A 55,739-nucleotide genomic window follows, 5' to 3' on the forward strand; every position below is an offset into this window, starting at 1 on the left:
GTCCTTCCATGGTGACAAGCTCCAGAGAAGGGCTTCCATTTCCCAGCTTTCTTTCCTCCAAGGCACAGTTTTTTATTCTTGGTGACGTTGAGGTCAAGGAAGCTACTGTCAAACCACGTCAAGAGGCAGTCAATGAACTGGGAGTAGCTGGAGATGGACTTGACCTCCAGGCAAGCAACCAGAGCCATGTCGTCTGCATATTTGATGAGGGCCATATCACTGTTGCTTCCTAAGAGATTTATCCACATCCTGCCTTTTTATTCACTTACCTGACCAACTTAAAAAAATAAAAAATACAGTTTTACTCCAGATACAAACAATCACTTACAGACACACACAAACAATGACTACATCTCCTCTGACCTGAACCCATCCCTAGTGCCTGACCACACCTCCATCCCTAATGTCTGACCACACCTCCATCCCTAGTGCCTGACCACACCTCCATCCCTAATACCTGACCACACCTCCATCCCTAGTGCCTGACCACACCTCCATCCCTAGTGCCTGACCACACCTCCATCCCTAATGCCTGACCACACCTCCATCCCTAATGCCTGACCACACCTCCATCCCTAGTGCCTGACCACACCTCCATCCCTAGTGCCTGACCACACCTCCATCCCTAGTGCCTGACCACACCTCCATCCCTAGTGCCTGACCACACCTCCATCCCTAGTGCCTGACCACACCTCCATCCCTAGTGCCTGACCACACCTCCATCCCTAATGCCTGACCACACCTCCATCCCTAATACCTGACCACACCTCCATCCCTAGTGCCTGACCACACCTCCATCCCTAATACCTGACCACACCTCCATCCCTAATACCTGACCACACCTCCATCCATAATACCTGACCACACCTCCATCCCTAAAACCTGACCACACCTCCATCCCTAATACCTGACCACACCTCCATCCATAATACCTGACCACACCTCCATCCTTAATACCTGACCACACCTCCATCCCTAGTGCCTGACCACACCTCCATCCCTAGTGCCTGACCACACGTCCATCCCTAATGTCTGACCACACCTCCATCCCTAATGCCTGACCACACCTCCATCCCTAAATCCTGACCACACCTCCATCCCTAATACCTGACCACACCTCCTCCATCCATAATACCTGACCACACCTCCTCCATCCATAATACCTGACCACACCTCCTCCATCCATAATACCTGACCACACCTCCTCCATCCATAATACCTGACCACACCTCCATCCCTAGTGCCTGACCACACCTCCATCCCTAGTGCCTGCATTATTGGTTGCCACAGCCGTAAAATTGTACCAATTCATTTTTTCTCCCATGATATTTCAACACTGTGTCAATGATGGCAGATCAATTCTCTATGTTTCTAGTATAGTTTTTTTTCCAAGATGAGAAGAGAATCTTCCAGCCCATTAGGTCTCTCACTATGCCCCCCCCCCCCCCCAATATGCCATGTCTTGAAATATGCAGACAGAAAGATTAAAAAGTACATTTACATTGTAATACCTCTGATATCCAACTTTCTAACTCTTTATAGCATTCCCAGAAGTCCTGGATTATTGAGTCATTGTTAGTTTTACACTTGAGACATGACTCTGCCGTTGTGCTGTAAAATTTGTGAATTTTGTCTCTTGTATAATATGTTCCATACATTAGTTTATACTGGATCAACATTTTTGTTAACTGTAATTTCATTAATTATGCTCTAACTTTCCCTCCATCTCGTGACAACATCAATTATTTTTAAATTTTGGTTCCAATAGTTAATATATATATATTTTTTAAAGAGATAGTCACTTGGATAGTCTTTCTGGAAGGTTTTGTATAGCTTACCTATCATATGAATGTCATTTTCTGACTCAAATAAGATTCCCTCAAGGTTGCTCTGATGTCCAAAATATGTAACTATATGGTCGCAAGCAAAAGCCTTGGGTAGGGAGTTGATATAATTCCAAGTCAGGAAGGTAAAACCACCCCTCAGACTCAGGGAGGTAAAACCACCCCTCAGACTCAGGGAGGTAAAACCACTCCTCAGACTCAGGGAGGTAAAACCACCCCTCAGACTCAGGGAGGTAAAACCACCCCTCAGACTCAGGGAGGTAAAACCACCCCTCAGACTCAGGGAGGTAAAACCACCCCTCAGACTCAGGGAGGTAAAACCACCCCTCAGACTCAGGGAGGTAAATCCACCCCTCAGACTCAGGGAGGTAAATCCACCCCTCAGACTCAGGGAGGTAAAACCACCCCTCAGACTCAGGAAGGTAAAACCACCCCTCAGACTCAGGAAGGTAAAACCACCCCCAGACTCAGGAAGGTAAAACCATCCCCAGACTCAGGAAGGTAAAACCACCCCCAGACTCAGGAAGGTAAAACCACCCCCAGACGCAGGAAGGTAAAACCACCCCTCAGACTCAGGAAGGTAAAACCACCCCCCAGACTCAGGAAGGTAAAACCACCCCCAGACTCAGGAAGGTAAAACCACCCCCAGACTCAGGAAGGTAAAACCACCCCCAGACTCAGGAAGGTAAAAACCAGACTCAGGAAGGTAAAACCACCCCTCAGGCTCAGGAAGGTAAAACCACCCCCAGACTAAGAAAGGTAAAACCACCCCTCAGACTCAGGAAGGTAAAACCACCCCCAGACTCAGGAAGGTAAAAACCAGACTCAGGAAGGTAAAACCACCCCTCAGACTCAGGAAGGTAAAACCACCTCTCAGACTCAGGAAGGTAAAACCACCCCCAGACTCAGGAAGGTAAAACCACCCCCAGACCCAGGAAGGTAAAACCACCCCTCAGACTCAGGAAGGTAAAACCACCCCCAGACTCAGGAAGGTAAAACCACCCCCAGACTCAGGAAGGTAAAACCACCCCCAGACTCAGGAAGGTAAAACCACCCCCAGACTCAGGAAGGCAAAACCACCCCCAGACTCAGGAAGGTAAACCACCCCTCAGACTCAGGAAGGTAAAACCACCCCCAGACTCAGGAAGATGGAAATCTTTTTTATTCTATTTGCTCATATACAGACTTATGACCAATCACACGTGGCTCTAACCCCACTCCCCCACTGACCAATCATGTGGCTTTAACCCCTCTCTCCCACTGACCAATCATGTGGCTCTAACCCCACTCCCCAACTGACCAATCATGTGGCTTTAACCCCTCTCCCCCACTGACCAATCATGTGGCTCTAACCCCACTCCCCCACTGACCAATCATGTGGCTTTAACCCCTCTCTCCCACTGACCAATCATGTGGCTCTAACCCCACTCCCCAACTGACCAATCATGTGGCTTTAACCCCTCTCCCCCACTGACCAATCATGTGGCTCTAACCCCACTCCCCCACTGACCAATCATGTGGCTGTATCGTGATCATATAGACTTATGACCCAGTATACTTAAAAAAAATAAAAAATTCAGATGGGACCGAAAATAAATACAAAAAACCTTTAGGAGCCATATGCTATTCTGAAGAGGTTTCTTTTATCTGTTAAGATTTACAGGAAGATGATTCCATTGAATTAGATCTGCTTTCATATAGTTGAGTAATGGAATAAAGTTATCTTTATATATTTGTTGTCACTCATTAAGGATCCTAAGTATTTGATATTGATATTGCCATTCATTATTTTCCCCCCAGACAATCTCTTTGTCCTAATGTTCTTTCCAGTAACCGAAAGGTTGCTTGAATCGAATCTCCGAGCTGACGAGGTAAAAATCTGTCGTTCTGCCCCTGAACAAGGCAGTTAACCCCACCGTTCCTAGGCCGTCATTGAAAATAAGAATGTGTTCTTAACTGACCTGCCAAGTTAAATAAAAGGTCAAATAAAATAAAAAAAACTACTGATCCCCGGGTGCCGACAACGTGGACGGCGATTATGGCAGCCCCCCCCCAGCACCTCTCTGATTCACAGGGGTTGGGTTAAATGCGGGAGACACATTTCAGTGGAATGCATTCAGTTGGAACACTACCCAGGTATCCCCCCCTTCCCTTTCAGTTTCTGTCCTGTTTCTTTCCTTTGTGGACTTTATCCACATGCCTCAGCAGATTCGTCTTCTGAGTGAATCCTTTACCACAGACGGAGCAGCCATGGTGTTTCTCTCCTGTGTGAATCAGTTTGTGCCTCCTTAGGTCCCCTTTCTGATTGAAGCTTTTCCCACAGTCACCACAGCTAAAAGGTTTCTCGCCTGTGTGAGTCAGTTTGTGCATCGTTAGGTGCTCCTTCCGATTGAAGCTTTTCCCACAGTCAACACAGCTAAATGGTTTCTCTCCTGTGTGAGTCAGATTGTGCATGGTTAGGTGCCCCTTCCGATTGAAGCTTTTCCCACAGTCACCACAGCTAAATGGTTTCTCTCCTGTGTGAGTCAGTTTGTGTATGGTTAGGTGACCTTTCCGATTGAAGCTTTTCCCGCAGTCAACACAGCTAAATGGTTTCTCTCCTGTGTGAGTCAGTTTGTGTATGGTTAGGTGGCCTTTCCGATTGAAGCTTTTCCCACAGTCACCACAACTAAATGGTTTCTCTCCTGTGTGAGTCAGTTTATGTTCAGTTAGGCTCATCTTCCGATTGAAGCTTTTTCCACAGTCACCGCAGCTAAATGATTTCTCTCCTGTGTGAATCCTCATGTGATTGGGCAGGTTGTGTTTGAAGGTCATGCCACAGGGTTTCCCAATGTGACAGAGTCGGACATGGGCCTTCAGTTTACAGGTGGAGCTGAAGCTTTTTTTGCAAAAGCTACATTCACTGGGTCTCTTCTTGGTGAGAGTCACATGTCTCTTCAGGTCAGCTTTCAGAGCAAATGTTTCACCACAGTCATGACAGTGGTGAGTTCTTCTAGACATGGTGTTGGGTTTGGAACAATGTTCCCCCATTGGTGGGTTTCGATCCAATGTTGGGCTGGTATCCAACAGTGGACTGTTGTCAAGTCTTACTGGGTCTCTGCCTACAGCTGAGCTGTGGCTGGAGGCATTGTTTTGTTTATCTGGAAGGTCACAGGGAATGTAGAGACCCTTAATGTGGTTCACAGTGCCAAAAGGTTTGAGATCCACTGGTTTAGAGTCGCTCTCTCTGTTCTCCACAGTCTGGGTTTGGTCCTCCTGATCACATTCACTTTTCACACAGGAAGGAGAGAATATGAACTCTATGATATCAGGCTCCACCCCTTGAAGCTGCTCTTCCTCCTGACTGGTCCTGACTTCCTCCTGTTCCTCTTTAATCTGTTTGGTCTCTGGGTCCTTCTGCCCCAGACTGGGGCTCCACTCCTGCTCACAGTGCTGCTGATCAGGGGGAACCTCCTCTTCAGAGACAGAGGGCTGCAGGGATTCTGGAGGGAAAGAGAGAAGGAGCAGAGGTTACCTATACAGCCTGGATACAGAGGTTACCTATACAGCCTGGATACAGAGGTTACCCAGCTATACAGCCTGGATACAGAGGTTACCCAGCTATACAGCCTGGATACAGAGGTTACCCTGCTATACAGCCTGGATAGCTAGCTATACAGTCTTGATACTAGGGCTGGGCTATATCGAGTTTTTCAAATATATTTTAGCGTGATATGTAAAATGCCTGTATCGCAAGAATCGAGGTTATGTTGTAATGTTGTAACGTTTTGCAAATGCAGCATCTCACGGTCTCTTCTCTGTCAGCCCAATCATGTCCCAATTGCATGACAAGACGTGCACAGAGGTTATCCACCAATCACAACCCGAGACAGCCTTTCACATATTGTAACCACGCCGGAGAAGTGTAGCGATAAAATCATCCCCCAAAAGGGCAGCAATGTTTTTTCAGTAATATGGAAGTTTTCGGGTTTAAGAGGTCTGATGTTCAGCAAACAAATGTCCTGTGTAAAAATGTGTCGAAAGACGACGAGCAGCAGCACAACCAACCCCTCCAACTGAAACACGCGGTGGAATGGGAGGAATGCGGGAAAAACGTCTGATAAAAGACAAACTACCAGCCGCATCCTTTTCAAATGTTATCTCTTCTGACAAGAAAGGTTTGAGTTGGAAGGAGATAACGGATGCAGTGACCTATTACTACGCGAAAGATATCTTTACAGCAGAAAAGACAGGCTTTAAAAAGCTGCTAGGTAACACAGTTGACCACATATCAGCTGCCAAGTCGCAAGTATTTCACTGAAGAAGCCCTGCGGTGATTATACTCTGCTATCCGCGAAAGAGTGACAGAGAAGCTGGCTCGTGTTTCTTATTTTTCCACCTCAGCCGACCTATTGTCGAGCAGAACATCAGTAACTCTTTACCTAAGTTTGACAGTCCACTACGTAAATGACTACTGGAAATTGCAACATGTCTGCCTCCAGACGTCTTACTTCCCCGATGATCATAGGGGTGAAGTAATAGCCCCGGGTCTCAAAGACTCTCTGGCATCGGGGAAGATGAGCCTGACAGCGGGAGCAACATGATAAAAGCACTGCGCTTGAACAACTGGACCGGCCTGCAGTGCTTTGGGCCCAGGCTTCACCTCGACATCGGTATGTGTGACATTGGATAATTAAAGTGCATTCAAAGTAGTGATGTTCAGGCCAGCTGTAGGCTAATGTGTTAGTAGTGGTGTCGTTCTGCCAATCCAATAGCAAAGAACCACAGGCTGTTTTAATTATAACAACAAATTAACTAAATTAATACATTTTCAATCAAAAATAATTATATATAAATTACATATTCAAACAGCTAGTGGTTAAACATTCCCAGACAATAGAATAAACGTGTGGGTGTGTTCATTTGTTTTGCACAAATAGGCCTTGAGCGCTACTTTTTATTTTAATAAAGAACATTCATTTAAGAATGTCTTGACCTTTTTTATGTTTGGAGATAAACAAGAAATCGAGATTTAATGTGAATCATCCAAACCCCTGAAAAAAATGTAGATATTATTTTTTAGGCCATATGAGGATGTATTGTATGGTGAGGTCCCTGGTAAAAACCTCTGTATCCAGGCTGTTAGGACTGAATGAGGATGTATTGTATGGTGAGGTCCCTGGTAAAAACCTCTGTATCCAGGCTGTTAGGACTGAATGAGGATGTATTGTATGTTGAGGTCCCTGGTAAAAACCTCTGTATCCAGGCTGTTAGGACTGAATGAGGATGTATTGTATGTTGAGGTCCCTGGTAAAAACCTCTGTATCCAGGCTGTTAGGACTGAATGAGGATGTATTGTATGTTGAGGTCCCTGGTAAAAACCTCTGCGTTCAGACACTCTAGGTCTGGAAAAGAGGTTGTGTTAAGGACGTGGTCACATGACATGTGATTTACATCCTACGCTGTGTCTGTGGCAACATGTACGTGGGCCAGACATCCAGATGCTTGAAACCGAGCTGAAGCAAGGATGAAAATAACCTTGTTGCTTGTCTCTTTGTCCGGTGCTCTAACAGCGTGTCTTCTCTTCAATTCCAGGTGGAAGTGTCACCAAGAGGAGACGACAACCCTTCTGAATATATACTTTACGCCTCCAACTCAATCATCAAGTTTGCAGACGACACAACAGTAGTTGGCCTGATTACCAACAACGACAAGACAGACTACAGGGAGGAGGTGAGGGCCTGGTGGAGTGGTGTCAGGAAAATAACCTTCCCTCAACATCAACAAAACAAAGCTGATCGTGGACTTTAGGAGACAGCAGAGGGAGCCCCAATCCACATCGACAGGACAGCAGAGGGAGCCCCAATCCACATCGACAGGACAGCAGTGGAGAAGGAGGAAAGCTTCAAGTTGCTCTGCATACACACCACTGACAAACTGAAATGGTCCACCCACACAGACAGTGTGGTGAAGAAGGTGCAACGGGGGGCTTGGCCCCTAAGACCCTCAGACACTTTGACAGATGTACAATTGAGAGCATCCTGTCAGGCTGTATCACCGCCTGGTACGGCAACTGCACCGCCCGCAACTGCAGGGCTCTCCAGAGGGTGAAGCGGTATGCCAAACACATCCCCGGGGGCACAATGCCTGCCCTCCAGGACACCTACAGCACCCGATGTCCCAGGAAGATGATCAAGGACAACAACCACCCGAGACACTGCCTGTTCTCCCTACTATCATCCAGAAGGCGAGGTCAGTACAGGTGCATCAAAGCTGGGACCGAGAGACTGAAAAACAGCTTCAATCTCAAGGCCATCAGACTGTTAAATAGCCATCACTACCCAGCTACCCAATTATTTAAAAACTATATATAAATAACATCCCTTTATCAGGACCCTGTCTTTCATAGGTCATTCATAAAAATCCAAATAACAGATCTTGATTGTTAAGGGTTTAACTTCTTATGGAGGTGATCCCTGCAGAGGGACCGCTCAGCGGAATTTTCAGAGCGCCACCTATAGTACTTTACTTAGTACTCGTTAAATCTCAAACTTTCATTAAAATACACATGCCAGGTACTGAATTAAAGCTACACTCGTTGTGAATCTAGCCACCAAGTCAGATTTGTAAAATGCTTTTCGGCGAAAGCATGAGAAGCTATTATCTGATAGCATGCACCCCCCAAAATACCAGCACGACACGTAAACAACAGATTTTGCGGTAGCCGGCGCTACCCAAAACGCAGAAATAAAATATAAAACATTCATTACCTTGGACGAGCTTCTTTGTTGGCACTCCTATATGTCCCATAAACATCACAATTGGGTCTTTTTCCCGATTAAATCCGTCATTGTATACCCAAAATGTCATTTGCTGAAGGCCAGTCTGATGCTGCAAAAAGTCCATTTACAAGACGCAACGTCACTTTTTAAAATGACAAAAGTCGCCTATAAACTTTTACAAATCACTTCAAACGACTTTTCTAAACCAACTTTAGGTATTAATAAACGTTAATGATGTATCAAATTGATCACGGGGCGATCTGTATTCGATAGCAGCAAGTCTGGAAAACATCGTCCATTTTTTCCATTTCACAACATCCTGTGGTGCGTCAGAAGAAGGGAGGGGTCTATTTGTGTTGCAACCAGGGATAAATGATTCTGATATTGATAGCAATGGTGACATCGTGTGGAAGCTGTAGGCGTTTACAGGGGGTTTGCATATATTTTCCCTCGTCTTAAACAATTGATTGAATGGCGGATGAATATTTTTGTTTTGTTTTTGGTGAACAGTTTTACCAGGGATTTTTACTCCTAAACACGTTCTGTTATAGCTACAGACCCGATTTAACCAGTTTTAGAAACTTCAGAGTGTTTCCTATCCACACATACCTATCATATGCATATACTATATTCCTGGCATGAGTAGCAGGACTTTGAAATGTTGCGCGATTTTTAACAAAAAGCTGCGAAAATTCGCATCATCCATAACAGGTTTTAAATACTGTTTCCCAATGAACCATAAACAACTAATGAACATGAACCTGTGGAACGGTCGTTAAGACACTAACAGTTTACAGACGGTAGGTAATTACGGTCACAGTTATGAAAACTTAGGACACTAAAGAGGCCTATCTACTGACTCTGAAAAACACCAAAATAAAGATGCTCTGGGTCCCTGCTCATCTGCGTGAACGTGCCTTAGGCATGCTACAAGGAGGCATGAGGACTGCAGATGTGGCCAGGGCAATAAATTGCAATGTCCGTACTGTGAGACGCCTAAGACAGAGCTACAGGGAGACAGGACGGACAGCTGATCGTCCTAGCAGTGGCAGACCACGTGTAACAACACCTGCACAGGATCAGTACATCCGAACATCACACCTGCGGGACGGTTTTAACAGGACTACGACCCTAAGCACATTCTACTTCCGGCGCCGACAGAGATGGCCGCCTCGCTTCGCGTTCCTAGGAAACTATGCAGTTTTTTGTTTTTTTACGTGTTATTTCTTACATTAGTACCCCAGGTCATCTTAGGTTTCATCACATACAGTCGAGAAGAACTACTGAATATAAGATCAGCGTCAACTCACCATCAGTACGACCAAGAATACGCTTTTCGCGACGCAGATCCTGTGCTCTGCCTTACAAACAGGACAACGGAGTGGATCCCATGCAGCGACCCAAAAAAACGACTCCGAAAAAGAGGGAAACGAGGCGGTCTTCTGGTCAGACTCCGGAGACGGGCACACCGTGCACCATTCCCTAGCATTCTTCTTGCCAATGTCCAGTCTCTTGACAACAAGGTTGATGAAATCCGAGCAAGGGTAGCATTCCAGAGGGACATCAGAGACTGTAACGTTCTTTGCTTCACGGAAACGTGGCTTACTGGAGAGACGCTATCCGAAGCGGTGCAGCCAACAGGTTTCTCCACGCATCGCGCAGACAGGAAAAAACATCTTTCTGGTAAAAAGAGGGGCGGGGGCGTATGCCTTATGACTAACGTGACATGGTGTGATGAAAGAAACATACAAGAACTCAAATCCTTCTGTTCACCTGATTTAGAATTCCTCACAATCAAATGTAGACCGCATTATCTACCAAGAGAATTATCTTTGATTATAATCACAGCCGTATATATCCCCCCCCAAGCAGACACATCGTTGGCTCTGAATGAACTTTATTTGACTCTTTGCAAACTGGAAACCATTTATCCGGAGGCTGCATTCATTGTAGCTGGGGATTTTAACAAGGCTAATCTGAAAACAAGACTCCCCAAATTTTATCAGCATATCGATTGCGCAACCAGGGGTGGAAAGACCTTGGATCATTGTTACTCTAACTTCCGCGACGCATATAAGGCCCTGCCCCGCCCCCCTTTCGAAAAAGCTGACCACGACTCCATTCTGTTGATCCCTGCCTACAGACAGAAACTAAAACAAGAGGCTCCCACGCTGAGGTCTGTCCAACGCTGGTCTGACCAAGCTGACTCCACACTCCAAGACTGCTTCCATCACGTGGACTGGGACATGTTTCGTATTGCGTCAGACAACAACATTGACGAATACGCTGATTCGGTGTGCGAGTTCATTAGAACGTGCGTTGAAGATGTCAGGGTCTATAGTCAATCACGGACTACAGGAAGAAATCCAGCCCAGTCACGGACCAGGATGTCCTGCTGCCAGGCAGACTAAATAACTTTTTTGCCCGCTTTGAGGACAATACAGTGCCACTGACACGGCCTGCAACGAAAACTTGCGGTCTCTCCTTCACTGCAGCCGAGGTGAGTAAGACATTTAAACGTGTTAACCCTCGCAAGGCTGCAGGCCCAGACGGCATCCCCAGCCGCGCCCTCAGAGCATGCGCAGACCAGCTGGCCGGTGTGTTTACGGACATATTCAATCAATCCCTATACCAGTCTGCTGTTCCCACATGCTTCAAGAGGGCCACCATTGTTCCTGTTCCCAAGAAAGCTAAGGTAACTGAGCTAAACGACTACCGCCCCGTAGCACTCACTTCCGTCATCATGAAGTGCTTTGAGAGACTAGTCAAGGACCATATCACCCCCACCCTACCTGACACCCTAGACCCACTCCAATTTGCTTACCGCCCAAATAGGTCCACAGACGATGCAATCTCAACCACACTGCACACTGCCCTAACCCATCTGGACAAGAGGAATACCTATGTGAGAATGCTGTTCATTGACTACAGCTCGGCATTCAACACCATAGTACCCTCCAAGCTCGTCATCAAGCTCGAGACCCTGGGTCTCGACCCCGCCCTGTGCAACTGGGTACTGGACTTCCTGACGGGCCGCCCCCAGGTGGTGAGGGTAGGCAACAACATCTCCTCCCCGCTGATCCTCAACACTGGGGCCCCACAAGGGTGCGTTCTGAGCCCTCTCCTGTACTCCCTGTTCACCCACGACTGCGTGGCCACGCACGCCTCCAACTCAATCATCAAGTTTGCGGACGACACAACAGTGGTAGGCTTGATTACCAACAACGACGAGACGGCCTACAGGGAGGAGGTGAGGGCCCTCGGAGTGTGGTGTCAGGAAAATAACCTCACACTCAACGTCAACAAAACTAAGGAGATGATTGTGGACTTCAGGAAACAGCAGAGGGAACACCCCCCTATCCACATCGATGGAACAGTAGTGGAGAGGGTAGCAAGTTTTAAGTTCCTCGGCATACACATCACAGACAAACTGAATTGGTCCACTCACACAGACAGCATTGTGAAGAAGGCGCAGCAGCGCCTCTTCAACCTCAGGAGGCTGAAGAAATTCGGCTTGTCACCAAAAGCACTCACAAACTTCTACAGATGCACAATCGAGAGCATCCTGGCGGGCTGTATCACCGCCTGGTACGGCAACTGCTCCGCCCTCAACCGTAAGGCTCTCCAGAGGGTAGTGAGGTCTGCACAACGCATCACCGGGGGCAAACTACCTGCCCTCCAGGACACCTACACCACCCGATGTCACAGGAAGGCCATAAAGATCATCAAGGACATCAACCACCCGAGCCACTGCCTGTTCACCCCGCTATCATCCAGAAGGCGAGGTCAGTACAGGTGCATCAAAGCTGGGACCGAGAGACTGAAAAACAGCTTCTATCTCAAGGCTATCAGACTGTTAAACAGCCACCATTAACATTGAGTGGCTGCTGCCAACACACTGACACTGACTCAACTCCAGCCACTTTAATAATGGGAATTGATGGGAAATGATGTAAATATATCACTAGCCACTTTAAACAATGCTACCTTATATAATGTTACTTACCCTACATTATTCATCTCATATGCATACGTATATACTGTACTCTATATCATCGACTGTATCCTTATGTAATACATGTATCACTAGCCACTTTAACTATGCCACTTTGTTTACATACTCATCTCATATGTATATACTGTACTCGATACCATCTACTGTATCTGCCTATGCTGCTCTGTACCATCACTCATTCATATATCCTTATGTACATATTCTTTATCCCCTCACACTGTGTACAAGACAGTAGTTTTGGAATTGTTAGTTAGATTACTTGTTGGTTATTACTGCATTGTCGGAACTAGAAGCACAAGCATTTCGCTACACTCGCATTAACATCTGCTAACCATGTGTATGTGACAAATAAGATTTGATTTGATTTGACAGACAAGACAACGCAGGAGTGGCTTCGGGACAAGTCTCTGAATGTCCTTGAGGGGCCCAACCAGAGCCCGGACTTGAACCCGATCTAACATCTCTGGAGAGACCTGAAAATATCTGTGCAGCAACGCTAACCCATCCAACCAGACAGGGCTTGAGAGGATCTGCAGAGAAGAATGGGAGAAACTCCCCAAATACAAGTGTGCCAAGTTTGTAGCGTCATACCCAAGAAGACTCGAGGCTGTAATCGCTGCCAAAGGTGCTTCAATGAAGTACTGAGTAAAGGGTCTGAATACTAATGTAAATGGATATGCAAAAAAAAATCTAAAAACCTGTTTTTGCATTGTCATTATGGGGTATTGTGATGTCATTATGGGGTATTGTGATGTCATTATGGGGTATTGTGATGTCATTATGGGGTATTGTGATGTCATTATAGGGTATTGTGTTGTCATTATGGGGTATTGTGATGTCATTATAGGGTATTGAGATGTCATTATAGGGTATTGTGATGTCATTATGGGGTATTGTGATGTCATTATGGGGTATTGTGTTGTCATTATGGGGTATTGTGATGTCATTATGGGGCATTGTGTTGTCATTATGGGGCATTGTGTTGTCATTATGGGGTATTGTGATGTCATTATGGGGTATTGGTGGGGGCAGAATTGATCTGCCTGCATAAACGCAGCCTTAGTGGCCTCATCTGTCCCACTGTTTGGGGAGATTTGCTCTGAGGAAGGTTGAACGACAGAAAGATAAAATGTAAGAAATGTGCATCTGTTTCTTTTTTTTCTGCTTCTAAAGTCAGTAAATTCTAGAACCTTTCATACTTTCAAATAACTTCCTGGTTTTCGTGACACAGACATGTTTTTATCCAGCTGTCAGTACGTCCACATACTAACCTAGTAGATCTACATACGAACCTAGTAGATCTACATACGAACCTAGTAGATCCACATACTAACCTAGTAGATCTACATACGAACCTAGTAGATCTACATACGAACCTAGTAGATCTACATACTAACCTAGTAGATCCACATACTAACCTAGTAGATCCACATACGAACCTAGTAGATCCACATACGAACCTAGTAGATCCACATACGAACCTAGTAGATCCACATACGAACCTAGTAGATCCACATACGAACCTAGTAGATCTACATACGAACCTATTAGATCCACATACGAACCTAGTAGTACTACATACGAACCTAGTAGATCCACATACAAACCTAGTAGATCCACATACAAACCTAGTAGATCCACATACGAACCTAGTAGATCTACATACAAACCTAGTAGATCTACATACGAACCTAGTAGATCCACATACGAACCTAGTAGATCTACATACGAACCTATTAGATCCACATACGAACCTAGTAGTACTACATACGAACCTAGTAGATCCACATACAAACCTAGTAGATCCACATACAAACCTAGTAGATCCACATACGAACCTAGTAGATCTACATACGAACCTAGTAGATCTACATACGAACCTAGTAGATCTACATACTAACCTGTTCTACATAGTTTAATCTCTGGTGTGATCCGCAGCAGTCTCCGTAGCAGATCATTCTCTTCCTGGTACTCTGCTACTGCTTTCGCAAATTCCCCAGAAATCTCCACAGCAGCAAACGCCGTTAAACGCTCATTTAAAAACTCTTGAAACGACTGTAGTTTAGACATTTTCAGGAGAGTTGGGTGTTCAGCAAGTATGGGATCTTGACGTGGGTCCTCCTGATCACATTCACTTTTCACACAAGGAGGAGTAAATATGAACTCTATGATATCAGGCTCCACCCCTTGAAGCTGCGCTTCCTCCTGACTGGTCCTGACTTCCTCCTGTTCCTCTTTAATCTGTTTGGTCTCTGGGTCCTTCTGTCCCAGACTGGGGCTCCACTCCTGCTCACAGTGCTGCTGCTCAGGGGGAACCTCTTCTTCAGAGACAGAGGGCTGCACGGGTTCTGGAGGGAAGGAGAGGAGGAGCAGAGGTTACCTATACAGCCTGGATACAGAGGTTACCTATACAGCCTGGATACAGAGGTTACCTATACAGCCTGGATACAGAGGTTACCCAGCTATACAGCCTGGATACAGAGGTTACCTATACAGCCTGGATACAGAGGTTACCACAGTCCCCAAATCCAGAACAAATTCAAGAAAGCGATCAGTATTATGAAGAGCCATTGTTGCATCGAACTCCGTTCCATCTGAAATTTCTCAAGCGAACAGCAAACCTGTTTAAGAAAACAGAAAGCAACACCTCTCCCCTTCTTGACCTAGATCATTTTGTGTGTATGTATTGATATATTGATGTAGGCTACGTGTGCCTTTAAAAAATATTTTCTGTAGTTTTGTCCTTGAGCTGTTCTTGTCTATGAATGTTCTGGACGATGTCATGTTTCACGTGAACCCCAGGAAGAGTAGCTTTTGCAACAGCTAATGGGAATCCTATTAAAATACCAAGTTACCACAGTATAAGTCACAACCATAAAACTTAACTGTCAAAACAGGGAAATGGTTTTAATAGTTTTTCCACCATTCATTTTTCCCCATAGGGGATTTTAGAATAAAATAAGGGCTGTGTTTTGTGTTGGCTTACCCTTTACAATGACTTAAAATAAGGAGTCTTACTCTTTACAATGACTTAAAATAAGGAGTCTTACCCTTTACAATGACTTAAAATAAGGAGTCTTACCCTTTACAATGACTTAAAATAAGGAGGCTTACCCTTTACAATGACTTAAAATAAGGAGGCTTACCCTTTACCATGACTTAAAATAAGGAGTCTTACCCTTTACCATGACTTAAAATAAGGAGTCTTACCCTTTACCCTGACTTAAAATAAGGAGTCTTACACTTTACAATGACTTAAAATAAGGAGTCTTACCCTTTACAATGACTTAAAATAAGGAGTCTTACCCTTTACAATGACTTAAAATAAGGAGTCTTACCCTTTACAATGACTTAAAATAAGGAGTCACCCTTTACAATGACTTAAAATAAGGAGTCTTACCCTGGCGTGACATTTGATAACCATGTAAATCTCTCTAGGACAAGGTGACTTTTATTAATATATTCACCTGTATTTACTACCCAAAAATGAAATGCTAATCAGCTCCTGATGTGGCTATCATAAAGAACTACAAACACAAATAACTACAAACGCAAATAACTACAAACGCAAAGAACTACAAACGCAAAGAACTACAAACGCAAAGAACTACAAACGCAAAGAACTACAAACATAAAGAACTTCAAACATAAAGAACTACAAACAAAGAACTACAAACATAAGGAACTACAAACATAAATGACTACAAACAAAGAACTACAAACACCATGATCTTTTATTTATTATTTTATATTATGCTGTTGATATTTTCATCATTGCAGCATCAAGAGTTTTGTCCTTTTTAGCCTCTCCTTTTGAATGTATGAAGAAGGCACAGTGATGCTGAAACGTTGGTGATTTACCCAATAAATTACTGGGAGTTTATATATGGAGTTTATATATGGAGTTTATATATGGAGTTTATATATGGAGTTTATATATGGAGTTTATATATGGAGTTTATATATGGAGTTTACATATGGAGTTTACATATGGAGTTTACATATGGAGTTTACATATGGAGTTTACATATGGAGTTTACATATGGAGTTTACATATGGAGTTTACATATGGAGTTTATATATGGAGTTTACATATGGAGTTTATATATGGAGTTTATATATGGAGTTTATATATGGAGTTTATATATGGAGTTTATATATGGAGTTTATATATGGAGTTTACATATGGAGTTTACATATGGAGTTTACATATGGAGTTTACATATGGAGTTTACATATGGAGTTTACATATGGAGTTTACATATGGAGTTTACATATGGAGTTTACATATGGAGTTTATATATGGAGTTTATATATGGAGTTTATATATGGAGTTTATATATGGAGTTTATATATGGAGTTTATATATGGAGTTTATATATGGAGTTTATATATGGAGTTTATATATGGAGTTTATGACTCTCTATATTTTTATAGTTTATTCGCCGTTAGTCAGCACCTCCACACAAAATAATTTTTCTGGGTGTGCGCCAACTCATGTTTGTTTATTCTACCAAATAATTGATTAAAACACACTTTTTTTTTTCCAATGAAGGTCTACAGTCGTGGCCAAAGGTTTTGAGAATGACACAAATATTAATTGTCACAAAGTCTGCTGCCTCAGTTTGTATTATGGCAATTTGCATATACTCCAGAATGTTATGTAGAGTGATCAGAAGAATTGCAATTAATTGCAAAGTCCCTATTTGCCATGCAAATGAACTGAATCTCCAAAAAACATTTCCACTGCATTTCAGTCCTGCCACAAAAGGACCAGTTGGCATCTTGTCAGTGATTCTCTCGTTAACACAAGTGTGAGTGTTGACGAGGACAAGGCTGGAGATCACTCTGTCATGCTGATTGAGTTCGAATAACAGACTGGAAGCTGCACCCTCCTGTGCTTGGAATCATTGTTCTTCCTCTGTAACCATGGTTACCTGTAAGGAAACACGTGCCGTCATCATTGCTTTGCACAAGAAGGGCTTCACAGGCAAGGATATTGCTGCCAGTAAGATTGCACCTAAATCAACCATTTATCGGATCATCAAGAACTTCAAGGAGAGCGGTTCAGTTGTTGTGAAGGCGGCTTCAGGGCGCCCAAGAAAGTCCAGCAAGCGCCAGGACCATCTCCTAAAGTTGATTTAGCTGCATGATCGGGGCACCACCAGTACAGAGCTTGCTCAGGAATGGCAGCAGGCAGGCGTGAGTGCATCTGCATGCACAGTGAGGTGAAGACTTTTGGAGGATGGCCTGGTGTCAAGAAGGGCAGCAAAGAAGCCACTTCTCTCCAGGAAAAACATCAGGGACAGACTGATATTCTGCAAAAGGTACAGGGATTGGACTGGTGAGGACTGGGGTAAAGTCATTTTCTCTGATGAATCCCCTTTCCGATTGTTTGGGGCAAACCCGGAAAAAATCTTGTCCGGAGAAGACAAGGTGAGCGCTACCATCAGTCCTGTGTCATGCCAAAAGTAAAGCATCCTGAGACCATTCATGTGTGTGGTTGCTTCTCAGCCAAGGGTGTAGGCTCACTCACAATTTTGCCTAAGAAAACAGCCATGAATAAAGAATGGTACCAACAAATCCTCAGAGAGCAACTTCTCCCAACCATCCAGGAACAGTTTGGTGACGAACAATGCCTTTTGTGACAAACTCCAAGCATTGATTACGCAAGGATGGGCTGCCATCAGTCAGGATGTGGCCCAGAAGTTAATTGACAGCATGCCAGGGCGGATTGCAGAGGTCTTGAAAAAGAATGGTCAACACTGACTCTTTGCATCAACTTCATGTAATTGTCAATAAAAGCCTTTGACACTTATGAAATGCTTGTAATTATACTTCAGTATTCCATAGTAACATCTGACAAAAATATCTAAAGACACTGAAGCAGTAAACTTTGAAAATGAATATTTGTGTCATTATCAAAACTTTTGGCCACGACTGTACAGTACTCTGTAGGGTAGCACCATGGTGTAGCCAGAGGGCAGCTAGTTTCCGTCTTCCTCTGGGTACAATGACTTCAATACAAAACCTAGGAGGTTCAATGTTCTCACCCCCTTCTATAGACTTACACAGTAATTAGGACAACTTTGGGACGACATCCTCCAACCTATCAGAGCTCTTGCAGCATGAACTGACATGTTGTCCACACACTCATAGGATCAGAGAATTAAACTAGTACTGAAAGCATAAGCTACAGCTAGCTAGCACTGCATAACATGTGGTGAGTAGTTGACTCAAAGAGAGAAAGACAATAGTTGAACACTTTTGAATGATTTAATACCTTCAAAAATGAAGGAGAAGATAGGGAGAGCTGGCTAAATTTGATCTATTTTTCACTTCCACTTAGCTAGCGAATGCAGCTAGCTAATTAAGCCTACTCAAACACCCAGCTCAAAAAGAGATTGATGCTATGCTAGTGTAACCAATGGCTAGCTAGTTAGCAGTGGGCGCTAATAGCGTTTCAAGGTAAGCTTTTGGTTTTATTAATTTATTTCCATCGGTGCAACTGCTAAACTGCTTGCTGACTACACTGTACTGCATGATTGTAGAGGGTTTACTAACGTGATAGTTCTAGTAGCTATGGTTTTATTGACGTTATAATTTAACTAGACAAGTCAGTTAAGAACAAATTCTTATTAACAAAATACAGTCTACTGGGGAAGAGTGGGTTAACTGCCTTGTTCAGGGGCAGAACGACAGATTTTTACCTTGTCAGCTCAGGGATTCGATCCAGCAACCTTATGGTTACTGGCCCAACGCTCTAACCACTAAGCTACCTGCCGCCCCATTTTAGCTAATAATGGTGACAACTATGAAGGCTGTGTGTAGTGGTTATGATATGAAGGTTTGGCTTGGAAAGATTTTTTTGCCTGGTCACAGACAGCTGATGTGTTGTGCACTGAAGGGAAAGGTGAGACGCAAGAAGGAATTATAGCTACAACGTTCAAAGTGATCATACTGTTTGCATGTTTCTGTTACGAAAGTGAACTGCATTTGCGTGTAATCAGGGGTTTATTCATTCCACAGATTGTTAAAAAAAACTTTATTAAACAGGGATAAACATACCTGAATTTGTCCAATAGAAACTCTTGTTTGCAACTGTTAGACTAATGATTACACCCTAGATCAGCTAGATGCAGGCAAGAGTGTGCAAGGCGGTATTAAAATGTCTCGCTGTCTGTCACCTTGATTACACATATTCTTCTCAACCTGTGCACCTGTGTTGTATACTATCATTCATAGGCTATGCTAGCCTACTCAAACAAAAATGGATGTTATGTTAGCTAGCGAATGCAGCTAGCCTACTCAAACAAAAATGGATGCTATGTTAGCTAGCTGGACATGGCGATCCAACTGTTAGATTAGTAATTACACCCTAGATCAGTTAGATGCAGGCAAGAGTCTGCATGGTGGTATTAAATGTGTCGCTGTCTGTGACCTAAAATGTTTCTCAACCTGTGCATGCATCTATGTTGTAAACTTTCATTCATAGGCTAGGCTAGGTTGTAGCAACCTCATGATGGCTATAGGGAAAATGTGAGTATCATGTAGTAACCTAAACCTATCAATGTTACATTGAGCTGGGCGAATGGAATATGAATGACAGTCATCCAATATGCTAATAGAAATAAGGCCGTGCTCATAAAAAAACAGCACTGACCGCCACTGAAGAAAATATTGCTAAAAGTCACCTTGTCAGAGAGAGATATACATGGTTATCAAACCGTCACACCGGGGTAAGCCAACAGGAAACGCAGTCCAAATTTTACGTCTTCTAAAATCCCCTATGGGAAAAATGAATGGTGGGAAAACGATTGGAACCCTGTTTGAGCGCTAGGTTTTATGGGTATTATTACACCCCCACTGTGGGACTCTATACAGGCTTTAGACATCAGGGTTGTGGTCTATTTGAATTTTTACGCCAGTAAATTCAAGACCAGGCTAACTATAATGCCAATTCAATAATTAAAAACTAGAATCCATTTTCAATTACTTCTCTGTATTTCTAAAGTGTATCAATTTTGAATTATAAATTAAAATCACTTCCTGTTTTTATGACAATGTTTTTATCCATGCACGGTAGGTTTAAAAACAACTTCTTAAACGTGTATGAAGTGGTGATCAGTTAACAGTTTATCAATAAAGTATAACTATAGCTAGCTATCAGTATCTACATACGAACCTATTCGACATAGTTGTATCTCTGGTGTCCTCCGCAGCAGTCTCCGTAGCCGATCATTCTCCTCCTGGTACTCCACTACCGTTTTCTCAACTGCACCGAAAATATCCACAGCAGCCGCCGATAAACGATCATTTAAAAACACACACAACATCTGTAGTTTAGACATTTTCTGTCAAATTAGAGATGGGTAGCCTATTTAGTTTAGTAAGTATGTCTTTCTTTACTGCACACAAAGAACAATAAAACCTCGTTACCAATCCTACTTCCGTGTTCTAGTCAAGGAATCTTGGGACGTTCTAGTTGGTGACGAACCCAGAAACACAACAGGGCCGCCAGCTGGATGGGAGTTTACTGTGCAAGGCAGCCTACATACCAGTAGTAAAGTAGAACGCCGACTACATGTAGACAAATAGTGGTTATCATAAGTATAGGATGATCTGGGAGAATCTATTCTTCCCCAGGAGTCAACAGTTTATCATTACTCCATACAAGATTAAATCAACATGATGAATGAGCAGCATTAGGTCAGAATTTATGAGAATACTCTTGGATAAATGCAAGGATACCTTTTCTGGAATTGTTTTTCATTTCATTTCATGTATCAATTACATCAGCCTGACCTAAATCAAATGACCAGATATTGCTGTTTCTAATGAAGGGAAAAATTAAACAGACTTTGAACAGCAGAACTGTGAATTTCCTACAATACTCTGTACTGTTTGATCATTACCTCGTCATTCAAATCAAATCAAACTTTATTTACATACACTGTTTTACAACATTAAGTCCGTGGTACAGTATATGTATTTATCTGAGACCCACAGTATGAATGGTCTGGAGTTACTCTCCTTTCCTAAGAGTGACTGAAGACCTTATTTCTATTGTCAGTTTTTCTCTCTTTGTGGATATTATTCATATTCCTCAGCAGATAAGTCTTCTGAGTCATTATTTTATCACAGACGGAGCAGCCATGTTATTTCACTCCTGTATGAGTCTGTCATGTTCATTTAGGTGTTGCTTGGGATTGAAGCTATTCCCACTGTCAGCACAGCTAAATGGTTTCTCTCTTCAGTGAATGCGTATAATGTCTGGTTAGGTGTTGCTTGGGATAGAAGCTTTTCCCCAAGTCACCACAGCCAAATGGTTTCTCTCTTCTGTGAATTCTCATGTACATGGACAGATGTTTGAAGGTCTTGCCATAAAAGGGGCGGGTGTAGGGTTCCAACATTGGGGGGTTCTGATCCAATGGTGGACTGGGATCCAATGGTGGGCTGGGATCCAATGGTGGGCTGGGATCCAATGGTGGGCTGGGATCCGATGGTGGGCTGAGATCCGATGGTGGGCTGGGATCCAATGGTGGGCTGAGATCAGATGGTGGGCTGGGATCCAATGGTGGGCTCAGATCCAATGGTGGGCTGGGATCCAATGGTGGGCTGCTTGTCAAGTCCTACATGGTCGCTACTTATGGCTGAGCTGTGGCTTTAGGTGTAACAGTATAACTTTAGACCGTCCCCTCGCCCATACCCGGGCGCGAACCAGGGACCCTCTGCACACATCAACAACAGTCACCCACGAAGCATCGTTACCCATCGCTCCACAAAAGCCGCGGCCCTTGCAGAGCAAGGGGAACTACTACTTCAAGGTCTCAGAGCAAGTGACGTCACCAATTGAAACGCTATTTAGCGCTGCACCACCGCTGACTAGCTAGACGTTTCACATCCGTCACATGGGCATAGTTCTGATTATCTGGAATTTTGAAAATCTTTAGGTGGGTCACAGTGGCAAAAGGTTTGAGATCAACTGGTTTAGAGTCACTCTCTCTGTTCTCCACAGTCTGGGTTTGGGGAAGAGTCAATCATTGAAGTGAGCCTTCCTGATCACATTCTCTCTTCACACAGGAAGGAGTGAAATTGTATTCAGTGATATCAGGCCCCAGCTCTTGAATCTGCACTTCCTCCTGACTGGTCCTGACTTCCTCCTGTTCCTCTTTAATCTGTTTGGTCTCTGGGTCCTTCTGTCCCAGACTGGGGCTCCACTCCTGCTCACAGTGCTGCTGCTCAGGGGGAACCTCCTCTTCAGAGACAGAGAGCTGCAGGGAGTCTCTACGAGGGTAGAGGTCATCTGCAGTATATACCACCGAAGTAAATAGAACACCTGAATCATTCAGATTAATTCAAGATCTCTATCTATGATCTATGCAGCCTTTAGATGTGCCTGAGTGCAATCAGCTAGGACCCAGATTCCAAGTTTGTAGATTTTTACAAAGTCCATATTGATACATAAACACTAAACAATAATTAAGATACATTTAACAACAAGCTGATTGACAAAGTCATGACACATTTGAATCATTTAATGCTACCACCCCTCCAAATCAAAAACAGCCACCTATATCTCTGGAGACATAATAACAAATGTTTGGCATTTTATTAGGATCTCCATTATCTGTTACGAAATACACACACACATAATTTCTAGGTGAAATAGGGGAGAGGCTTATATCGAGATAACTTGAAAGGCCGCTCAGCAAGGAAGATGCCAGAGCTCCAAAACCCCCCCCAAAAAATCCAGACTAACGGTTTGCAACTGCACATGGGGACAAAGATTGTACTTTTTGGAGAAATGTCCTCTAGTCTGATGAAACAAAAATAGAACTGTTTGGCCATAATGACCATTGTTATGTTTGGAGGAAAAAGGGGGATGCTTGCAAGCCGAAGAACACCATCCCAACCGTGAAGCACGGGGGTGGCAGCATCATGTTGTGGAGGTGCTTTGCTGCAGGAGGGATTGGTGCACTTCCCAAAAAAAGATGGCATCATGAGGATGGAAAATTATGTGGATATATTGAAGCAACATCTCAAGACATAAGTCAGGAAGTTAAAGCTTGGTCGCAAATGGGTCTTCCAAATGGACAATGACCCCAAGCATATTTCCAAAGTTGTGGCAAAATGGCTTAAGGACGACAAAGTCAAGGTACTGGAGTGGCCATCACAAAGCACAGAACTCAATCCTATAGAAAATGTGTGGGCAGAACTGAAGCGTGTGCGAGCAAGGAGGCCTACACACCTGACTCAGTTACACCAGTTCTGTCACCCAACTTATTGTGGGAAGCTTGTGGAAGGTTACCCAAAACGTTTGACCCAAGTTAACCAATTTAAAGGCAATGCTAGCAAATCCTAGTTGAGTGTATGTAAACTTCTGACCCACTGGGAATGTGATGAAAGAAATAAAAGCTGAAATAAATCATTCTCTCTACTATTAATCTGACATTTCACATTCTTAAAATAAAGTGGTGATCCTAACTGACCGAAGACAGGGAATTTTTTGCTAGGATTAAATGTCAGGAATTGTGAAAAACTGAGTTTAAATTCATTTGGCTAAGGTGTATGTAAACTTCCGACTTCAACTGTATATACTGTAATCTATACCATCCATTGCCGCTGGGCCATCACTCATCCATATATTTTTATGTACATATTCTCATTCACCCCTTTAGATTTGTGTGTATTAGATAGTTCTTTTGGGGAATTGTTAGATTTTGTGGTAGATATTACTGCACTGTTCCCCTGAACAAGGCAGTTAACCCGCTGTTCCCCGGTAGGCCGTCATCGTAAATACGAATTTGTTCTGAACTGACTTGTTAAAGGTTAAATAAATAGTCATCTCAAAAACCCTCCTTATATTACGTGAGAATCAAAAAAGGTTTTAAACAGGAAATTGACCAGATGTACAGTGAAGAAGAAGAAGCTTCCTGAAACTACAATATTATGACTCTCAAAAAGTCAACAACAACAACAACCACTAGCGGAGACACAGAAAAACACAGAATAAAATGTTCTGAATAAGACCCCAAAACAAATTAGCTGAAATACAGATTGCATTTGAATCATACTATACAAATCTGTACAAGCAACCAGAGAAGGCAGACGCACCAACAATAGAGCTTTTTTAAATTTATTTTTTACTCACCAGATCTCCCCTCAATTGGGACGGAGCAACATGATAGGCTAACTTCAGAAATAACCACTGAAGAAATGAATAAAGCAATATCTAATCTAATGCTGACAAATCTCAAAAGCGGTTGACCGATTAAATTGGCATGGCATTTTTGTACTCCGATTATGGCCGATTACATCGCAGTCCACGAGGAAACGGCGTGGCGGGGTGACCACCTGTTACGCGAGTGCAGCGTCAAAAGGACCTTGTGGCTGCAAGGAGAGACTGCCTGTTACGCGAATGCAGTAAGCCAAGGTAAGTTGCTAGCTAGCATTAAACGTATCTTATAAAAAAAACAATCTTCACATAAATCACTAGTTAACTACACATGCTTGATGATATCACCAGGTTAACTAGCTTGTCCTGCGTTGCATATAATCAATGCGGTGCCTGTTACTGTATCATCTAATCACAAGCTACTTCAACTTCGCCAAACGGGTGATGATTTAACAAAAGCAGTAAGCCAAGGTAAGTTGCTAGCTAGCATTAAACGTATCTTATAAAAAAAACAATCTTCACATAAATCACTAGTTAACTACACATGCTTGATGATATCACCAGGTTAACTAGCTTGTCCTGCGTTGCATATAATCAATGCGGTGCCTGTTACTGTATCATCTAATCACAAGCTACTTCAACTTCGCCAAACGGGCGATGATTTAACAAAAGTGCATTCACAAAAAAAAGCACAATCGTTGCACAAATGTAGCTAACCATAATCAACGCCTTTCTTAAAATCAATACACAGAAGTATATATTTTTTAAACCTGCATATTTAGTTAAAATAAATGCATGTTAGCAGGCAATATTAACTAGGGAAATTGTGTCACTTCTCTTGCATTCAGTGCAAGCAGAGTCAGGGTATATGCAGCAGTTTGGGCCGCCTGGCTCGTTGCGAACTGTGTGAAGACTATTTCTTCCTAACAAAGACCGTAATTAATTCACCAGAATTTTACATAATTATGACATAACATTGAAGGTTGTACAATGTAACAGGAATATTTAGACTTAGGGATGCCACCCGTTATATAAAATACGGAACGGTTCCGTATTTCACTGAAAGAATAAAAGTTTTGTTTACGTTTCTGGATTTGACCATATTAATCACCTAAGGCTCGTATTTCTGTGTTTATTATATTATAATTAAGTCCATGATATGATATTTGATAGTGTCACGGTTTTCTGTAATGGAAGGAGAGTCGGACCAAAATGCGGCGTGTAGATTGCGAACAGTACCCCCCCCCCCCCCCCCCCCCCCCCCCCAAGGTGCGGACTCTGGCCGCAAAACCTGAACCTATAGGGGAGGGTCTGGGTGGGCATCTGTCCGCGGTGGCGGCTCTGGTGCTGGACGTGGCCCCCACTTCACCTTAGTCTTCCCCCACCTTGTCCTCTTCCGTGGCCTCCTCACCATGGCAACTCTTCGCAATGGACAGAGGGGCGGCAGCTCGGGACAGAGGGGCGGAAGCTCTGGACAGAGGGGCGGCAGCTCCTGGCTGAATGGCGGCCCCTGGCTGACTGGCGGCCCCTGGCTGACTGGCAGATCTGGAAGAGTCTGGTTGACTGGCAGATCTGGAAGAGTCTGGTTGACTGGCAGATCTGGAAGAGTCTGGTTGACTGGCAGATCTGGAAGAGTCTGGCTGACTGGCAGATCTGGAAGAGTCTGGTTGACTGGCAAATCTGGAAGAGTCTGGCTGACTGGCAGATCTGGAAGAGTCTGGTTGACTGGCAAATCTGGAAGAGTCTGGCTGACTGGCAGATCTGGAAGAGTCTGGCTGACTGGCAGATCTGGAAGAGTCTGGTTGACTGGCAGATCTGGAAGAGTCTGGCTGACTGGCAGATCTGGAAGAGTCTGGCTGACTGGCAGATCTGGAAGAGTCTGGCTGACTGGCAGATCTGGAAGAGTCTGGCTGACTGGCAGATCTGGAAGAGTCTGGCTGACTGGCAGATCTGGAAGAGTCTGGCTGACTAGCAGATCTGGAAGAGTCTGGCTGACTAGCAGATCTGGAAGAGTCTGGCTGACTAGCAGATCTGGAAGCTCCATGCTGACTGGCTGCTCTGGCTGCTCCATGCTGACTGGCTGCTCCATGCTGACTGGCAGCTCTGGCTGCTCCATGCTGACTGGCTGCTCTGGCTGCTCCATGCTGACTGGCTGCTCCATGCTGACTGGCTGCTCTGGCTGCTCCATGCTGACTGGCTGCTCCATGCTGACTGGCTGCTCTGGCTGCTCCATGCTGACTGGCGGCCCTGGCTGCTCCATGCTGACTGGCAGCTCTGGCTGCTCAATGCTGACTGGCGGCTCTGGCTGCTCCATGCTGACTGGCGGCTCTGGCTGCTCCATGCTGACTGGCGGCTCTGGCTGCTCCATGCTGACTGGCGGCTCTGGCTGCTCCATGCTGACTGGCGGCTCTGGCTGCTCCATGCTGACTGGCGGCTCTGGCTGCTCCATGCTGACTAGCGGCTCTGGCTGCTTCATGCTGACTGGCGGCTCTGGTGGCATCCTGCAGACTGGCAGCTCCTTGCAGACTGGCAGCTCCTTGCAGACTGGCAGCTCCTTGCAGACTGGCAGCTCCTTGCAGACTGGCAGTTCTGAACAGGCGCTGTAGAGGAGGAAGGCCCTAACAGCGCTAGATAGGAGGGAGACTCCGACAGCGCTGGAGAGGAGGAAGGCTCTGGCAGCGCTGAACAGGCGAGGCGCACTGTAGGCCTGATGCGTGGTGCTGGCACTGGTGGTACTGGGCCGAGGACACGCACAGGAAGCCTGGTGTGGGGAGCTTCTACCGGAGGGCTGGGGTGTGGAGGTGGTACTGGAAAGACCGGACCGTGCAGGCGCACTGGAGCTCTTGAGCACCGAGCCTGCCCAACCTTACCTGGTTGAATGCTCACGGTCGCCCTGCCAGTGCGGCGAGGTGGAATAGCCCGCACTGGGCTATGCAGGCGAACCGGAGACACAGAGCGCAAGGCTGGTGCCATGTAAGCCGGCCCAAGGAGACGCACTGGAGACCAGATGCGTAGAGCCGGCTTCATGGCACTTGGCTCAATGCTCACTCTAGCCCGGCCGATACGAGGAGCTGGAATGTACCGCACCGGGCTATGCACCCGCACTGGAGACACCGTGCGCACCACAGCATAACACAGTGCCTGCCCGGTCTCTCTAGCCCCCGGTAAGCACAGGGAGTTTGCACAGGTCTCCTACCTGGCATAGCCATACTCCCTGTGAGCCCCCCCCCCCCCCCCCAAGAAATTTTTGGGACTGACTCTCGGGCTTCCATCCGCTCCGCCATGCTTGCACTGCTCCATCGAATCCCAGGCGGGCTCCGGCACTCTCCCTGGGTCGACCGCCCACCTGTCTATCTCCTCCCAAGAAGTATAGTCCATACTGTACTCCTCTTTGGGCTGCTCCTGTTGCCTCTTCTCCTGCTGCACCTTTGGGCGGCTACACTCCCCTGGTTTAGCCCAGGGTCTTCTCCCGTCGAGGATTTCCTCCCATGTCCAGAAATCCTTATTACGCGTCTCCTCTTTGGGCTGCTCCTGCCTGTTGACACGCTGCTTGGTCCTTTTGTGGTGGGTGATTCTGTCACGGTTTTCTGTAATGGAAGGAGAGTCGGACCAAAATGCAGAGTGTAGATTGCGATCCATGTTTAATAAACAAACGTAAAACACGAATCGATACAAACACTACAAAACAAAGAACATAATGAACGTAACGAAAACCGAAACAGCCCTATCTGGTGAACAACACAGAGACAGGAACAATCACCCACAAACACACAGTGAAACCCAGGCTACCTAAATATGGTTCCCAATCAGAGACAATGACTAACACCTGCCTCTGATTGAGAACCATATCAGGCCAGACATAGAAATAGACAAACTAGACAATGAAACATAGAATGCCCACTCAGCTCACACCCTGACCAACCAAAACATAGAAATATACAAAGTAAACTATGGTCAGGGTGTGACAGATTGAGCGGTGGTAGGCAGCAGTAGGCTCGTAAGCACTTGACTGCGTTTGCCAGCAGCTCTTAGCAATGCTTGAAGCACAGCTCTGTTTATGACTTCAAGCCTATCAACTCCCGAGATTAGGCTGGCAATATGCCTATAAGAACATCCAATTGTAAAAGGTATATGAAATACAAATGGTATAGAGAAATAGTTCCTATAATAACTACAACCTAAAATTTAACTGGGAATATTGAAGAACTGGGAATATTGAACCACCAGCTTTCATATGTTCTCATGTACTGAGCAAGGAGCTGTTTCACTTTTTTACATGGCACATATTGCACTTTTACTTTCTTCTTCTCCAACTGTGGTTTTGCATTATTTAAACCAAATTGAACATGTTTCATTATTTATTTGAGACTAAATAGATTTCATTTATGTATTATATTAAGTTAAAATAAATGTGTTCATTGAGTATAGTTGTAATTGTCATTATTACAAATATATATATAAAATAAATAAAAAATAATGAAATAATCTTTTTGTGTTTTTTTGTTTTAAATAAAAAAAAGAAATCTGCCAATTATTTGGTATAGGCTTTTTTTGGTCCTCCAATAATCGGCATCGGTGTTAACAAATCATAATCGGTCGACCTCTACCCTGATGGCTTCCCTTCAGAGAACTACTAACACCTCTACTTCAAGCCTGTTTTAACTGGACTCTGGGAGGATCTTCCACCATGGTGGATATAAGACATATCTGTAATTCCTAAGGAGGGCAAAGATAAGAAGGAATGTAGTTCCTATAGACCTATCGCAATTCTTAGCATGGATTATATACTATATGCATCAATAATAACCAAAAGATTGAAGGACATAATCCCAGAATTGATTGACGGGGATCAAACTGGTTTCATACGAAATAGAACAGACACAGGACAACATAAGGAGAATAGTACATGTCATGGACCATATCACTAAGGATAAGACAAGTGCTATATTAAATCAGTCTAGTTTATTATCACCTGGGGGTGGCCCGTCAGGAAGTCCAGGATTCAGTTGCAGAGGGAGGTGTTTAGTCCCAGGGTCTTTAGCTTAGTGATGAGCTCTGAGGGCACTATGGTGTTGAACACTGAGCTGTAGTCAATGAATAGTATTCTCACATAGGTGTTCCTTTTGTCCAGGTGTGAAAGGGCAGTGTGGACTGCAATAGAGATTCCATCATCTGTGGATCTGTTGGGGTGGTATGCAAATTCGAGTGGGTCTAGGGTTTCTGGGATAATGGTGTTGTGAGCCATGAACAGCCTTTCAAAGCACTTCAAAGCACTGGCTAAAGATGTGAGTGCTACGGGTTGGTAGTCGTTTAGGCAGGTTACCTCAGTGTTATTGGGCACAGGGACTATGGTGGTCTGCTTGATACATGTTGGTATTACAGACTCAGACAGGGAGAGGTTGAAAATGTAAGTGAAGACACTTGCCAGTTGGTCAGCGCATGCTCGGAGTACACATCCTGGTAATTCGTATGGCCCTGCGACCTATTTCTTATAGGTCTTACTGACATCGGCTGCGGAGAGTGTGATCACACACGTCGTCCAGAACAGCTGATGAGCGCATGTTTCAGTGTTGCTTGCCTCAAAGCGAGCATTGAAGTAATTTAGCTCATCTGGTAGGCTCGTGACACTGGGCATTATAAGAGTTTGCCTGTTTGATGGTTTGTTGGAGGGCATAGCGGGATTTCTTATAAGCTTCCGGGTTACAGTCCCGCTCCTTGAAAGTTCAGTGCGGATGTTGCCTGTAATCCATGGCTTCTGGTTGGGGTAGGTACGTACAGTCACTGTGTGGACGACGTCATCGATGCACTTATTGATGAAGCCAGTGACTGATATGATGTACTCCTCAAAGACATCGGAAGAATCCTGGGAACATATTCCAATCTGTGCTAGCAAAACAGTCCTGTAGCTTAGCATCTGCTTCATCTGACCACTTTTTATTGACCGAGTCACTGGTGCTTCCTGCTTTAGTTTTTGCTTGTAAGCAGGAATCAGGAGGATAGAATTATGATCAGATTTGCCAAATGGAGGGCGAGGAAGAGCTTTGTATCCTTCTCTGGGAGTAAATGTGTTGACGGGGTTTTACTACAAGATACAGACCAGTGAGAGTGGAAAGAAATAACTACAATGTGAGGAAAACATTATATTAACTAATAGGGGGATCTAGGATGATCATTAATCATATGCACCGAATTAAAAGACAACACATTGAAACACAGGTGACTCCTGACAACAGCAACCACTTGGGACTGATGTGACATCTTGCACTAAACCAGAGAATATTAATAGCAATCATAATTTTCTTGAGGAACAGAATCAGAACCGCAAATAAAAGTGATCTATAATGTTCCGGAACAGAACCATTATTTTAAAAGCTAGGGAACCGGTTAATAACATTATTTTACTTTCCAGGGATTTTTTCCAGCCACACAAAGTGCCTATGCAAAGCTCTTATGGCTAGCTAGTTAGCGGTGGTGCGCGCTACTAGCATTTCAATTGGTGACGTCACTTGCTCTGAGACCTTGAAGTAGTGGTTCCCCTTGCTTTTGTGGAGCGATGGGTAACGATGCTTCGAGGGTGACTGTTGACGTGTGCAGAGCGTCCCTGGTTCGCGCCCGGGTCGGGGCGAGGGGAAGGACGTAAAGTCTATACTGTTACACTCATTCATGATATTGTCAGAACAACATTCTTTATAATTTCTCTTGATAACTGCAATCTTTGGTTTTAGTGCAAGCTGTCACATCAGTCCCAAGCAGTTACAGTTGTCAGAAATCACCATTGTTACAATGTTTTGTCTTTTAATTTAGTTTATACACGAAATTATCCTTGTAGATCACCATGTGGTTTGTTAGAACTGTTTCCCTCATTGTACACTGAACAAAAATATAAACGCAACATATAAAGTGTTGGTCCTGTGATTCATGAGCTTAAATAAAATATCCCAGAAATGTTCCATATGCACAAAAAGCTTATTTCTCTCTAATTTTGTGCACAAATTTGTTTACCATCCCTGTTAGTGAGCATTTCTGCTTTGCCAAAATAACAGTTGTGGCATATCGAGAAGCTGACTATTACACAGGTGCACCTTGTGCTGGGGACAATAAAAGACCACTCAAAAATGTGCAGTTTTGTTACACAATGCCACATATGTCTCAAGTTTTGAGGGAGCTGGCAATTGGCATGTTGACTGCAGGAACATCCACCAGAGCTGTTTCCAGAGAATTGAATGTTAATTTCTCTACCATAAGCAGTCTCCAACGTCGTTTTAGAGAATTTGGCAGTACGTCCAACCGGCCTCAACAGCAAACCATGTGTATGGTGTTGTGTGGGCAAGCGGTTTTCTGATGTCAACGTTGTGAACCGAGTGCGCCATGGTGGCGGTGTGGTTATGGTATGGGTAGGCATAAGCTACGGACAACAAACACAATTGCGTTTTATCGATGGCAATTTGAATGCACTGGGGTACCGTGACGAGATCCTGATGCCCATTGTCGTGCCATTCATCTGCCGCCATCACCTCATGTTTCAGCATGATAATGCACAGCCCCATGTCGTAAGGATCTGTACCTAATTACTGGAAACTGAAAATGTCCCAGTTCTTCCATGGCCTGTATACTCACCAGGCATTTCACCCATTAAGCATGTTTAGGATGCTCTGGAACGACGTGTACGACAGCGTGTCGACGTGTACGACTTCACACAGCCATTGAAGAGGAGTGGGACAACATTCCACAGGCCACGATCAACAGCCTGATCAACTCTATGCAAAGGAGATGTGTCACACCAGATACTGACTGGTTTTCTGATCCACGCCCCTACCTTTTTTAAAGGTACACTTCATGGGATATTTTGTTTCAGCTCAAGAAACATGGGACCAACACTTTACATGTTGCATGTTTATTTACTGTTTGTCAAATTATAATTATTGTATTAATTTTTAAGTTATATAACAACATACTAACCTTGTTGACAATTATCTAGTGCAAATATGGCATTATTTCACTATTTGTATCCGTTTGGATCAGTTTCAATTGGGAACTTTTATTTTGAATGTGAACCGGAAATTCCACTATTGTGATTCATCCTTATTGTGGCTAGCTTCAGGATTGGAGGTGAATGTTTTGATTTCAAACACCCTTTTTTTGTGGAGTAAACAAAGACGTACTGACTGACCTAAATAGACTACCCAACTCTGTCGTCTAAACTATGTCTAAACTACAATTGTTGCGTTTGTTTTTAAATGAGCGTTTAACGGCGGCTGCTGTGGAGATTTTCGGTGCAGTTGAGAAAACGGTAGTGGAGTACCAGGAGGAGAATGATCGGCTACGGAGACTGCTGCGAAGGACACCAGAGATACAACTATGTAGAATAGGTTCGTATTTAGATATACTGGTAGCTAGCTATAGTTATACTGAATTAATGAACTGGTTAGACAAAATCACAATTTTAACCATTTTTAAAACATTGTATTTAAATGTTTTACTTTTGATTATTTACCTACCTATCTGGATGGCTGGCTAGCTACTGTAGCTAATACTTGTTCTCTCCATGTTTTTCTATTGGTCTATACATCAATTACGCTTTTAGCTGCGAATGTGTAGCCTACAAGATGTAATAAACCATTGAAACAATTAACAAATGTTATGTATGATTCAATAGTTGTCTGCATATTTGATTACTTATCTAAAGATAGAGATATAGCCAGGCACAGACCCACAGATCGGTCTGATTGATTCAATTGATGGGAATAACCAGGAAGGGAAGGCTGTCTCTCTCTGTACTCGTATTAGCCAAACGGCTCATATTGCAATTTTGGAAATTGGAGACTACCTTCCTTTTGAAACGGGATTTAGGGAATGTAATACATATGGAAAAGATACGATACAATACCTCCAATAGAAGTCCAATGCTTTACAAAATATCTCAACCGATACTGGATAAATGGTCGAGTCGCGCTTCATAACTGGGTTGACGATCTGCTGCTACTCTGTGCTGTACTCCATTCTATATGCTTAACTACATTGCTTTGAATTTATTTTGGGGGTAACTGACGTGTACAATGTGGACCCGTAGGATATCACTTTAAAAGTATTAAATTAAAACGCTTGTTTCCCGAAGTGGTCCTCAATGGTAAAAACAATAACACACAATGATTAAAAGGCAAGACAAAATGACAAACAACCATAAATACATTCATTTATATTGGCATCCTAAAAAAGGGGCACTTATTCACTGCACCTTCTCACTAAACCTTAAAAATCAACCATATTCATTTCACATTAAAACAATCTATTAATTGCACATACCTATCGTACCTATATAGAAAATGGCTCTGATAGATAGGGCAGCCGTGCATCTAGCCCTTAGGCAACTTTGCAGTAATTCGTTTTTTAAACATGTGTTTATACAGGCATTGTGGGTCTCTCTCTGTTGCGCTACACCCGCAATAACATTTATTTATGACCAATAAATTGTGAATTAAATAAATACACCTGACCAGCAGTAGGGGTCACAAGGGGCAGTGGAATGTTTTCTCTTAGACAACCTTGTCCAAATCAAAACCTTTTCCTACATTTTAAAGATATTTCTACTTTGTCTTTGCTTGATCTCCAAGGGGAGGCTATTCCGTAGACACATGCCTGTATAGGAAAACACGCTCCTCGCAGGACTGTTTACTCTTGGGATTTTACAAGACATGACACACTAGCTCTGGTATTGAGACTGTGCTGGTTATAGACCATATCAATGTGGTTTTTCATGTAACCTGGGGCACGATCATTTAAGATGTCAAACATATGATTAAGTTTAAGTTGGTCCACTCTGGACTCCAAAGGCAACAAGCCCACCTCCCGGATCTCTTGTACCCCTATGTGGGTCCTAGGGGGAACATTCAGCATAGACCTGATAACATTATGTGGGTTCTAGGGGGGACATTCAGCATATACCTGATAACATTATGTGGGGGGAGGGGGGGGGGGGGCATTCAACATATACCTGATAACATTATGTGGGTCCTGGGGGGGGACATTCAACATATACCTGATAACATTATGTGGGTCCTGGGGGGGAGGGGGGGGACATTCAACATATACCTGATAACATTATGTGGGTCCTGGGGGGGAGGAGGGGGGACATTCAGCATATACTGTTATCAGTATAAAATACACCTGTCCACAACCTCAAACAGTCACACTCCAAACTCCACTATGGCCAAGACCAAAGAGCTGTCAAAGGACACCAGAAACAAAATTGTAGATCTGCACCAGGCTGGGAAGACTGAATCTGCAATAGGTAAGCAGCTTGGTTTGAAGAAATCAACTGTGGGAGGAATTATTAGGAAATGGAAGACATACAAGACCACTGATAATCTCCCTCGATCTGGGGCTCCACGCAAGATCTCACCCCGTGGGGTCAAAATGATCACAAGAACGGTGAGCAAAAATCCCAGAACCACACGGGGGGGCTAGTGAATGACCTGCAGAGAGCTGGGACCAAAGTAACAAAGCCTACCATCAGTAATACACTACGCCGCCAGGGACTCAAATCCTGCAGTGCCAGACGTGTCCCCCTGCTTAAGCCAGTACATATCCAGGCCTGTCTGAAGTTTGCTAGAGAGCATTTGGATGATCCAGAAGAAGATTAGGAGAATGTCATATAGTCAGATGAAACCAAAATATAACTTTTTGGTAAAAACTCAACTCGTCGTGTTTGGAGGACAAAGAATACCGAGTTGCATCCAAAGAACACCATACCTACTGTGAAGCATGGGGGTGGAAACATCATGCTTTGGGGCTGTTTTTCTGCAAAGGGACCAGAACAACGGATCCGTGTAAAGGAAAGAATGAATGGGGCCATGTATCGTGAGATTTTGAGTGAAAACCTCCTTCCATCAGCAAGGGCATTGAAGATGAAACATGGCTGGGTCTTTCAGCATGACAATGATCCCAAACACACCACCCGGGCAACGAAAGAGTGGCTTTGTAAGAAGCATTTCAAGGTCCTGGAGTGGCCGAGCCAGTCTCCAGATCTCAAACCCATAGAAAATCTTTGGAGGGAGCTGAAAGTCCGTGTTGCCCAGCAACAGCCCCAAAACATCACTGCTCTAGAGGAGATCTGCATGGAGGAATGGGCCAAAATACCAGAAACAGTGTGTGAAAACCTTGTGAAGACTTACAGAAAACGTTTAACCTCTTTAACCTCCCACCATAATTTGCAAATAAATTCATTAAAAATCATAAAAAATCCTATAATGTGGATATTTTTTTTTTCCCTCATTTTGTCATATGATGAAAATTACAGGCCTCTCTCATCTTTTTAAGTGGGAGAACTTGCACAAAACACTTTTTTGCCCCACTTTCATATAATTTCATGGTATCCAATTGTTTTAGTAGCTACTATCTTGTCTGCCGTACGGACTCGGGAGAGACGAAGGTTGAAAGTCATGCGTCCTCGGATACACAACCCAACCAAGCCAAGCCGCACTGCTTCTTAACACAGTGCGCATCCAACTTGGAAGCCAGCTGCACCAATGTGTCGGAGGAAACACCTGCGCCCTGCCCGCCACAGGAGTCGGGCGCTTCCCGGCCAAGCCCTCCCTAACCCGGATGACGCTAGGCCAATTGTGCGTCGCCCCACGACAGAGCCTGGGCACGAACCCAGAGTCTCTGATGGCACAGCTGGTGCTGCAGTACAGCGCCCTTAACAACTGCGCCACCCGGGAGGCCCTATATATATATATATTTTAATAACTTTCCTAAATGAAAAAAAAACAGATATACAAACATTGACATTCACTGTAGTGTTGAATGGAATCACAAATGTAGAGAAACAAAACATCACATATTCAGAAAAAAATCTAATTCCTACTAGTAGTACTAGGTCGTCCATATTAAAGGTTGACGGATTAAATCGGCATGGCCAATTAATTAGGGCCAATTAATTAGGGCCAATTAATTAGGGCCAATTAATTAGGGCCGATTTCAAGTTTTCATAACAATCGATAATCGTCATTTTTGGACGCCGATGATATATATTTTTAAAAATCTGCATATTTAAAAGAAATTCATGTTAGCAGGCAATATTAACTAAGGAAATGGTGTCACTTCTCTTGCGTTCTGTGCAACAGAGTCGGGGTATATGCAGCAGTTTGGGTCGCCTGGCTCGTTGAGAACTGTGTGAAGACCATTTCTTCCTAACAAAGACCGTAACTAATTTGCCAGAACTTTACATATTTATGACATAACAATGAAGGTTGTAAAATGTAACATCAATATTTAGACTTAGGGTTGCCACCCGTTCTATAAAATACAGAATGGTTCTGTATTTCACTGAAAGAATAAAAGTTCAAAATTATAGTTTCCGTAGTTGACCATATTAATCATATTTCTGTGTGTATTATATTATAATATTAAATAATAATAATAATAAATATTTGATAGAGCAGTCTGACTGAGCGATGGTAGGCAGCAGCAGGCTCGTATTTCTGTGTGTATTAATTATAATTAAGTCTACGATTTGATATTTGATAGAGCAGTCTGACTGAGCGATGGTAGGCAGCAGCAGGCTCGTAAGCATTCATTCAAACAGCACTTTCCTGCGTTTGCCAGCATCTATTCGCAATGCTTGAAGCACAGCGCTGTTTATGACTTCAAGCCTATCAACTCCCGAGGTTAGGCTGGCAATACTATAGTGCCTATAAAAACATTCAATAGTCAAAGATATATGAAATACAAATGGTATAGAGAGAAATAGTCCTATAATTCCTATAATAACTACAACCTAAAACTTCTTAACTGGGAATATTGAAGTCTCATGTTAAAAGGAACCACCAGCTTTTATATGTTCTCATGTTCTGAGCAAGGAACTGAAACGTTAGCTTTCTTACATGGCACATATTGCACTTTTACTTTCTTCTCCAACACTGTTTTTGCATTATTTAGACCAAATTGAACATGTTTCATTATTTATTTGAGACTAAATAGATTTGTATTTATGTATTATATTAAGTTAAAGTAAAAGTGTTCATTCAGTATTGTTGTAATTGTCATTATTACAAACACCTGCATATATATTTATATTACCCCGTGTATATAAATTGTCCGATGAAGTGGTATCTGCTTTTTTTGGTCTTCCAATAATCGTTATCGGCGTTGAAAAATCATAGTCGGTTGACCTCTAGTCCATATTATAAACAGTCAGCTGATTGTCATAAAGCCACATTGACTCAGTACTGGTACCCTGTGTATACAGCCATACTGGTACACTGTGTATATAGCTATACTGGTACCCTGTGTATATGTGAGAGTCAGAAATCTTGCTTGTTTGTAGGTGACCAAATACTTATTTTCCACCATAATTTGCAAATAAATTCATTAAAAATCCTACAATGTGATTTTCTGGAATTTTTTTCTCATTTTGTCTGTCATAGTTGAAGTGTACCTATGATTAAAATTACAGGCCTCTCTCATCTTTTTAAATGGGAGAACTTGCACAATTGGTGGCTGACTAAATACTTTTTTGCCCCACTGTATATAAAAAAATGTCAAAAGCATTTTGAAATGGCGTTGTGCACTCAAGCATGTCTAAAGGCTGTATAGGTGACCTCTGACCCTCCTCTCCTTCCCCCCAGACTCCCTGCAGCTCTCTGTCTCTGAAGAAGAGGTTCCCCCTGAGCAGCAGCACTGTGAGCAGGAGTGGAGCCCCAGTCTGGGACAGAAGGGCCCAGAGACCAAACAGATTAAAGAGGAACAGGAGGAAGTCAGGACCAGTCAGGAGGAAGAGCAGCGTCAAGGGCTCGTTGATACCAAAGACTCCATATTCACTACTTCCTGTGTGAAAAGTGAATGTGATCAGAAGGACCCATGTCAAGAAGCCATATTAGCTGAATACCCAACTCTCAGTCCACTGAAAACGTCTAAACTACAGTTGTTGAGTGTGTTGTTAAATGAATGTTTAACGGCATCTGCTGCTGTGGAGATTTTTGGTGCGATTGAGGAAACTGTAGCAGTGTACCAGGAGGAGAATGATCGGCTACGGAGACTGCTGCGGATCACACCGGAGATAAAACTATGTAGAACAGGTTTGTACATAGATCTACTGATAGTTAGCAATAGTTATAGTAAATTAATAAACTGTTTAGGCTTTGTGATGTAAGCATTTTAATTTATTTTTTATTTTTTACGTTGAATGGATGATAACAGCCACGACATGTCAATGCTTGGACAACCTAGGGTTCAAAGGTTAAGGGGGGGTTTAATGGAAAGAGATTTCCAGGTTTAGGGGGGTTTAATGGAAAGATATGTCAAGGTTTAGGGGGGGGTTAATGGAAAGAGATTTCCATGTTAAGGGGGGGTTTAATGGAAAGATATGTCCAGGTTTAGGGGGGGGGTTAATGGAAAGATATGTCCAGGTTTAGGGGGGGTTTAATGGAAAGATATGTCCAGGTTTAGGGGGGGTTTAATGGAAAGATATGTCCAGGTTTAGGGGGGGTTTAATGGAAAGATATGTCCTGGTTTAGGGGGGGTTTAATGGAAAGATACAGTGCCTTGCGAAAGTATTCGGCCCCCTTTAACTTTGCGACCTTTTGCCACATTTCAGGCTTCAAACATAAAGATATAAAACTGTATTTTTTTGTGAAGAATCAACAACAAGTGGGACACAATCATGAAGTGGAACAACATTTATTGGATATTTCCAACTTTTTTAACAAATCAAAAACGGAAAAATTGGGCGTGCAAAATTATTCAGCCCCTTTACTTTCAGTGCAGCAAACTCTCTCCAGAAGTTCAGTGAGGATCTCTGAATGATCCAATGTTGACCTAAATGACTAATGATGGTAAATACAATCCACCTGTGTGTAATCAAGTCTCCGTATAAATGCACCTGCACTGTGATAGTCTCAGAGGTCCGTTAAAAGCGCAGAGAGCATCATGAAGAACAAGGAACACACCAGGCAGGTCCGAGATACTGTTGTGAAGAAGTTTAAAGTCGGATTTGGATACAAAAAGATTTCCCAAGCTTTAAACATCCCAAGGAGCACTGTGCAAGCGATAATATTGAAATGGAAGGAGTATCAGACCACTGCAAATCTACCAAGACCTGGCCGTCCCTCTAAACTTTCAGCTCATGCAAGGAGAAGACTGATCAGAGATGCAGCCAAGAGGCCCATGATCACTCTGGATGAACTGCAGAGATCTACAGCTGAGGTGGGAGACTCTGTCCATAGGACAACAATCAGTCGTATATTGCACACATCTGGCCTTTATGGAAGAGTGGCAAGAAGAAAGCCATTTCTTAAAGATATCCATACAAAGTGTTGTTTAAAGTTTGCCACAAGCCACCTGGAAGACACACCAAACATGTGGAAGAAGGTGCTCTGGTCAGATGAAACCAAAATGGAACTTTTTTGGCAACAATGCAAAACGTTATGTTTGGCGTAAAAGCAACACAGCTGAACACACCATCCCCACTGTCAAACATGGTGGTGGCAGCATCATGGTTTGGGCCTGCTTTTCTTCAGCAGGGACAGGGAAGATGGTTAAAATTGATGGGAAGATGGAGCCAAATACAGGACCATTCTGGAAGAAAACCTGATGGAGTCTGCAAAAGACCTGAGACTGGGACAGAGATTTGTCTTCCAACAAGACAATGATCCAAAACATAAAGCAAAATCTACAATGGAATGGTTCAAAAATAAACATATCCAGGTGTTAGAATGGCCAAGTCAAAGTCCAGACCTGAATCCAATCGAGAATCTGTGGAAAGAACTGAAAACTGCTGTTCACAAATGCTCTCCATCCAACCTCACTGAGCTCGAGCTGTTTTGCAAGGAGGAATGGGAAAAAATTTCAGTCTCTCGATGTGCAAAACTGATAGAGACATACCCCAAGCGACTTACAGCTGTAATCGCAGCAAAAGGTGGCGCTACAAAGTATTAACTTAAGGGGGCTGAATAATTTTGCACGCCCAATTTTTCTGTTTTTGATTTGTTAAAAAAGTTTGAAATATCCAATAAATGTCGTTCCACTTCATGATTGTGTCCCACTTGTTGTTGATTCTTCACAAAAAAATACAGTTAACCCACTGTTCCTAGGCCGTCATAGAAAATAAGAATTTGTTCTTAACTGACTTGCCTAGTTAAATAAAGGTAAAATAAAATAAATAAATAAATATAAACATCGGGTTTTTATTTTACCTGGAATGCACAAGGGCCTTTTTTTTCTGGATCTTTGTAGAATTTTGAGTCACACAAAATCGTGTGTTTCTCGACTCCGACAATTAATCCACAGATAAAAGGGGAAAGCTAATTCGTTTCTAGTAATCTCTCCTCCTTCGGTCTTCTAGTAATCTCTCCTCCTTCAGTCTTCTAGTAATCTCTCCTCCTTTAGTCTTCTAGTAATCTCTCCTCCTTCAGTCTTCTAGTAATCTCTCCTCCTTCGGTCTTCTAGTAATCTCTCCTCCTTCGGTCTTCTAGTAATCTCTCCTCCTTCGGTCTTCTAGTAATCTCTCCTCCTTCAGTTTTCTAGTAATCTCTCCTCCTTCAGTCTTCTAGTAATCTCTCCTCCTTCGGTCTTCTAGTAATCTCTCCTCCTTCGATCTTCTAGTAATCTCTCCTCCTTCGATCTTCTAGTAATCTCTCCTCCTTCAGTCTTCTAGTAATCTCTCCTCCTTCGGTCTTCTTCGTCTGTGTACTTTTGGCGGTTGGCAACCAACTTTAAAGTGTGTTACCATCACCAACTGGACTGGAATGTGGGCCTCAGTTCATCTTTCAATCTCCAACGTGGGTATATGCTCTTAAAAACCAACGAGGAGATGGGAGAGGCGGGACTTGGAGTGCGTGAAGCGTAAAAATAGAACCAAGTTATATTGTAGCGCCTGGCTACGCAGATGCGCGAGAGCAGTTTGGATGAAATGATTGAATAACATGTATGTGTACATTTATTTTGCAACGCTCGTGCACACAACGTGGGCAGTGTGGTCATCATGTCAGTCTCCCATAAGAAGACCACCAATTTCATGAAGTTCTTATTGGTCAAGGTCACACCAGTCAGTATTATGTAAACCTATCAGCAGTCAATATTCCCAGGATGTTCATTGGAGGACCCTAGCAAGAGCATACCAAAAACAGTACAGTATGAAGATAGGCAGAAACTGCTTCTCCAATAGAAATCCCCGATCACACTTGTAGGTGACGTTGGCTAGCTAAGCTCAAGCGTAGACCCAATGACGTGTTTCTAACGGTCATCTCGTGACAAACTGTGTAGGCCGTCCAATCAAAAGGCACTCCTTCGATATATATAAAGTTGTTTTTGACGAAAATTAACACGTGTCAGTTAGTCACTTTCACGAGGTTAGAGTAGTAACACGTTCAACTACTTTAAGACATTGGCTCCAATCTAGGTCGTGCCTTTTAGATTTCAAGAAAATGAACAACTAAGGAAGAATTTTTCACTTCTCTCATATTGACTTCTCAAACCCCTGCTTGGTTTGTTTCGCAAGCGGTCCCAGAAGTCGTGTGATGTTGCGTCTCTGGGTTTAGAAACTCTGTGAGCATATCACAGGCAGAAAGAGAAACCCAGACTAGTCGTTGGGCCTGTCCGGGGGTATCGTCGGACGGGGCCACAGTGTCCCCCGACCCACCCCTGTCTCATTCTCCAGTATCTATGCTAAAATAGTCTATGTGCCTAGGGGGCTAGGGTCAGTCTGTTATATCTGGTGTAATTATCCTGTTTTATCTGGTATCCTGTGTGAATTTAAGTATGCTCCCTCTAATTCTCTCTCCATCTCCCTCCCGGAGGACCTGAGCCCTAGGGTCATGCCTCAGGACTACCTGGCCTGATGACTCCTGGATGTCCCAGTCCACCTGGTCGTGCTGCTGCTCCAGTTTCAATTTTTCTTCCTGTGGCTAGGGAACCGTGACCTGTTCACCGGATGTGCTACCTTGTCCCATACTTGCTGTTTTCGACTCTAGCACCGCACCTGCTGTCTCAAGCTCTGAATGATTGGCTATGAAAAGCCAACTGACATTTACTCCTGAGGTTGACCTGTTGCACCCTCAACAATCACTGGGATTATTATTTGACCCTGCTGGTCATCTATGAACGTTTGAACATCTTGAAGAACAATCTGGCCTTAAATGGCCATGTATTTTTATAATCTCCACCCGGCACAGCCAGAAGAGGACTGGCCTCCCCTCAGAGCCTGGTTCCTCTCTAGATTTCTTCCTAGGTTCCTGCCTTTCTAGGGAATTTTTCCTAGCCACTGTGCTTCTACAGCTGCATGCTGTTTGTGGTTTTAGGCTGGGTTTCTGTATAGCACTTTGTGACATCTGCTGATGTAAAAAGGGCTTTAAAAATTCATTTGATTGATTGATTGAGGAGAGGAGGCGTTCCCTAACGGAAATATGCAAATACATTCTACAACGCGCCAATAGGATCTCGCTAGCTCGTGCGTGGCTCTGCCCCCCTGCTTGCTTGTTCTGACCCTATGCTTAATTTGCTCCCACTAGTGATGAGGAAACGAAGCATCCTTAAGGTTTTCCAGCCAATTGTGCCAAAAATAGGTAAATTATTCGAGGCTTTGATCAACAGTAGTGGCACCTGCTGGTGATTTTTTTTTTAGAGCAGCTAAATTATTAATTATTTTTCTCCCCAATTTCGTGGTATCCAATTGGCTTTCTAGGGAATTTAGTCTTGTCCCATCGCTGCAACTCACATACGGACTTGGTAGAGGCGAAGGTTGAGAGCCGTGCATCCTCCGAAACACAACCCAATCAAGTCGCACTGTTTTTTGACACAATGCCCGCTTAACGTGTCGGAGGATACACCGTACACCTGGCTACCGTGTCAGTGTGCACTGCGCCCGGCCCGCCACAGGAGTCGCTAGTGCGCGATGGGACAAGGACATCCGATGCTGGGTGAATTGTGCACCGCCCCATGGATCTCCCGGTCGTGGTCTGCTGCGACAGAGCCTGGACTTGAACCAGGATCTCTAGTGACACTGCGATGCAGTGTCTTAGACCACTGTGCCACTCGGGAGGCCTGAGCAGCCAAATTATTATCTATGACGTACCCGTAAGGTGTTCGCTGTGTAGCTTTTTTTTTTTTCTTCTACCAAACCAATCAGGTGGTTGTTCCACGAAACGAAGCTTCAGACGTCATTGATCACGTGCTGATAAAGTGATACAAGCATGAGCACACCGCTTCGAAGTACTCCGCTATTGCCTCAATCACACCTACAGCGTCATCGCGCAAAATGTTACGCAGCATCATCTGGATATGTATTTAGCAAAAAGTTCAACATTCACCTTCTGCTGCCATTTCTGTCAAGCCATCTACGGCATACTATTTGATGGATATGTTCGATAAATCCAACGTGTTCACCACACAGAACGCACCGCAACTGCCTCTTCAACGCAATGCTGCAAGGCAAACGCAGCGTTTCAGTGGAAATGAATGTACATCTGGTGTACCAAAACGGCAATGAAGCTGTCGGTGTGATCGAGGGCGTTTGACTCCGGCATCAAACGTAACATCACTAGCTCCCACTGTAAACGACACAGGTGAACTATCTTAGGGTTAGTTAGTTAGAATTATCTTTGAGCAGAGCAGATATGAGAAATGTGCTTTCTGGAAAGGGAGGGATACCTAGTCAGTTGTACAACTAAATGTATTCAGCTGAAATGTGTTTTCTGGAAAGGGAGGGATACCTAGTCAGTTGTACAACTGAATGTATTCAACTGAAATGTGCTTTCTGGAAAGGAAGGGATACCTAGTCAGTTGTACAACTGAATGTATTCAACTGAAATGTGCTTTCTGGAAAGGGAGGGATACCTAGTCAGTTGTACAACTGAATGTATTCAACTGAAATGTGCTTTCTGGAAAGGGAGGGATACCTAGTCAGTTGTACAACTGAATGTATTCAACTGAAATGTGCTTTCTGGAAAGGGAGGGATACCTAGTCAGTTGTACAACTGAATGTATTCAACTGAAATGTGCTTTCTGGAAAGGGAGGGATACCTAGTCAGTTGTACAACTGAATGTATTCAACTGAAATGTGCTTTCTGGAAAGGGAGGGATACCTAGTCAGTTGTACAACTGAAATGTGCTTTCTGGAAAGGGAGGGATACCTAGTCAGTTGTACAACTGAATGTATTCAACTGAAATGTGCTTTCTGGAAAGGGAGGGATACCTAGTCAGTTGTACAACTGAATGTATTCAACTGAAATGTGCTTTCTGGAAAGGGAGGGATACCTAGTCAGTTGTAAAACTGAATGTATTCAACTGAAATGTGCTTTCTGGAAAGGGAGGGATACCTAGTCAGTTGTACAACTGAATGTATTCAACTGAAATGTGCTTTCTGGAAAGGGAGGGATACCTAGTCAGTTGTACAACTGAATGTATTCAACTGAAATGTGCTTTCTGGAAAGGGAGGGATACCTAGGCAGTTGTACAACTGAATGTATTCAACTGAAATGTGCTTTCTGGAAAGGGAGGGATACCTAGTCAGTTGTACAACTGAATGTATTCAACTGAAATGTGCTTTCTGGAAAGGGAGGGATACCTAGTCAGTTGTACAACTGAAATGTGCTTTCTGGAAAGGGAGGGATACCTAGTCAGTTGTACAACTGAATGTATTCAACTGAAATGTGCTTTCTGGAAAGGGAGGGATACCTAGTCAGTTGTACAACTGAATGTATTCAACTGAAATGTGCTTTCTGGAAAGGGAGGGATACCTAGTCAGATGTACAACTGAATGTATTCAACTGAAATGTGCTTTCTGGAAAGGGAGGGATACCTAGTCAGTTGTACAACTGAAATGTGCTTTCTGGAAAGGGAGGGATACCTAGTCAGTTGTACAACTAAATGTATTCAACTGAAATGTGCTTTCTGGAAAGGGAGGGATACCTAGTCAGTTGTACAACTAAATGTATTCAACTGAAATGTGCTTTCTGGAAAGGGAGGGATACCTAGTCAGTTGTACAACTGAATGTATTCAACTGAAATGTGCTTTATGGAAAGGGAGGGATACCTAGTCAGTTGTACAACTGAATGTATTCAACTGAAATGTGCTTTCTGGAAAGGGAGGGATACCTAGTCAGTTGTACAACTGAATGCATTCAACTGAAATGTGCTTTCTGGAAAGGGAGGGATACCTAGTCAGTTGTACAACTGAAATGTGCTTTCTGGAAAGGGAGGGATACCTAGTCAGTTGTACAACTGAAATGTGCTTTCTGGAAAGGGAGGGATACCTAGTCAGTTGTACAACTAAATGTATTCAACTGAAATGTGCTTTCTGGAAAGGGAGGGATACCTAGTCAGTTGTACAACTGAATGTATTCAACTGAAATGTGCTTTCTGGAAAGGGAGGGATACCTAGTCAGTTGTACAACTGAAATGTGCTTTCTGGAAAGGGAGGGATACCTAGTCAGTTGTACAACTGAATGTATTCAACTGAAATGTGCTTTCTGGAAAGGGAGGGATACCTAGTCAGTTGTACAACTGAAATGTGCTTTCTGGAAAGGGAGGGATACCTAGTCAGTTGTACAACTGAAATGTGCTTTCTGGAAAGGGAGGGATACCTAGTCAGTTGTACAACTGAAATGTGCTTTCTGGAAAGGGAGGGATACCTAGTCAGTTGTACAACTGAAATGTGCTTTCTGGAAAGGGAGGGATACCTAGTCAGTTCTACAACTGAAATGTGCTTTCTGGAAAGGGAGGGATACCTAGTCAGTTGTACAACTGAAATGTGCTTTCTGGAAAGAGAGGGATACCTAGTCAGATGTACAACTGAAATGTGCTTTCTGGAAAGGGAGGGATACCTAGTCAGTTGTACAACTTAAATGTGCTTTCTGGAAAGGGAGGGATACCTAGTCAGTTGTACAACTGAAATGTGCTTTCTGGAAAGGGAGGGATACCTAGTCAGTTGTACAACTGAAATGTGCTTTCTGGAAAGGGAGGGATACCTAGTCAGTTGTACAACTGAAATGTGCTTTCTGGAAAGGGAGGGATACCTAGTCAGTTGTACAACTGAAATGTGCTTTCTGGAAAGGGAGGGATACCTAGTCAGATGTACAACTGAAATGTGCTTTCTGAAAAGGGAGGGATACCTAGTCAGTTGTACAACTGAAATGTGCTTTCTGGAAAGGGAGGGATACCTAGTCAGTTGTACAACTGAAATGTGCTTTCTGGAAAGGGAGGGATACCTAGTCAGTTGTACAACTGAAATGTGCTTTCTGGAAAGGGAGGGATACCTAGTCAGTTGTACAACCGAAATGTGCTTTCCGGAAAGGGAGGGATACCTAGTCAGTTGTACAACCGAAATGTGCTTTCTGGAAAGGGAGGGATACCTAGTCAGATGTACAACTGAAATGTGCTTTCTGGAAAGGGAGGGATACCTAGTCAGTTGTACAACTGAAATGTGCTTTCTGGAAAGGGAGGGATACCTAGTCAGTTGTACAACTGAAATGTGCTTTCTGGAAAGGGAGGGATACCTAGTCAGTTGTACAACTGAAATGTGCTTTCTGGAAAGGGAGGGATACCTAGTCAGTTGTACAACTGAATGTATTCAACTGAAATGTGCTTTCTGGAAAGGGAGGGATACCTAGTCAGTTGTACAACTGAAATGTGCTTTCTGGAAAGGGAGGGATACCTAGTCAGTCGTACAACTGAAATGTGCTTTCTGGAAAGGGAGGATACCTAGTCAGTTGTACAACTGAATGTTTTCAACTGAAATGTGCTTTCTGGAAAGGGAGGGATACCTAGTCAGTTGTACAACTGAATGTATTCAACTGAAATGTGCTTTCTGGAAAGGGAGGGATACCTAGTCAGTTGTACAACTGAATGTATTCAACTGAAATGTGCTTTCTGGAAAGGGAGGGATACCTAGTCAGTTGTACAACTGAAATGTGCTTTCTGGAAAGGGAGGGATACCTAGTCAGTTGTACAACTGAAATGTGCTTTCTGGAAAGGGAGGGATACCTAGTCAGTTGTACAACTGAAATGTGCTTTCTGGAAAGGGAGGGATACCTAGTCAGTTGTACAACTGAATGTATTCAACTGAAATGTGCTTTCTGGAAAGGGAGGGATACCTAGTCAGTTGTACAACTGAAATGTGCTTTCTGGAAAGGGAGGGATACCTAGTCAGTTGTACAACTGAAATGTGCTTTCTGGAAAGGGAGGATACCTAGTCAGTTGTACAACTGAATGTATTCAACTGAAATGTGCTTTCTGGAAAGGGAGGGATACCTAGTCAGTTGTACAACTGAATGTATTCAACTGAAATGTGCTTTCTGGAAAGGGAGGGATACCTAGTCAGTTGTACAACTGAATGTATTCAACTGAAATGTGCTTTCTGGAAAGGGAGGGATACCTAGTCAGTTGTACAACTGAAATGTGCTTTCTGGAAAGGGAGGGATACCTAGTCAGTTGTACAACTGAATGTATTCAACTGAAATGTGCTTTCTGGAAAGGGAGGGATACCTAGTCAGTTGCACAACTGAATGTATTCAACTGAAATGTGCTTTCTGGAAAGGGAGGGATACCTAGTCAGTTGTACAACTGAATGTATTCAACTGAAATGTGCTTTCTGGAAAGGGAGGGATACCTAGTCAGTTGTACAACTGAATGTATTCAACTGAAATGTGCTTTCTGGAAAGGGAGGGATACCTAGTCAGTTGTACAACTGAATGTATTCAACTGAAATGTGCTTTCTGGAAAGGGAGGGATACCTAGTCAGTTGTACAACTGAAATGTGCTTTCTGGAAAGGGAGGGATACCTAGTCAGTTGTACAACTGAAATGTGCTTTCTGGAAAGGGAGGGATACCTAGTCAGTTGTACAACTGAATGTATTCAACTGAAATGTGCTTTCTGGAAAGGGAGGGATACCTAGTCAGTTGTACAACTGAAATGTGCTTTCTGGAAAGGGAGGGATACCTAGTCAGTTGTACAACTGAAATGTGCTTTCTGGAAAGGGAGGGATACCTAGTCAGTTGTACAACTGAAATGTGCTTTCTGGAAAGGGAGGGATACCTAGTCAGTTGTACAACTGAATGTATTCAACTGAAATGTGCTTTCTGGAAAGGGAGGGATACCTAGTCAGATGTACAACTGAAATGTGCTTTCTGGAAAGGGAGGGATACCTAGTCAGTTGTACAACTGAAATGTGCTTTCTGGAAAGGGAGGGATACCTAGTCAGTTGTACAACTGAATGTATTCAACTGAAATGTGCTTTCTGGAAAGGGAGGGATACCTAGTCAGTTGTACAACTGAAATGTGCTTTCTGGAAAGGGAGGGATACCTAGTCAGTTGTACAACTGAAATGTGTTTTCTGGAAAGGGAGGGATACCTAGTCAGATGTACAACTGAAATGTGCTTTCTGGAAAGGGAGGGATACCTAGTCAGTTTTACAACTGAAATGTGTTTTCTGGAAAGGGAGGGATACCTAGTCAGTTGTACAACTGAAATGTGTTTTCCCCTTTCTATTTCTCTCCTGACGGCCACTACATGTTCCCTCTCCTGCTACTACTTGTCCTTCCGATGTCACATACCTCTGCTGTTGTTTTTTTAAGCAGCTTAACTTCAGTTCCAAGAGATATTTTGTCTTGTGGTTTTGGAGCCAAGGAGCATCTGTTGTAAATAAGTATATTGTGTTGAGCTCGTTGTGGCCCTGCTACACTACAGACATTGTTAGCGGTTTCCTTCAATTAAACCCCCCTTAACCTGGACATCTCTTCCCATTAAACCCTCCTTAAGCTGGACATCTCTTCCCATTAAACCCTCCTTAACCTGGACATCTCTTTCCATTAAACCCGCCCTAAACCTGGACATCTCTTCCCATTAAACCCCCCTGAACCTGGACATCTCTTCCCATTAAACCCTCCTTAACCTGGACATCTCTTCCCATTAAACCCTCCTTAACCTGGACATCTCTTCCCATTAAACCCTCCTTAACCTGGACATCTCTTCCCATTAAACCCTCCTTAACCCGGACATCTCTTCCCATTAAACCCTCCTTAACCCGGACATCTCTTCCCATTAAACCCTCCTTAACCAGGACATCCACCTCATCCCTGTTCTGATCAGACATGAAATTAAAAGTCATAGAGATCTGTAATTCATGATTGATTCCAAATTCTGTTATAAATAACATCTGCTCCTCCTCTCCTTCCCTCCAGACTCCCTGCAGCTCTCTGTCTCTGAAGAGGAGGTTCCTCCTGATCAGCAGCACTGTGAGCAGGAGTGGAGCCCCAGTCTGGAGCCGGAGGACCCAGAGCCCACACAGATTAAAGAAGAACAGGAGGAAGTCAGGACCAGTCAGGAGGAAGAGCAGATTCAAGATCTGGAGCCTGATATCATAGAGTTCAATTTCACTCCTTCCTGTGTGAAAAGTGAATGTGATCAGGAGGAACCACTTTGGTCCTTGACTCTTCCCCAAACCCAGCCTGTGGAGAACAGAGAGAGAGACTCTAAACCAGTGGATCTCAAATCTTTTGTCCATGTGACCCACTTAAATGGTCTTGACCTTCCAGATAATGACAGCAATACCTCAAGCCACAGTACAGCCGTAAGCAGCGACACAGTGGGACTTGACAGCAGCCCACCATTGGATCCCAGTCCACCATTGGATCCCAGTCCACCATTGGATCCCAGTCCACCATTTGAGAAACACTGTTCCAAACCCAACACCACATCTAGAAGAACTCACCACTGCCGTGACTGTGGTAAAACGTTTCCTCTGAAAGCTGACCTGCAGAGACATGTGACTTTCCCCAAGAAGAGACCCAGTGAATGTAGATTCTGCAGAAAACGCTACAACTCCACCTGTAAACTGAAGGCCCATGTCCGACGCTGTCACAGTGGAAAACCCTGTATCTGTCCAGTTTGTGGAAAGATCTTCAAATACAAAGGCTATCTTTCCAAGCACTTAAGGATTCACACAGGAGAGAAACCATTCAACTGTGGTGACTGTGGGAAAAGCTTCACTCAGAAGGGGAACCTAACCGAACATGTACTGACTCACACGGGAGAGAAACCATTTAGCTGTGGTGACTGCGGGAAAAGCTTTGGGCTCAAGAAGACACTAACGGATCATATACGAACTCACACAGGAGAGAAACCATTCAGCTGTGGTGACTGTGGGAAAAGCTTCAATAAGAAGGGACACCTTTCCGTGCATCAACTGACTCACACAGGTGAGAAACCTTTTAGCTGTGATGACTGTGGGAAAAGCTTCAGTCAGAAGGGGAATCTAAGCATTCATAAACTGACTCACATAGGAGAGAAACCTTTTACCTGTGGAGAATGCGGGAAAAGCTTTGGGCTCAAGCGACACCTAACCATGCATAAACTGACTCACACAGGAGAGAAACCGTTTAGCTGTGGAGACTGTGGGAAAAGCTTTAATCGCAAGGAGGTCTTAACCATGCATATACGGACTCACACAGGAGAGAAACCATTTATCTGTGGTGACTGTGGGAGGAGCTTCAGGCATAAAGGGTCCCTTAAGATACATATATTGTCTCACACAGGAGAGAAACCGTTCAGCTGTGGTGACTGTGGGAAAAGCTTCAATCAAAGGGGTAACCTAAACATGCATATACGGACTCACACCAGAGATAATTCATTTTGCTGTGGAGAATGTGGGAAAACCTTCAATCAGAGGGGGAACTTAACCACGCATATACAAACTCACACCAGAGATAATTCATTTCGATGTGGTGACTGTGGGCAAAGCTTCAATGAGAAGGGGCACCTAACTGAACAAGAAGACACTAACGGATCATATACGAACTCACACAGGAGAGAAACCATACAGGTGTGGTGACTGTGGGAAAAGCTTCATTCAGAAGGCGGACCTAAGGAGGCATATACTGACTCACACAGGAGAGAAACCACATGGCTGCTCCGTCTGTGGTAAAAGATTCACTCAGAAGTCTCATCTGCTGAGGCATGTGGATAAAATCCACAAAGGAAGAAAACAGGACAGAAACTGAAAGATGAAAGAACATTAGGACAAAGAGATTGTCTGTCAGGTAAGTGAATAAAAAGGCAGGATGTGGACAAATCTCTTAGGAAGCAACAGTGATATGGCCCTCATATGCAGACGACATGGCTCTGGTTGCTTGCCTGGAGGTCAAGTCCATCTCCAGCTACTCCCAGTTCATTGACTGCCTCTTGACGTGGTTTGACAATATCTTAGGAGCTCAGTTTGGGTCTCAACTTACTATTAAGTCTCAGAATAGTAGAATACACCAGGTCCAATTTAGACATTTGGTTGTGCATCAGCACTTTGTTTGTCATTGACAGTCACTCAATTAGCGATTTTAGATTGGAAGTTAGCCAGCTATCTAACCTTAGTAGTAATCACTGCTGAATACCAACCAGGCAGGGAATGTGCCCAGGGGCCCATATTAACATGGAATAAGTCATTACGGCAGGGGGGTGGCAGGTAGCCTTGGGCCAGTAACCGAAAGGTTGCTAGATCGAATCCCTGAGCTGACAAGGCAGTTAACCCACTGTTCCTAGGCCGTAATTGCAAATAAGAATTTGTTCTTAACCGACTAACCTTAAATAAATGTTAAATTAAAAGTGACAAAATTACAAAATGTGTAGAATTGCAGGAAATTAATTTTAAAACATACATTTCTCTTCACCATCAGAGGGGTACTCAAATGTTTCACCGCGAGGTGGGGGGCACCCCAACCAAATCTCTCAGGGCCCCAAAAGGCGGGAGCCGGCCTTGGATTTACTTTTGTAAAACACATTTATTTGGTTTGAATGATGATCAAACACTACAGATTAAGATTCCTTTATTGTCCAATTGTACAGTTCCAAATTCAACTCCCGCTTCCATGTCAACCCCTCCTAAAGAGACGCATTCAGAAAGTATTCAGACCCCTTAACTTTTTACTTATCAATCTCCCCTACACACGATACCCCATAATGACAAAGCAACAAAAACAGTTTTATATATTTTTTTACTTAAATATTATAATTATTTTTGCAAATTCATTAAAAATAAAAAACAGATACCGTATTTACATAAGTATTCAGACCCTTTGCTATGAGGAGACTCGAAATTGAGCTCAGGTGCATCCTGTTTCAATTGATCATCCTTGAGATGTTACTACAACTTGATTGGAGTCCACCTGTGGTAAATTCAATTGATTGGACACGACGGAAGCCACTCCTCAGTAAAAGGCACATGACGGCCCGCTTGGAGTTTGCCAAAGGGCACCTAAAGGACTCTCAAACCATGAGAAACAAGATTCTCTGGTCTGATGAAACAGATATTGAACTCTTTGGCATGAATGTCAAGCGTCACGTCTGGAGGAAACCTGGAACCATCGCTACGGTGAAGCATGGTGGTGGCAGCATCATGCTGTGGGGATGTTTTTCAGAGGCAGGGACTGGGAGACTAGTCAGGATCAAGGAAAAGATGAACAGAGAAAAATTCAGAGATCTTTGATGAAAACCTGCTCCAGAGTGTTCAGGTCCTCAGACTGGGGCAAAGGTTCACCTTCTAACAGGACAACGACCCTAAGCACTCAGCCAAGATAACGCAGGAGTGGCTTCGGGACAAGTCTCTGAATGTCCTTGAGTGGCCCAGCCAGAGCCCGGACTTAAACCCGATCCAACATCTCTGGAGAGACCTGAAAATAGCTGTGCAGCGACGGTCCCATCCAACCTGACAGAGCTTGAGTGGATCTTCAGAGAAGAATGGGATAAACTCCCCAAATACAGGTGTGCAAAGCTTGTACCTATATATCCAAGAAGACTCAAGGCTGTAATCGCTGCCAAAGGTGCTTCAACAAAGTAGAGTAAAGGGTCTGAATACTTATGTAAATGTGATATTTCCATTTATTTGTAATCAATTTGCTAAACTGTCTAAAAACCTGTTTTTGCTTTTTTATTATGGGGTATTGTGATGTCATTATGGGGTATTGTGATGTCATTATGTGGTATTGTGATGTCATTATGGGGTATTGTGTGTAGATTGATGAGGGGAAAAAAAGGATTTAATTCATTTTAGAATAAGGCTGTAACGTAACAATGTGGAAAAGACGAGGGTTCTGAATAATTTCAGAATTCGTTGTATATAGGAGGCTGCCATACTATGACTCCTGTGAAGCAGTTCTTGTGGGGGGTTAAGGGCAGGGCAGCAGGTATGGCATCTCGGATTTGATAGCAGCAACCACTCACTTCTTGGGATTGGAACCCTCTGTTTGCCTCTTAAACGCTAGGCTACCTACCGCCTGTTGATGGACAGTATTGTAGAAAATAAGGCACTGGACCACAGCCATATATACTGAACAAAAATATAAATGCAGTGTTTCATGCACTGAAATAAAATATCACAGAAATGTTCCATATGCACAAAAAGCTTATTTCTCTCAAATGTTGTGCACACATTTGTTTACATCCCTGTTAGTGAGCATTTCTCCTTTGTCAATATAATCCACGTACCTGACAGGTGTGGCATATCAAGAAGCTGAATAAAACAGCACAATCATTACACAGGTGCACCTTGTGCCGGGGACAAAAAGGCCCCTTTAAAATATGCAGTTTTGTCACACAAAAACAATGCCACAGATGTCTCAAATTTTGCCAGATAATTAAAAGTTAAGCTGCCTCCAACGTTGTTTTTAGAGACTATGGCAATGAGTGCAACCGGCCTCAGAACAGACAGACCACGTGTAACCATGCCAGCCCCGGACATTCCTGTGAGATCGTCTATGGGGCAAGGGGGGGGGGGGGGGTGCTTCAAACAGCTGCATATTTTCAAGATATTAAAGTGTCCACTACAAAAAGGTAAACAGTAGGCCTGTAGCAAATGCAGCACATTGGCATTCATTTTTCACATGTAAATCGCACCTTTCAGTAGTGCTCAAAGCATGTCATTCCATGAGGGCAGAATTTTCTTTTTCCAACTCATTTTTCAACTTTTCCAATCAGTCCTACATGACAACAAAATCATAAACAACAGAGTAGGGCTGGCTAATAAGTCCTTAGTTGTGGGGGTTATGCTCAGGTAAAACCATTTGGATAATCTGTTCTTCCATATTTCCAAGTCCTGTTCTTGAAGATCAAGGGGTATAACATTTATAGGAATGACTGGAATTCTGATAGACTTTGGTTTTTAATGTAAAGATATAATTTAATCATATTATTATTTGTAGTAGAAAGTAATGGGCTAGAGGAAGCCTATATAACCAACCCATAAAGTAAAATTTAACATCCATATATATACATATATAATGGCCAGCTATGTAAACGTTAACATTGATTGATCCTGCAATAGGTGTCGTTCAATTGGTAACATACATTTCTGTCTTCTTCTTATGCTTTAAGGGGGAAGTAATCTAAAAGTAACTAAATGTCATCAGATTACGTTACAATTAGTAACATACATGTTTTTGTATTATTTTAATGCCTCTTAAGGGGGAAGTAATCTAAAAGTAACTAAATGTAACTAAATGTAATCAGATTACGTTACTGAGTTTGGGGTAATCCAAAAGTTACACTACCGATTACAATTTTGTACAGGTAACTAGTAACTGTAACGGATTACATTTAGAAAGGAACCCACCCAACCCTGAGCATACAGTATAGATAATATCCACAAAGAGAGAAAAACAGACCACAGAAATAACGCCTTTAGTCAGAAGAATAAAAAGACAATGTGGACAACACTCTTAGGAAAGGAGAGTAACCCCAGACCATTCATACTGTGGGTCTCAGATAAATACATATACTGTACCATGGACTTAATGTTGTAAAACAGTGTATGTAAATAAAGTTTGATTTGATTTGAATGACAAGGAAATGATCAAACCGTACAGAGTATTGTAGGAAATTCACAGTTCTGCTGTTCAAAGTCTGTTTAATTTTCCCCTTCATTAGAAACAGCAATATCTGATCATTTGATTTAGGTCAGGCTGATGTA

General features: G+C 43.4%; 2 protein-coding genes across 2 annotated transcripts; one reads left to right on the forward strand and one right to left on the reverse strand.

Moving 5' to 3' along the window:
* Positions 1 to 3,360: 3,360 nt before the first annotated feature.
* On the reverse strand, positions 3,361 to 21,079 carry LOC139415816 (zinc finger protein 100-like). The gene is made up of 3 exons (XM_071163931.1): positions 20,806 to 21,079; positions 14,522 to 14,968; positions 3,361 to 5,326 (listed from the first exon to the last, which is right to left on the reverse strand). The coding sequence occupies exons 1-3, from the start codon at positions 20,969 to 20,971 to the stop codon at positions 3,999 to 4,001; spliced, it is 1,941 nt and encodes a 646-aa protein (XP_071020032.1). The 5' UTR covers positions 20,972 to 21,079; the 3' UTR covers positions 3,361 to 3,998.
* Positions 21,080 to 33,001: 11,922 nt separating this feature from the next.
* Positions 33,002 to 52,072, forward strand: LOC139415819 (uncharacterized). Its single transcript, XM_071163933.1, has 5 exons — positions 33,002 to 33,167; positions 38,424 to 38,873; positions 49,969 to 50,985; positions 51,238 to 51,385; positions 51,657 to 52,072. Exons 1-5 carry the CDS (start codon positions 33,002 to 33,004, stop codon positions 51,784 to 51,786), a joined length of 1,911 nt encoding a protein of 636 aa, XP_071020034.1. The 3' UTR covers positions 51,787 to 52,072.
* Positions 52,073 to 55,739: the final 3,667 nt, after the last annotated feature.

Source organism: Oncorhynchus clarkii, chromosome 9 (genome assembly GCF_045791955.1).
Source record: "Oncorhynchus clarkii lewisi isolate Uvic-CL-2024 chromosome 9, UVic_Ocla_1.0, whole genome shotgun sequence".
Classification (NCBI taxonomy): Eukaryota; Metazoa; Chordata; class Actinopteri; order Salmoniformes; family Salmonidae; genus Oncorhynchus; species Oncorhynchus clarkii.

Coding starts and splice junctions, on each gene's coding strand:
- LOC139415819 (XM_071163933.1), top strand. CDS start 33,002: ATGTCTAAACTACAATTGTTGCGTTTGTTTTTAAATGAGCGTTTAACG. Junction 38,874..49,968: donor GATAAAACTATGTAGAACAG/GTTTGTACATAG, acceptor CCTTCCCTCCAG/ACTCCCTGCAGCTCTCTGTC. Junction 50,986..51,237: donor GCATCAACTGACTCACACAG/GTGAGAAACCTT, acceptor GGACTCACACAG/GAGAGAAACCATTTATCTGT.
- LOC139415816 (XM_071163931.1), bottom strand. CDS start 20,971: ATGTCTAAACTACAGATGTTGTGTGTGTTTTTAAATGATCGTTTATCG. Junction 14,969..20,805: donor GATACAACTATGTCGAATAG/GTTCGTATGTAG, acceptor CCTTCCCTCCAG/AACCCGTGCAGCCCTCTGTC. Junction 5,327..14,521: donor GATTAAACTATGTAGAACAG/GTTAGTATGTAG, acceptor CTTTCCCTCCAG/AATCCCTGCAGCCCTCTGTC.